Genomic DNA, 71,879 nt, shown 5'->3' with positions numbered 1-71,879 from the left:
CTAGTCTACATAGTTACATTACAGCCCTGCTAGTCTACATAGTTACATTACAGCCCTGCTAGTCTACATAGTTACATTACAGCCCTGCTAGTCTACATAGTTACATTACAGCCCTGCTAGTCTACATAGTTACATTACAGCCCTGCTAGTCTACATAGTTACATTACAGCCCTGCTAGTCTACATAGTTACATTACAGCCCTGCTAGTCTACATAGTTACATTACAGCCCTGCTAGTCTACATAGTTACATTACAGCCCTGCTAGTCTACATAGTTCCATTACAGCCCTGCTAGTCTACATAGTTACATTACAGCCCTGCTAGTCTACATAGTTACATTACAGCCCTGCTAGTCTACATAGTTACATTACAGCCCTGCTAGTCTACATAGTTACATTACAGCCCTGCTAGTCTACATAGTTCCATTACAGCCCTGCTAGTCTACATAGTTACATTACAGCCCTGCTAGTCTACATAGTTACATTACAGCCCTGCTAGTCTACATAGTTACATTACAGCCCTGCTAGTCTACATAGTTACATTACAGCCCTGCTAGTCTACATAGTTACATTACAGCCCTGCTAGTCTACATAGTTACATTACAGCCCTGCTAGTCTACATAGTTACATTACAGCCCTGCTAGTCTACATAGTTACATTACAGCCCTGCTAGTCTACATAGTTCCATTACAGCCCTGCTAGTCTACATAGTTACATTACAGCCCTGCTAGCCCTGCTAGTCTACATAGTTACATTACAGCCCTGCTAGTCTACATAGTTACATTACAGCCTTGCTAGTCTACATAGTTACATTACAGCCCTGCTAGTCTACATAGTTACATTACAGCCCTGCTAGTCTACATAGTTACATTACAGCCCTGCTAGTCTACATAGTTACATTACAGCCCTGCTAGTCTACATAGTTACATTACAGCCCTGCTAGTCTACATAGTTACATTACAGCCCTGCTAGTCTACATAGTTACATTACAGCCCTGCTAGTCTACATAGTTACATTACAGCCCTGCTAGTCTACATAGTTCCATTACAGCCCTGCTAGTCTACATAGTTCCATTACAGCCCTGCTAGTCTACATAGTTACATTACAGCCCTGCTAGTCTACATAGTTACATTACAGCCCTGCTAGTCTACATAGTTACATTACAGCCTTGCTAGTCTACATAGTTACATTACAGCCCTGCTAGTCTACATAGTTACATTACAGCCCTGCTAGTCTACATAGTTACATTACAGCCCTGCTAGTCTACATAGTTACATTACAGCCCTGCTAGTCTACATAGTTACATTACAGCCCTGCTAGTCTACATAGTTACATTACAGCCCTGCTAGTCTACATAGTTACATTACAGCCCTGCTAGTCTACATAGTTACATTACAGCCCTGCTAGTCTACATAGTTACATTACAGCCCTGCTAGTCTACATAGTTACATTACAGCCCTGCTAGTCTACATAGTTACATTACAGCCCTGCTAGTCTACATAGTTACATTACAGCCCTGCTAGTCTACATAGTTACATTACAGCCCTGCTAGTCTACATAGTTACATTACAGCCCTGCTAGTCTACATAGTTACATTACAGCCCTGCTAGTCTACATAGTTACATTACAGCCCTGCTAGTCTACATAGTTACATTACAGCCCTGCTAGTCTACATAGTTACATTACAGCCCTGCTAGTCTACATAGTTCCATTACAGCCCTGCTAGTCTACATAGTTACATTACAGCCCTGCTAGTCTACATAGTTACATTACAGCCCTGCTAGTCTACATAGTTACATTACAGCCCTGCTAGTCTACATAGTTACATTACAGCCCTGCTAGTCTACATAGTTACATTACAGCCCTGCTAGTCTACATAGTTACATTACAGCCCTGCTAGTCTACATAGTTCCATTACAGCCCTGCTAGTCTACATAGTTACATTACAGCCCTGCTAGTCTACATAGTTACATTACAGCCCTGCTAGTCTACATAGTTACATTACAGCCCTGCTAGTCTACATAGTTACATTACAGCCCTGCTAGTCTACATAGTTACATTACAGCCCTGCTAGTCTACATAGTTACATTACAGCCCTGCTAGTCTACATAGTTACATTACAGCCCTGCTAGTCTACATAGTTACATTACAGCCCTGCTAGTCTACATAGTTACATTACAGCCCTGCTAGTCTACATAGTTACATTACAGCCCTGCTAGTCTACATGGTTACATTACAGCCCTGCTAGTCTACATAGTTACATTACAGCCCTGCTAGTCTACATAGTTACATTACAGCCCTGCTAGTCTACATAGTTACATTACAGCCCTGCTAGTCTACATAGTTACATTACAGCCCTGCTAGTCTACATGCTAATTCAAATTAAAATCTGAACCTCAAACAAAGCCAGTTCTACTTCTTTTTTCCAGTCTTACCCTCTAATCAGGCACAGATTTGCTCTGGTGGTGTTATTTGGCAGGCTACCACAGCATGAGGGACAGGAAATAGATCGCTAGCTAATGGTAGAATAAGCACCATGAGGGACAGGAAGTAGCTAGCTAACAGTAGAATAAAAATAATGAGGGACAAGAAATAGCTAGCTAGCTAATGGTAGAATAGCATCATGAGGGACAGGAAGTAGCTAGCTAGCTAATGGTAGAATAGCATCATGAAGGACAGGAAGTAGCTAGCTAGCTAATGGTAGAATAGCATCATGAGGGACAGGAAGTAGCTAGCTGGCTAACGGTAGAATAGCATCATGAGGGACAGGAAGTAGCTAGCTAGCTAATGGTTGAATAAGCATCATGAGGGACAGGAAGTAGCTAGCTAACAGTAGAATAAAAATAATGAAGGACAAGAAATAGCTAGCTAGCTAATGGTAGAATAGCATCATGAGGGACAGGAAGTAGCTAGCTAGCTAACGGTAGAATAAAAGCCAGCAGCCAGTCAGACTGGGCCAAACAATTCTATCCAATGGTATTCTCTCTAAACATCTTGAATTCCTTACATCATTTACATTAGTGACCAATCACTGTCAAGGAGAGACGAATGGTGCCGAGGCATTTTGTCCCTGCTCAGCATTACCACACCCGATTCAACAAATCAAGGTCACTGATGAAGTGTTGAGTAGGCGAAGAGCGGGCTATCTTCATGTTCCTCCCCGAGCAAAAGTATACAGACTTTAATCGCTGTAGACTACAGAACCAGGGTAGAAGTGGTGAACGTAACAGTCAATGGTGGATCAATGAACCACCTATAGATGCTTCCCTGTTGCCACAGACAGTTCAGTTGACATGTCCCTAACTGATGTATATTGACAGCTTGTAGGGCATCTATAGATGGACTCTCCAAATAACTTGTTAGCCCATATTATGTGTCTGTCTAATGATTCACTTGGTTGTCAGAAAATAGCCTCCAATCTCCTCTCACAAAGGCATGGTTAATCCCTCTCTCCAGAGACCCTGATATCCCTGTCCATATGGCCAAGTGTGTGTAGTTGCATCTGTGTGTGTGTGTGTGTGTGTGTGTGTGTGTGTGTCTGTGTGTGTACGTGTGTGTGTGTGTGTGTGTGGGGGGGGGTCCATATGTCCGCAGACCAGAGGGAGTTAAAGAGGGGATGAGAGAGATGACAGTTGTGGGGGGAGAAAGACACAGAAAGGTCCTAGTTATAACTGGATTAACTCTCCAACAGGAGAAAGGAGGAGAGGAGGAGGAGGAGGAGGAGGAGGAGGAGGAGGAGGAGGAAGGAGGAGGAGGAAGAGAGGAGGATGAGGAAGAGGAGGATGAGGAGGAGGAGGAGGAGGAGGAAAGAGGAGGAGGAGGATGAAGAGGAGGAGGAGGAGGAGGATGAAGAGGAGAGGAAGAGGAGGAGGAGGAGGAGGAGGAGGAAAGGGGGAACAGAGTCTCTAGCTGGTTACTGAAGCTTGTGGACTATCTATCACCCATGGTGAGATCCCATCTGTCTTGGAGTTTGATCTGACCCCTGAAACACCACCACCCTCCAACCACCTGCTTGCATCCCAAATGGCACCCTATTCCCCTTTATAGTGCACTACTTTAGAACCAGGGCCCATAGGCTCTATAGGGAATATAATGCCTATTGGGACAGAGACACCATCTTCTCCAGGCCCACTAGTGTAACAGTTTAACTTTTGTCCGTCCTCTCGCCCCGACCCGGGCTCGAACCAGGGACCCTCTGCACACGTCGACAACTGACACCCACGAAGCATCGTTACCCATCGCTCCACAAAAGCTGCAGCCCTTGCAGAGCAAGGGGAACCACTACTTCAAGGTCTCAGAGCAAGGGGAACCACTACTTCAAGGTCTCAGAGCTAGGGGAACCACTACTTCAAGGTCTCAGAGCAAGGGGAACCACTACTTCAAGGTCTCAGAGCAAAGGGGGAACCACTACTTCAAGGTCTCAGAGCAAAGGGGGAACCACTACTTCAAGGTCTCAGAGCAAAGGGGGAACCACTACTTCAAGGTCTCAGAGCAAAGGGGGAACCACTACTTCAAGGTCTCAGAGCAAAGGGGGAACCACTACTTCAAGGTCTCAGAGCAAAGGGGGAACCACTACTTCAAGGTCTCAGAGCAAAGGGGGAACCACTACTTAAAGGTCTCAGAGCAAAGGGGGAACCACTACTTCAAGGTCTCAGAGCAAAGGGGGAACCACTACTTCAAGGTCTCAGAGCAAAGGGGGAACCACTACTTCAAGGTCTCAGAGCAAAGGGGGAACCACTACTTCAAGGTCTCAGAGCAAAGGGGGAACCACTACTTCAAGGTCTCAGAGCAAAGGGGAACCACTACTTCAAGGTCTCAGAGCAAAGGGGAACCACTACTTCAAGGTCTCAGAGCAAAGGGGAACCACTACTTCAAGGTCTCAGAGCAAAGGGGGGAACCACTACTTCAAGGTCTCAGAGCAAAGGGGGGAACCACTACTTCAAGGTCTCAGAGCAAAGGGGAACCACTACTTCAAGGTCTCAGAGCAAAGGGGAACCACTACTTCAAGGTCTCAGAGCAAAGGGGAACCACTACTTCAAGGTCTCAGAGCAAAGGGGGGAACCACTACTTCAAGGTCTCAGAGCAAAGGGGGGAACCACTACTTCAAGGTCTCAGAGCAAAGGGGGGAACCACTACTTCAAGGTCTCAGAGCAAAGGGGGGAACCACTACTTCAAGGTCTCAGAGCAAAGGGGAACCACTACTTCAAGGTCTCAGAGCAAAGGGGAACCACTACTTCAAGGTCTCAGAGCAAAGGGGAACCACTACTTCAAGGTCTCAGAACAAGGGGAACCACTACTTCAAGGTCTCAGAACAAGGGGAACCACTACTTCAAGGTCTCAGAGCGAGTGACGTCACCGGTTGAAACGCTATTAGCGCGCACCACCGCTAACTAGCTAGCCGTTTCACATCGGTTACACTAGCACCTCCAACCCTCATCCCTGGTGTCTGGCTGCCCATTGGACAGGACATGGGGCCATATGACTTGGTGGAGACAGCCAGGTAAAGGCTGGTGTCTGGCTGCCCATTGGACAGTACATGGGGCCATATGACTTGGTGGAGACAGCCAGGTAAAGGCTGGTGTCTGGCTGCCCATTGGACAGTACATGGGGCCATATGACTTGGTGGAGACAGCCAGGTAAAGGCTGGTGTCTGGCTGCCCATTGGACAGTACATGGGGCCATATGACTTGGTGGAGACAGCCAGGTAAAGGCTGGTGTCTGGCTGCCCATTGGACAGGACATGGGGCCATATGACTTGATGGAGACAGCCAGGTAAAGGCTGGTGTCTGGCTGCCCATTGGACAGTACATGGGGCCATATGACTTGGTGGAGACAGCCAGGTAAAGGCTGGTGTCTGGCTGCCCATTGGACAGTACATGGGGCCATATGACTTGGTGGAGACAGCCAGGTAAAGGCTGGTGTCTGGCTGCCCATTGGACAGGACATGGGGCCATATGACTTGGTGGAGACAGCCAGGTAAAGGCTGGTGTCTGGCTGCCCATTGGACAGTACATGGGGCCATATGACTTGGTGGAGACAGCCAGGTAAAGGCTGGTGTCTGGCTGCCCATTGGACAGGACATGGGGCCATATGACTTGGTGGAGACAGCCAGGTAAAGGCTGGTGTCTGGCTGCCCATTGGACAGTACATGGGGCCATATGACTTGGTGGAGACAGCCAGGTAAAGGCTGGTGTCTGGCTGCCCATTGGACAGGACATGGGGCCATATGACTTGGTGGAGACAGCCAGGTAAAGGCTGGTGTCTGGCTGCCCATTGGACAGTACATGGGGCCATATGACTTGGTGGAGACAGCCAGGTAAAGGCTGGTGTCTGGCTGCCCATTGGACAGTACATGGGGCCATATGACTTGGTGGAGACAGCCAGGTAAAGGCTGGTGTCTGGCTGCCCATTGGACAGTACATGGGGCCATATGACTTGGTGGAGACAGCCAGGTAAAGGCTGGTGTCTGGCTGCCCATTGGACAGGACATGGGGCCATATGACTTGGTGGAGACAGCCAGGTAAAGGCTGGTGTCTGGCTGCCCATTGGACAGTACATGGGGCCATATGACTTGGTGGAGACAGCCAGGTAAAGGCTGGTGTCTGGCTGCCCATTGGACAGTACATGGGGCCATATGACTTGGTGGAGACAGCCAGGTAAAGGCTGGTGTCTGGCTGCCCATTGGACAGTACATGGGGCCATATGACTTGGTGGAGACAGCCAGGTAAAGGCTGGTGTCTGGCTGCCCATTGGACAGTACATGGGGCCATATGACTGACTGACTGACTGACTGACTGACTGACTGACTGACAGACTGTGTGACTGACTGACAGACTGTGTGACTGACTGACTGACTGGCTGTCTGCACACAGTCTGCACAGTGCTGGCCCAGTAGACACACAGAGAGAGAGTTGGCTTTCATGTTGACAGAAAATCCCGCCTCCTAGTGACCACATGAGGCTGATTGGCTGTTTACTCCTGATTTCAGCCCTAACATCACTCAGACACTGTTGATTGGTAAATTGTCCTCTGGATTGACAACGCCCATCTGGTTGATTGATTGTCTGTACTGATGAATCAGAGAGATAATTACATGATCTGCTGCTGTACCATCCACCTCTCATCATCCACCTCTCATCATCCACCTCTCATCATCCACCTCTCATCATCCACCTCTCATCATCTCCTCTCATCATCTCCTCTCATCATCCACCTCTCATCATCCACCTCTCATCATCCACCTCTCATCATCCACCTCTCATCATCCACCTCTCATCATCCACCTCTCATCATCTCCTCTTCCTCTCCTCTCCTCTCCTCTCCTCTCCTCTCATCATCTCCTCTCCTCTCCTCTCCTCTCATCTTCTCCTCTCATCTCCACCTCTCATCATCTCCTCTTCCTCTCCACCTCTCATCATCTCCTCTCCTCTCCTCTCCTCTTCCTCTCCTCTCCTCTCCTCTCCTCTCCTCTCCTCTCCTCTCCTCTCCTCTCCTCTCTCCACCTCTCATCATCTCCTCTTCCTCTCCACCTCTCATCATCTCCTCTCCTCTCCTCTCCTCTCCTCTCCTCTCCTCTCCTCTCCACCTCTCATCATCTCCTCTTCCTCTCCACCTCTCATCCTCTCCTCTCCTCTCCTCTCATCTCCTCTCCCTCTCCTCTCCTCTCCTCTCCTCTCCTCTCCTCTCCTCTCCTCTCCTCTTCCTCTCCTCTCCTCGTCTGTTGTAATGGGCTCTCCTCCCCTCTCCCAGTCTGTTGTAGTGGGCTCTCCTAGTGGGCACTTCCTCCCCTGCCGTTTCCCAGTCTAAGTCTATACAGTAGTAGGGACAGGCTAGAGACAGGCTAGAGACGGGCTAGAGACAGGATAGAGACAGGCTAGAGGCAAGATAGAGACAAGATAGAGACAGGCTAGAGACAGGATAGAGACAAGATAGAGACAAGATAGAGACAGGCTAGAGACAGGATAGAGACAGGTTAGAGACAGGATAGAGACAGGATAGAGACAGGTTAGAGACAGGATAGAGACAGGTTAGAGACAGGTTAGAGACAGGATAGAGGCAGGATAGAGACAAGATAGAGACAAGATAGAGACAGGTTAGAGACAGGTTAGAGACATGATAGAGACAAGATAGAGACAGGTTAGAGACAGGATAGAGACAGGATAGAGACAGGTTAGAGACAGGATAGAGACAGGTTAGAGACAGGTTAGAGACAGGATAGAGGCAGGATAGAGACAGGTTAGAGACAGGATAGAGACAGGTTAGAGACAGGTTAGAGACAGGATAGAGGCAGGATAGAGACAGGATAGAGACAGGTTAGAGACAGGATAGAGGCAGGATGGAGACAGGTTAGAGACAGGATAGAGACAAGTTAGAGACAGGTTAGAGACAGGATAGAGGCAGGATGGAGACAGGTTAGAGACAGGATAGAGACAAGATAGAGACAGGTTAGAAACAAGATAGAGACAGGATAGAGACAAGATAGAGACAGGATAGAGACAGGTTAGAGACAGGATAGAGACAAGATAGAGACAGGATAGAGATAGGTTAGAGACAAGATAGAGACAGGATAGAGACAGGTTAGAGACAGGATAGAGACAGGTTAGACACACTCCCTCCAACTCCCACTCTCTCCTCTTCCCCTCAACCTAAAGCTCCAAACTCCCTCCAACTCCCACTCTCTCCTCTTCCCCTCAGCCTAAAGCTCCACACTCCCTCCAACTCCCACTCTCTCCTCTTCACCTCAACCTAAAGCTCCACACTCCCTCCAACTCCCACTCTCTCCTCTTCCCCTCAGCCTAAAGCTCCACACTCCCTCCAACTCCCACTCTCTCCTCTTCACCTCAACCTAAAGCTCCACACTCCCTCCAACTCCCACTCTCTCCTCTTCACCTCAACCTAAAGCTCCACACTCCCTCCAACTCCCACTCTCTCCTCTTCACCTTAACCTAAAGCTCCACACTCCCTCCAACTCCCACTCTCTCCTCTGCACCTCAACCTAAAGCTCCACACTCCCTCCAACTCCCACTCTCTCCTCTTCCCCTCAGCCTAAAGCTCCACACTACCTCCAACTCCCACTCTCTCTTCTTCCCCTCAGCCTAAAGCTCCACACTCCCTCCAACTCCCACTCTCTCAGGCAGAGCTAAGGACACAGTCAGTCTGTCTGCTAGCTTCTGTGCTGATGAGGACATATCAACATCGACAACCTTCCGGGGGGGGGGGGGGGGGGGGGGGCAGAGAGTTCTTTGGAGAAATGGTCACAACCACAGAGAATCTCCTCTTATTGTGAACGTGTGGGATGTACATTAGGACATATGGATGTTTGGTCAGAAAGTAGCAACACAATGTGTAACTGCCTCAGAGTTTATTTCCACACCGAAATAGCATTGAACAGGGATGATTTCGAGATCGACGGTTTTGAGTTTTTCAAGCGTTTTCACCAAACGCCCACCAGATGTCTTTATGAATAAACAGTGATGCTAAATTTCGGGCTGGCTGTGTGGGAGAGACATGACGGCAGAACGGACAGAGATACGTTCCTCTCTCTCTGGCTTTATGAATAAACAGTGATGCTAAATTTACCGAGAGCTGTCTGTCTGAACTCATACAGGAGACGAGTAGTTAAATGATAAACTGATAGCTGTCTGTCTGAACTCATACAGGAGACGAGTAGTTAAATGATAAACTGATAGCTGTCTGTCTGAACTCATACAGAAGTTGAATGATAAACTGAGAGCAGTCTGTCTGAACTCATACAGGAGATGAATGATAAACTGATAGCTGTCTGTCTGAACTCATACAGGAGATGAGGAGATGAATGATAAACTGATAGCAGTCTGTCTGAACTCATACAGGAGATGAGGAGATATAAACTGGACACATATGATGTGCTCAGTCTTTCTATTTCTAGTCCATTGTATATATATACTGATTCTACACATTCTATAGCATCCAGTCTTCTATCTCTAGTCCAGTGTATATATATAGTGATTCTACACATTCTATAGCATCCAGTCTTCTATCTCTAGTCCAGTGTATATATATACTGATTCTACACATTCTATAGCATCCAGTCTTCTATTTCTAGTCCAGTGTATATATATAGTGATTCTACACATTCTATAGCATCCAGTCTTCTATTTCTAATCCAGTGTGTATATATCGTGATTCTACACATTCTATAGCATCCAGTCTTCTATTTCTAGTCCATTGTATATATATAGTGATTCTGTACATTCTATAGCATCCAGTCTTCTATTTCTAGTCCAGTGTATATATACTGATTCTACACATTCTATAGCATCCAGTCTTCTATTTCTAGTCCAGTGTATATATATAGTGATTCTACACATTCTATAGCATCCAGTCTTCTATTTCTAGTCCAGTGTGTATATACTGATTCTACACATTCTATAGCATCCAGTCTTCTATTTCTAGTCCAGTGTATATATATAGTGATTCTACACATTCTATAGCATCCAGTCTTCTATCTCTAGTCCAGTGTATATATATACTGATTCTACACATTCTATAGCATCCAGTCTTCTATTTCTAGTCCAGTGTATATATATACTGATTCTACACATTCTATAGCATCCTTCTTCTATTTCTAGTCCAGTGTATATATATAGTGATTCTACACATTCTATAGCATCCAGTCTTCTGTGTGTCTGTCTGTGTTCTCTCCCAGGGCTGTTATGGTTGCTAGGTGAACATGAATCGATCAGGTGATTTATGTAATGTTCTCTCCTCACCCCATTGGGTTAATTTGTTCAGTTCCTCTCCTCAGTCCTAGTTTTGTAGACCAAACCGTTTGGACGCTACAGACGATTTAGTGAGAAGACTGATTTTCGGGGAAACATCTCTCCTAGCTCTACCACCTTTCACTACGGATGTCTCACAATCTGACAAACATCTCTCCTAGCTCTACCACCTTTTACCCTGGATGTCTCACAGTCTGACAAACATCTCTCCTAGCTCTACCACGGATGTCTCACAGTCTGACAAACATCTCTCCTAGCTCTACCACCTTTCACCATGGATGTCTCACAATCTGACAAACATCTCTCCTAGCTCTACCACCTTTCACTACGGATGTCTCACAGTCTGACAAACATCTCTCCTAGCTCTACCACCTTTCACCCTGGATGTCTCACAGTCTGACAAACATCTCTCCTAGCTCTACCACCTTTCACCATGGATGTCTCACAGTCTGACAAACATCTCTCCTAGCTCTACCACCTTTCACCCTGGATGTCTCACAGTCTGACAAACATCTCTCCTAGCTCTACCACCTTTCACTACGGATGTCTCACAATCTGACAAACATCTCTCCTAGCTCTACCACCTTTCACTACGGATGTCTCACAGTCTGACAAACATCTCTCCTAGCTCTACCACCTTTCACTACGGATGTCTCACAGTCTGACAAACATCTCTCCTAGCTCTACCACCTTTCACCATGGATGTCTCACAGTCTGACAAACATCTCTCCTAGCTCTACTACCTTTCACCATGGATGTCTCACAGTCTGACAAACATCTCTCCCAGCTCTACCACCTTTCACTACGGATGTCTCACAATCTGACAAACATCTCTCCTAGCTCTACCACCTTTCACTACGGATGTCTCACAGTCTGACAAACATCTCTCCTAGCTCTGCCACCTTTTACTATTGATGTCTCACAGTCTGACAAACATCTCTCCTAGCTCTACCATGGATGTCTCACAGTCTGACAAACATCTCTCCTAGCTCTACCACCTTTCACTACGGATGTCTCACAGTCTGACAAACATCGCTCCTAGCTCTACCACCTTTCACTACGGATGTCTCACAGTCTGACAAACATCGCTCTACCACCTTTCACTACGGATGTCTCACAGTCTGACAAACATCGCTCCTAGCTCTACCACCTTTCACTACGGATGAGGAAGTGCGACATCGGTGGATTGAGACGCATCCAATACAAAAAATAACAGATACGTATAGTTTAAACTGATGGATTTTGATGGGGATTTATTAATTATGCTAATTCAATTTCCGGGGGGTTGCAGTAATCGACTCTAGGGGGTTTAAAGAGGGAATAAAAACAGATGAGATGACCAGCAGTAGGCCATGCAGGCCAAGGACTCTCCTCTGTAGCTGACTATATTATAGGATAGAATAGAGAGGGTGCTTCATGTTCCTGGTCTCTCTGAAGTCAATCCCTCTACCTCTCCTTCCTGGTCTCTCTGAAGTCAATCCCTCTACCTCTCCTTCCTGGTCTCTCTGAGGTCAATCCCTCTACCTCTCCTTCCTGGTCTCTCTGAAGTCAATCCCTCTACCTCTCCTTCCTGGTCTCTATGAAGTCAATCCCTCTACCTCTCCTTCCTGGTCTCTCTGAAGTCAATCCCTCTACCTCTCCTTCCTGGTCTCTCTGAAGTCAATCCCAATACCTCTCCTTGGGAGAGACCTGGTTATTATTATCTTCATCTGATGGCTCATTGTGCAGAGAGGATGTAGGCTAACACTCAAACGACTGTACTTGATTAATCTCAATGATTCATTTAAAAATATAAGAAATATTAGGATATCTTTGTTGAGATGTTATGATGAGGGGCCTGAGTTTTTCCTGATCTAGTGACCTGCCCAGGTAGGAGAACCTCTGGGCCTTAGTACAGGTCTAAGTGAGGTCACATGGTTCAGGAGAATGTCTGGGCCTCAGTACAGGTCTTAGTGAGGTCACAGGGTTCAGGAGAATGTCTGGGCCTTAGTACAGGTCTTAGTGAGGTCACAGAGTTCAGGAGAATGTCTGGGCCTCAGTACAGGTTTTAGTGTGGTCACAGGGTTCAGGAGAATGTCTGGGCCTTAGTACAGGTCTTAGTGAGGTCACAGGGTTCATGAGAATGTCTGGGCCTTAGTACAGGTCTTAGTGAGGTCACAGGGTTCAGGAGAATGTCTGGGAATCAGTACAGGTCTTAGTGAGGTCACATTGTTCCGGCAAAACTCCTGGTCCTACAGTACTTATGCTGTTGGTTTCCATCTTCTGTTGTTGCCATACAACTCCCCCAGGTATTACTAACCTGTTTATAACCTATTCCTAACCTGTTTATAACCTGTTTATAACCTGTTTATAACCTATTCCTAACCTGTTCATAACCTGTTCATAACCTGTTCATAACCTATTCCTAACCTGTTCCTAACCTGTTCATAACCTATTCCTAACCTGTTCATAACCTATTCCTAAACTGTTTATAACATGTTCCTAACCTGTTTATAACCTATTCCTAACCTGTTCATAACCTGTTCATAACCTGTTCATAACCTGTTTATAACCTATTCCTAACCTGTTTATAACCTGTTTATAACCTATTCCTAACCTGTTCATAACCTATTCCTAAACTGTTTATAACATGTTCCTAACCTGTTTATAACCTATTCCTAACCTGTTCATAACCTGTTCATAACCTGTTCATAACCTGTTTATAACCTATTCCTAACCTGTTTATAACCTATTCCTAACCTGTTCATAACCTATTCCTAACCTGTTCATAACCTATTCCTAACCTGTTCCTAACCTGTTCATAACCTATTCCTAACCTGTTCATAACCTATTCCTAAACTGTTTATAACATGTTCCTAACCTGTTTATAACCTATTCCTAACCTGTTTATAACCTATTCCTAACCTGTTCATAACCTGTTCATAACCTGTTCATAACCTATTCCTAACCTGTTATAACCTGTTTATAACCTATTCCTAACCTGTTTATAACCTATTCCTAACCTGTTCCTAACCTGTTCATAACCTATTCCTAACCTGTTCATAACCTATTCCTAACCTGTTCATAACCTATTCCTAACCTGTTCATAACCTATTCCTAAACTGTTTATAACATGTTCCTAACCTGTTTATAACCTATTTATCTGTTTATCCTAACCTATCCACACCATATCTATCCTACACCAACTCCTTCAGGTGTGCTTAATTATGATTTAAAAATGTAACCTTTATTTAACTAGGCAAGTCAGTTAAGAACAAATTCTTACTTACAATGACAGCCTTTCCCGGGCCAATTGTGCGCCGCCCTATGGGACTCCCGATCACATCCGGATGTGATGCAGCCTGGATTCAAACCAGTAGTGTAGTGACACGTCTTGCCCTGAGATACAGTGCCTTAGACTGCTGCGCCACTTGGGAGCCCAGCAACAGCCTGAAGGAAGCCTGTAGCTCTCTGTGTCTCCGGGAGCCTGAGCGATGCTCTGAGCGGTGCTCTGAGCAGTGCTTTCAGGTGTAAAAGCTCCACTCTCCTCCATTTTGGATCATAATGAGGTGATTTGTCCCTCTGCTTCATTATTACTGCAGCAGATCACAGAAGTGCAGGTTCAGGGTACATTTACATACACAGATCATTATAACACCAGGCTCTCTCTCTCTCTCTCTCTCTCTCTCTCTCTCTCTCTCTCTCTCTCTCTCTCTCTCTCTCTCTCTCTCTCTCTCTCTCAATCTCTCTCTCTCTCTTTCTAGGGATCATTTGTTTACTGATGCTTCTAGTCTGTCTCTCCTCTGATGCACTCAACGCTACAGCCTTTTTCCATATTAGAGAGGAGAAGACAAGACGTGAACTGTGTCCCACATGGCACCCTATTCCCAACACAGTGCACAACTTTTTACCAGGGCTCATGTCTAAAGTAGTGCACTACATAGGGAATAGGGTGCAATCTGGAAGGCAGCCATGGTCTCGGAGGATGGTGTGACTTCTGACACTGCATGTCTGTTGCATGCCGTAGATTTCTCTGAGACAGAGTGTGAGTCCCAAATGGAACTCTATTCCCTACAGACAGAGGCTGAATGGAACTCTATTCCCTACAGACAGAGGTTGAGTTCCAAATGGAACTATATTCCCTACAGACAGAGGCTGAGTCCCAAATGGAACTCTATTCCCTACAGACAGAGGCTGAATGGAACTCTATTCCCTACAGACAGAGGTCACGTCCCAAATGGAACTCTATTCCCTTCGTAGTGCACTACATTTGACTCGGGGCCCTAACATAACAGGACCTTAATCAGGGAGGTTGGGCATGTGGTAACAGCAGGGGCAGAGTAAGTGTGTAATGGTATCAACTACACAGAGGACATGGTTTCCATGGTGTTTGATACCATTCCATTTACTCTGTTCCAGTCATTATTGTGAGCCGTCCTCCCCTCAGCAGCCTCCACTGTGCCCTACGGACCCTGGTCAAATATAGTGCACTATATAGGGAATAGGGTGCCAGCTGACAGAAGGTAAAATACTGGAGGTGTACGACTCATTAAGAACAGGTTAAGTAACAATATAATAACTCACACATACTGTACCACACACTAGAATGTAATAACTCTCATATACTACACACTAGAATGTAATAACTCAGATACTACACACTAGAATGTAATAACTCTCAGATACCACACACTAGAATGTAAGAACTCTCAGATACCACACACTAGAATGTAATAACTCTCAGATACTACACACTAGAATGTAATAACTCTCAGATACTACACACTATAATGTAATAACTCTCAGATACTACAGACTAGAATGTAATAACTCTCAGAAACTACAGACTAGAATGTAATAACTCTCAGATACAACACACTAGAATGTAATAACTCTCAGATACTACACACTAGAATGTAATAACTCTCAGATACTACAGACTAGAATGTAATAACTCTCAGATACTACAGACTAGAATGCAATAACTCAGACTCTATAGACTACAATGTAATAACTCTCAGATACTACACACTAGAATGTAATAACTCTCAGATACTACAGACTAGAATGTAATAACTCAGATACTACAGACTAGAATGTAATAACTCTCAGATACTACAGACTAGAATGTAATAACTCAGACTCTACAGACTAGAATGTAATAACTCTCAGATACTACACACTAGAATGTAATAACTCTCAGATACTACACACTAGAATGTAATAACTCTCAGATACTACACACTAGAATGTAATAACTCAGATACTACAGACTAGAATGTAATAACTCTCAGATACTACAGACTAGAATGTAATTACTCAGATACCACACACTAGAATGTAATAACTCAGATACTACACACTAGAATGTAATAACTCATATGCTACAGACTAGAATGTAATAACTCTCAGATACTACACACTAGAATGCAATAACTCAGATACTACAGACTAGAATGTAATAACTCTCAGATACCACACACTAGAATGTAATAACTCTCAGATACTACAGACTAGAATGTAATAACTCTCAGATACTACAGACTAGAATGTAATAACTCTCAGATATGACACACTAGAATGTAATAACTCTCAGATACTACAGACTAGAATGTAATAACTCTCAGATGCTACACACTAGAATGTAATAACTCTCAGATACTACACACTAGAATGTAATAACTCTCAGATACTACAGACTAGAATGTAATAATTCTCAGATACTACACACTAGAATGTAATAACTCTCAGATACTACACACTAGAATGTTATAACTCTCAGATACTACACACTAGAATGTAATAACTCTCAGATACTACAGACTAGAATGCAATAACTCTCAGAAACTACAGACTAGAATGTAATAACTCTCAGATACTACACACTAGAATGTAATAACTCTCAGATACTACACACTAGAATGTAATAACTCTCAGATACTACAGACTAGAATGTAATAATTCTTAGATACTACAGACTAGAATGTAATAACTCTCAGATACTACATACTAGAATGTTATAACTCTCAGATACTACACACTAGAATGTAATAACTCTCAGATACTACAGACTAGAATGCAATAACTCTCAGAAACTACAGACTAGAATGTAATAACTCTCAGATACTACACACTAGAATGTAATAACTCTCAGATACTACACACTAGAATGTAATAACTCTTAGATACTACAGACTAGAATGTAATAATTCTCAGATACTACAGACTAGAATGTAATAACTCTCAGATACTACACACTAGAATGTAATAACTCTCAGATACTACAGACTAGAATGTAATAACTCTCAGATACTACAGACTAGAATGTAATAACTCTCAGATACTACACACTAGAATGTAATAACTCAGATACTACAGACTAGAATGTAATAACTCTCAGATACTACAGACTAGAATGTAATAACTCAGATACCACACACTAGAATGTAATAACTCTCAGACTCTACAGACTAGAATGTAATAACTATCATATACTACAGACTAGAATGTAATAACTCTCAGATACTACACACTAGAATGTAATAACTCAGATACTACAGACTGGAATGTAATAACTCTCAGATACTACAGACTAGAATGTAATAACTCTCAGATACTACAGACTAGAATGTAATAACTCTCAGATACTACAGACTAGAATGTAATAACTCTCAGATATGACACTCTAGAATGTAATAACTCTCAGATACTACACACTAGAATGTAATAACTCTCAGATACTACACACTAGAATGTAATAACTCTCAGATACTACACACTAGAATGTAATAACTCTCAGATACCACACACTAGAATGTAATAACTCTCAGATACTACAGACTAGAATGTAATTACTCAGATACCACACACTAGAATGTAATAACTCAGATAATACACACTAGAATGTAATAACTCATATACTACAGACTAGAATGTAATAACTCTCAGATATGACACTCTAGAATGTAATAACTCTCAGATACTACACACTAGAATGTAATAACTCTCAGATACTACACACTAGAATGTAATAACTCTCAGATACTACACACTAGAATGTAATAACTCTCAGATACCACACACTAGAATGTAATAACTCTCAGATACTACAGACTAGAATGTAATTACTCAGATACCACACACTAGAATGTAATAACTCAGATAATACACACTAGAATGTAATAACTCATATACTACAGACTAGAATGTAATAACTCTCAGATACTACACACTAGAATGCAATAACTCAGATACTACAGACTAGAATGTAATAACTCTCAGATACCACAAACTAGAATGTAATAACTCTCAGATACTACAGACTAGAATGTAATAACTCTCAGATACTACAGACTAGAATGTAATAACTCTCAGATATGACACTCTAGAATGTAATAACTCTCAGATACTACACACTAGAATGTAATAACTCTCAGATACTACACACTAGAATGTAATAACTCTCAGATACTACAGACTAGAATGTAATAATTCTCAGATACTACACACTAGAATGTAATAACTCTCAGATACTACACACTAGAATGTTATAACTCTCAGATACTACAGACTAGAATGTAATAACTCTCAGATACTACAGACTAGAATGCAATAACTCTCAGATATGACACTCTAGAATGTAATAACTCTCAGATACTACAGACTAGAATGTAATAATTCTCAGATACTACACACTAGAATGTAATAACTCTCAGATACTACACACTAGAATGTTATAACTCTCAGATACTACAGACTAGAATGTAATAACTCTCAGATACTACAGACTAGAATGTAATAACTCTCAGATATGACACTCTAGAATGTAATAACTCTCAGATACTACACACTAGAATGTAATAATTCTCAGATACTACACACTAGAATGTAATAACTCTCAGATACTACACACTAGAATGTTATAACTCTCAGATACTACACACTAGAATGTAATAACTCTCAGATACTACAGACTAGAATGCAATAACTCTCAGAAACTACAGACTAGAATGTAATAACTCTCAGATACTACACACTAGAATGTAATAACTCTCAGATACTACACACTAGAATGTAATAACTCTCAGATACTACAGACTAGAATGTAATAATTCTCAGATACTACAGACTAGAATGTAATAACTCTCAGATACTACATACTAGAATGTTATAACTCTCAGATACTACACACTAGAATGTAATAACTCTCAGATACTACAGACTAGAATGCAATAACTCTCAGAAACTACAGACTAGAATGTAATAACTCTCAGATACTACACACTAGAATGTAATAACTCTCAGATACTACACACTAGAATGTAATAACTCTTAGATACTACAGACTAGAATGTAATAATTCTCAGATACTACAGACTAGAATGTAATAACTCTCAGATACTACACACTAGAATGTAATAACTCTCAGATACTACAGACTAGAATGTAATAACTCTCAGATACTACAGACTAGAATGTAATAACTCTCAGATACTACACACTAGAATGTAATAACTCAGATACTACAGACTAGAATGTAATAACTCTCAGATACTACAGACTAGAATGTAATAACTCAGATACCACACACTAGAATGTAATAACTCTCAGATACTACAGACTAGAATGTAATTACTCAGATACCACACACTAGAATGTAATAACTCAGATAATACACACTAGAATGTAATAACTCTCAGATACTACACACTAGAATGTAATAACTCAGATACTACAGACTAGAATGTAATAACTCTCAGATACTACAGACTAGAATGTAATAACTCAGATACCACACACTAGAATGTAATAACTCTCAGATACTACAGACTAGAATGTAATAACTCAGATACCACACACTAGAATGTAATAACTCTCAGACTCTACAGACTAGAATGTAATAACTATCATATACTACAGACTAGAATGTAATAACTCTCAGATACTACACACTAGAATGTAATAACTCAGATACTACAGACTGGAATGTAATAACTCTCAGATACTACAGACTAGAATGTAATAACTCTCAGATACTACAGACTAGAATGTAATAACTCTCAGATACTACACACTAGAATGTAATAACTCTCAGATACTACACACTAGAATGTAATAACTCTCAGATACTACACACTAGAATGTAATAACTCTCAGATACCACACACTAGAATGTAATAACTCTCAGATACTACAGACTAGAATGTAATTACTCAGATACCACACACTAGAATGTAATAACTCAGATAATACACACTAGAATGTAATAACTCATATACTACAGACTAGAATGTAATAACTCTCAGATACTACACACTAGAATGCAATAACTCAGATACTACAGACTAGAATGTAATAACTCTCAGATACCACACACTAGAATGTAATAACTCTCAGATACTACAGACTAGAATGTAATAACTCTCAGATACTACAGACTAGAATGTAATAACTCTCAGATATGACACTCTAGAATGTAATAACTCTCAGATACTACACACTAGAATGTAATAACTCTCAGATACTACACACTAGAATGTAATAACTCTCAGATACTACAGACTAGAATGTAATAATTCTCAGATACTACAGACTAGAATGCAATAACTCTCAGATACTACATACTAGAATGTTATAACTCTCAGATACTACACACTAGAATGTAATAACTCTCAGATACTACAGACTAGAATGCAATAACTCTCAGAAACTACAGACTAGAATGTAATAACTCTCAGACACTACACACTAGAATGTAATAACTCTCAGATACTACACACTAGAATGTAATAACTCTTAGATACTACAGACTAGAATGTAATAATTCTCAGATACTACAGACTAGAATGTAATAACTCTCAGATACTACACACTAGAATGTAATAACTCTCAGATACTACAGACTAGAATGTAATAACTCTCAGATACTACAGACTAGAATGTAATAACTCTCAGATACTACACACTAGAATGTAATAACTCTCAGATACTACACACTAGAATGTAATAACTCTTAGATACTACAGACTAGAATGTAATAATTCTCAGATACTACAGACTAGAATGTAATAACTCTCAGATACTACACACTAGAATGTAATAACTCTCAGATACTACAGACTAGAATGTAATAACTCTCAGATACTACAGACTAGAATGTAATAACTCTCAGATACTACAGACTAGAATGTAATAACTCAGATACCACACACTAGAATGTAATAACTCTCAGACTCTACAGACTAGAATGTAATAACTATCATATACTACAGACTAGAATGTAATAACTCTCAGATACTACACACTAGAATGTAATAACTCAGATACTACAGACTGGAATGTAATAACTCTCAGATACTACAGACTAGAATGTAATAACTCAGACTCTACAGACTAGAATGTAATAACTCTCAGATACTACAGACTAGAATGTAATAACTCTCAGATACTACACACTAGAATGTAATAACTCTCAGATACTACACACTAGAATGTAATAACTCTCAGATACTACACACTAGAATGTAATAACTCTCTCAGATACCACACACTAGAATGTAATAACTCTCAGATACTACAGACTAGAATGTAATTACTCAGATACCACACACTAGAATGTAATAACTCAGATAATACACACTAGAATGTAATAACTCATATACTACAGACTAGAATGTAATAACTCTCAGATACTACACACTAGAATGCAATAACTCAGATACTACAGACTAGAATGTAATAACTCTCAGATACCACACACTAGAATGTAATAACTCTCAGATACTACAGACTAGAATGTAATAACTCTCAGATACTACAGACTAGAATGTAATACCTCTCAGATATGACACTCTAGAATGTAATAACTCTCAGATACTACACACTAGAATGTAATAACTCTCAGATACTACACACTAGAATGTAATAACTCTCAGATACTACACACTAGAATGTAATAACTCTCAGATACCACACACTAGAATGTAATAACTCTCAGATACTACAGACTAGAATGTAATTACTCAGATACCACACACTAGAATGTAATAACTCAGATAATACACACTAGAATGTAATAACTCATATACTACAGACTAGAATGTAATAACTCTCAGATACTACACACTAGAATGCAATAACTCAGATACTACAGACTAGAATGTAATAACTCTCAGATACCACACACTATAATGTAATAACTCTCAGATACTACAGACTAGAATGTAATAACTCTCAGATACTACAGACTAGAATGTAATAACTCTCAGATATGACACTCTAGAATGTAATAACTCTCAGATACTACACACTAGAATGTAATAACTCTCAGATACTACACACTAGAATGTAATAACTCTCAGATACTACAGACTAGAATGTAATAATTCTCAGATACTACACACTAGAATGTAATAACTCTCAGATACTACACACTAGAATGTTATAACTCTCAGATACTACACACTAGAATGTAATAACTCTCAGATACTACAGACTAGAATGCAATAACTCTCAGAAACTACAGACTAGAATGTAATAACTCTCAGATACTACACACTAGAATGTAATAACTCTCAGATACTACACACTAGAATGTAATAACTCTCAGATACTACAGACTAGAATGTAATAATTCTCAGATACTACAGACTAGAATGTAATAACTCTCAGATACTACACACTAGAATGTTATAACTCTCAGATACTACACACTAGAATGTAATAACTCTCAGATACTACAGACTAGAATGCAATAACTCTCAGAAACTACAGACTAGAATGTAATAACTCTCAGATACTACACACTAGAATGTAATAACTCTCAGATACTACAGACTAGAATGTAATAATTCTCAGATACTACAGACTAGAATGTAATAACTCTCAGATACTACACACTAGAATGTAATAACTCTCAGATACTACAGACTAGAATGTAATAACTCTCAGATACTACAGACTAGAATGTAATAACTCTCAGATACTACACACTAGAATGTAATAACTCAGATACTACAGACTAGAATGTAATAACTCTCAGATACTACAGACTAGAATGTAATAACTCTCAGATACTACAGACTAGTATGTAATAACTCTCAGATATGACACACTAGAATGTAATAACTCTCAGATACTACAGACTAGAATGTAATAACTCTCAGATACTACAGACTAGAATGTAATAATTCTCAGATACTACACACTAGAATGTAATAACTCTCAGATACTACACACTAGAATGTTATAACTCTCAGATACTACACACTAGAATGTAATAACTCTCAGATACTACAGACTAGAATGTAATAACTCTCAGATACTACACACTAGAATGTAATAACTCTCAGATACTACACACTAGAATGTAATAACTCTCAGATACTACACACTAGAATGTAATAACTCTCAGATACTACAGACTATAATGTAATAATTCTCAGATACTACAGACTAGAATGTAATAACTCTCAGATACTACACACTAGAATGTTATAACTCTCAGATACTACACACTAGAATGTAATAACTCTCAGATACTACAGACTAGAATGCAATAACTCTCAGAAACTACAGACTAGAATGTAATAACTCTCAGATACTACACACTAGAATGTAATAACTCTCAGATACTACAGACTAGAATGTAATAATTCTCAGATACTACAGACTAGAATGTAATAACTCTCAGATACTACACACTAGAATGTAATAACTCTCAGATACGACAGACTAGAATGTAATAACTCTCAGATACTACAGACTAGAATGTAATAACTCTCAGATACTACACACTAGAATGTAATAACTCAGATACTACAGACTAGAATGTAATAACTCTCAGATACTACAGACTAGAATGTAATAACTCAGATACCACACACTAGAATGTAATAACTCTCAGACTCTACAGACTAGAATGTAATAACTATCATATACTACAGACTAGAATGTAATAACTCTCAGATACTACACACTAGAATGTAATAACTCAGATACTACAGACTAGAATGTAATAACTCTCAGATACTACAGACTAGAATGTAATAACTCAGACTCTACAGACTAGAATGTAATAACTCTCAGATACTACAGACTAGAATGTAATAACTCTCAGATACTACACACTAGAATGTAATAACTCTCAGATACTACACACTAGAATGTAATAACTCTCAGATACTACACACTAGAATGTAATAACTCTCAGATACCACACACTAGAATGTAATAACTCAGATACTACACACTAGAATGTAATAACTCAGATACTACAGACTAGAATGTAATAACTCTCAGATACTACAGACTAGAATGTAATAACTCAGATACTACAGACTAGAATGTAATAACTCTCAGATACCACACACTAGAATGTAATAACTCAGATACTACACATTAGAATGTAATAACTCATATACTACAGACTAGAATGTAATAACTCTCAGATACTACAGACTAGAATGTAATAACTCTCAGAAACTACAGACTAGAATGTAATAACTCTCAGATACTACACACTAGAATGTAATAACTCTCAGATACTACACACTAGAATGTAATAACTCTCAGATACTACACACTAGAATGTAATAACTCTCAGATACTACAGACTAGAATGTAATAACTATCATATACTACAGACTAGAATGTAATAACTCTCAGATACTACACACTAGAATGTAATAACTCAGATACTACAGACTGGAATGTAATAACTCTCAGATACTACAGACTAGAATGTAATAACTCTCAGATACTACAGACTAGAATGTAATAACTCTCAGATACTACAGACTAGAATGTAATAACTCTCAGATATGACACTCTAGAATGTAATAACTCTCAGATACTACACACTAGAATGTAATAACTCTCAGATACTACACACTAGAATGTAATAACTCTCAGATACTACACACTAGAATGTAATAACTCTCAGATACCACACACTAGAATGTAATAACTCTCAGATACTACAGACTAGAATGTAATTACTCAGATACCACACACTAGAATGTAATAACTCAGATAATACACACTAGAATGTAATAACTCATATACTACAGACTAGAATGTAATAACTCTCAGATATGACACTCTAGAATGTAATAACTCTCAGATACTACACACTAGAATGTAATAACTCTCAGATACTACACACTAGAATGTAATAACTCTCAGATACTACACACTAGAATGTAATAACTCTCAGATACCACACACTAGAATGTAATAACTCTCAGATACTACAGACTAGAATGTAATTACTCAGATACCACACACTAGAATGTAATAACTCAGATAATACACACTAGAATGTAATAACTCATATACTACAGACTAGAATGTAATAACTCTCAGATACTACACACTAGAATGCAATAACTCAGATACTACAGACTAGAATGTAATAACTCTCAGATACCACAAACTAGAATGTAATAACTCTCAGATACTACAGACTAGAATGTAATAACTCTCAGATACTACAGACTAGAATGTAATAACTCTCAGATATGACACTCTAGAATGTAATAACTCTCAGATACTACACACTAGAATGTAATAACTCTCAGATACTACACACTAGAATGTAATAACTCTCAGATACTACAGACTAGAATGTAATAATTCTCAGATACTACACACTAGAATGTAATAACTCTCAGATACTACACACTAGAATGTTATAACTCTCAGATACTACAGACTAGAATGTAATAACTCTCAGATACTACAGACTAGAATGCAATAACTCTCAGATATGACACTCTAGAATGTAATAACTCTCAGATACTACAGACTAGAATGTAATAATTCTCAGATACTACACACTAGAATGTAATAACTCTCAGATACTACACACTAGAATGTTATAACTCTCAGATACTACAGACTAGAATGTAATAACTCTCAGATACTACAGACTAGAATGTAATAACTCTCAGATATGACACTCTAGAATGTAATAACTCTCAGATACTACACACTAGAATGTAATAATTCTCAGATACTACACACTAGAATGTAATAACTCTCAGATACTACACACTAGAATGTTATAACTCTCAGATACTACACACTAGAATGTAATAACTCTCAGATACTACAGACTAGAATGCAATAACTCTCAGAAACTACAGACTAGAATGTAATAACTCTCAGATACTACACACTAGAATGTAATAACTCTCAGATACTACACACTAGAATGTAATAACTCTCAGATACTACAGACTAGAATGTAATAATTCTCAGATACTACAGACTAGAATGTAATAACTCTCAGATACTACATACTAGAATGTTATAACTCTCAGATACTACACACTAGAATGTAATAACTCTCAGATACTACAGACTAGAATGCAATAACTCTCAGAAACTACAGACTAGAATGTAATAACTCTCAGATACTACACACTAGAATGTAATAACTCTCAGATACTACACACTAGAATGTAATAACTCTTAGATACTACAGACTAGAATGTAATAATTCTCAGATACTACAGACTAGAATGTAATAACTCTCAGATACTACACACTAGAATGTAATAACTCTCAGATACTACAGACTAGAATGTAATAACTCTCAGATACTACAGACTAGAATGTAATAACTCTCAGATACTACACACTAGAATGTAATAACTCAGATACTACAGACTAGAATGTAATAACTCTCAGATACTACAGACTAGAATGTAATAACTCAGATACCACACACTAGAATGTAATAACTCTCAGATACTACAGACTAGAATGTAATTACTCAGATACCACACACTAGAATGTAATAACTCAGATAATACACACTAGAATGTAATAACTCTCAGATACTACACACTAGAATGTAATAACTCAGATACTACAGACTAGAATGTAATAACTCTCAGATACTACAGACTAGAATGTAATAACTCAGATACCACACACTAGAATGTAATAACTCTCAGATACTACAGACTAGAATGTAATAACTCAGATACCACACACTAGAATGTAATAACTCTCAGACTCTACAGACTAGAATGTAATAACTATCATATACTACAGACTAGAATGTAATAACTCTCAGATACTACACACTAGAATGTAATAACTCAGATACTACAGACTGGAATGTAATAACTCTCAGATACTACAGACTAGAATGTAATAACTCTCAGATACTACAGACTAGAATGTAATAACTCTCAGATACTACACACTAGAATGTAATAACTCTCAGATACTACACACTAGAATGTAATAACTCTCAGATACTACACACTAGAATGTAATAACTCTCAGATACCACACACTAGAATGTAATAACTCTCAGATACTACAGACTAGAATGTAATTACTCAGATACCACACACTAGAATGTAATAACTCAGATAATACACACTAGAATGTAATAACTCATATACTACAGACTAGAATGTAATAACTCTCAGATACTACACACTAGAATGCAATAACTCAGATACTACAGACTAGAATGTAATAACTCTCAGATACCACACACTAGAATGTAATAACTCTCAGATACTACAGACTAGAATGTAATAACTCTCAGATACTACAGACTAGAATGTAATAACTCTCAGATATGACACTCTAGAATGTAATAACTCTCAGATACTACACACTAGAATGTAATAACTCTCAGATACTACACACTAGAATGTAATAACTCTCAGATACTACAGACTAGAATGTAATAATTCTCAGATACTACAGACTAGAATGCAATAACTCTCAGATACTACATACTAGAATGTTATAACTCTCAGATACTACACACTAGAATGTAATAACTCTCAGATACTACAGACTAGAATGCAATAACTCTCAGAAACTACAGACTAGAATGTAATAACTCTCAGACACTACACACTAGAATGTAATAACTCTCAGATACTACACACTAGAATGTAATAACTCTTAGATACTACAGACTAGAATGTAATAATTCTCAGATACTACAGACTAGAATGTAATAACTCTCAGATACTACACACTAGAATGTAATAACTCTCAGATACTACAGACTAGAATGTAATAACTCTCAGATACTACAGACTAGAATGTAATAACTCTCAGATACTACACACTAGAATGTAATAACTCTCAGATACTACACACTAGAATGTAATAACTCTTAGATACTACAGACTAGAATGTAATAATTCTCAGATACTACAGACTAGAATGTAATAACTCTCAGATACTACACACTAGAATGTAATAACTCTCAGATACTACAGACTAGAATGTAATAACTCTCAGATACTACAGACTAGAATGTAATAACTCTCAGATACTACAGACTAGAATGTAATAACTCAGATACCACACACTAGAATGTAATAACTCTCAGACTCTACAGACTAGAATGTAATAACTATCATATACTACAGACTAGAATGTAATAACTCTCAGATACTACACACTAGAATGTAATAACTCAGATACTACAGACTGGAATGTAATAACTCTCAGATACTACAGACTAGAATGTAATAACTCAGACTCTACAGTAATAATAACTCTCAGATACTACAGACTAGAATGTAATAACTCTCAGATACTACACACTAGAATGTAATAACTCTCAGATACTACACACTAGAATGTAATAACTCTCAGATACTACACACTAGAATGTAATAACTCTCAGATACCACACACTAGAATGTAATAACTCTCAGATACTACAGACTAGAATGTAATTACTCAGATACCACACACTAGAATGTAATAACTCAGATAATACACACTAGAATGTAATAACTCATATACTACAGACTAGAATGTAATAACTCTCAGATACTACACACTAGAATGCAATAACTCAGATACTACAGACTAGAATGTAATAACTCTCAGATACCACACACTAGAATGTAATAACTCTCAGATACTACAGACTAGAATGTAATAACTCTCAGATACTACAGACTAGAATGTAATACCTCTCAGATATGACACTCTAGAATGTAATAACTCTCAGATACTACACACTAGAATGTAATAACTCTCAGATACTACACACTAGAATGTAATAACTCTCAGATACTACACACTAGAATGTAATAACTCTCAGATACCACACACTAGAATGTAATAACTCTCAGATACTACAGACTAGAATGTAATTACTCAGATACCACACACTAGAATGTAATAACTCAGATAATACACACTAGAATGTAATAACTCATATACTACAGACTAGAATGTAATAACTCTCAGATACTACACACTAGAATGCAATAACTCAGATACTACAGACTAGAATGTAATAACTCTCAGATACCACACACTATAATGTAATAACTCTCAGATACTACAGACTAGAATGTAATAACTCTCAGATACTACAGACTAGAATGTAATAACTCTCAGATATGACACTCTAGAATGTAATAACTCTCAGATACTACACACTAGAATGTAATAACTCTCAGATACTACACACTAGAATGTAATAACTCTCAGATACTACAGACTAGAATGTAATAATTCTCAGATACTACACACTAGAATGTAATAACTCTCAGATACTACACACTAGAATGTTATAACTCTCAGATACTACACACTAGAATGTAATAACTCTCAGATACTACAGACTAGAATGCAATAACTCTCAGAAACTACAGACTAGAATGTAATAACTCTCAGATACTACACACTAGAATGTAATAACTCTCAGATACTACACACTAGAATGTAATAACTCTCAGATACTACAGACTAGAATGTAATAATTCTCAGATACTACAGACTAGAATGTAATAACTCTCAGATACTACACACTAGAATGTTATAACTCTCAGATACTACACACTAGAATGTAATAACTCTCAGATACTACAGACTAGAATGCAATAACTCTCAGAAACTACAGACTAGAATGTAATAACTCTCAGATACTACACACTAGAATGTAATAACTCTCAGATACTACAGACTAGAATGTAATAATTCTCAGATACTACAGACTAGAATGTAATAACTCTCAGATACTACACACTAGAATGTAATAACTCTCAGATACTACAGACTAGAATGTAATAACTCTCAGATACTACAGACTAGAATGTAATAACTCTCAGATACTACACACTAGAATGTAATAACTCAGATACTACAGACTAGAATGTAATAACTCTCAGATACTACAGACTAGAATGTAATAACTCTCAGATACTACAGACTAGTATGTAATAACTCTCAGATATGACACACTAGAATGTAATAACTCTCAGATACTACAGACTAGAATGTAATAACTCTCAGATACTACAGACTAGAATGTAATAATTCTCAGATACTACACACTAGAATGTAATAACTCTCAGATACTACACACTAGAATGTTATAACTCTCAGATACTACACACTAGAATGTAATAACTCTCAGATACTACAGACTAGAATGCAATAACTCTCAGAAACTACAGACTAGAATGTAATAACTCTCAGATACTACACACTAGAATGTAATAACTCTCAGATACTACACACTAGAATGTAATAACTCTCAGATACTACAGACTATAATGTAATAATTCTCAGATACTACAGACTAGAATGTAATAACTCTCAGATACTACACACTAGAATGTTATAACTCTCAGATACTACACACTAGAATGTAATAACTCTCAGATACTACAGACTAGAATGCAATAACTCTCAGAAACTACAGACTAGAATGTAATAACTCTCAGATACTACACACTAGAATGTAATAACTCTCAGATACTACAGACTAGAATGTAATAATTCTCAGATACTACAGACTAGAATGTAATAACTCTCAGATACTACACACTAGAATGTAATAACTCTCAGATACGACAGACTAGAATGTAATAACTCTCAGATACTACAGACTAGAATGTAATAACTCTCAGATACTACACACTAGAATGTAATAACTCAGATACTACAGACTAGAATGTAATAACTCTCAGATACTACAGACTAGAATGTAATAACTCAGATACCACACACTAGAATGTAATAACTCTCAGACTCTACAGACTAGAATGTAATAACTATCATATACTACAGACTAGAATGTAATAACTCTCAGATACTACACACTAGAATGTAATAACTCAGATACTACAGACTAGAATGTAATAACTCTCAGATACTACAGACTAGAATGTAATAACTCAGACTCTACAGACTAGAATGTAATAACTCTCAGATACTACAGACTAGAATGTAATAACTCTCAGATACTACACACTAGAATGTAATAACTCTCAGATACTACACACTAGAATGTAATAACTCTCAGATACTACACACTAGAATGTAATAACTCTCAGATACCACACACTAGAATGTAATAACTCAGATACTACACACTAGAATGTAATAACTCAGATACTACAGACTAGAATGTAATAACTCTCAGATACTACAGACTAGAATGTAATAACTCAGATACTACAGACTAGAATGTAATAACTCTCAGATACCACACACTAGAATGTAATAACTCAGATACTACACATTAGAATGTAATAACTCATATACTACAGACTAGAATGTAATAACTCTCAGATACTACAGACTAGAATGTAATAACTCTCAGAAACTACAGACTAGAATGTAATAACTCTCAGATACTACACACTAGAATGTAATAACTCTCAGATACTACACACTAGAATGTAATAACTCTCAGATACTACACACTAGAATGTAATAACTCTCAGATACTACAGACTAGAATGTCTACACATCGATCCCACTACCCTCTGAGATGCTGTCTACACATCGATCCCACTACCCTCTGAGATGCTGTCTACACATCAATCCCACTACCCTCTGAGATGCTGTCTACACATCGATCCCACTACCCTCTGAGATGCTGTCTACACATCGATCCCACTACCCTCTGAGATGCTGTCTACACATCGATCCCACTACCCTCTGAGATGCTGTCTACACATCGATCCCACTACCTTCTGAGATGTTGTCTAAACATCGATCCCACTACCCTCTGAGATGCTGTCTACACTCTACACGCAGCCAGACAGTCAACGCATTACTTTCGCCAGGCACACCAGCCAATGCATTCACGTGCTCGAGTGAGCATGTTGCCATGCTGTGGTAGGGTAGGCCGAACTAGCAGTGATGGAGGGAGGCTGGACTTGGAGCCAATGGTAACCCAGAGCTGTACCGATGCCCCCAGGCTCCAGCATCTCTTCTCTCTGACTAGAAACAGTCCAATGGTAACCCAGAGCTGTACCGACGCCCCCAGGCTCCAGCATCTCTTCCCTCTGACTAGAAACAGTCCGATGGTAACCCAGAGCTGTACCGACGCCCCCAGGCTCCAGCATCTCTTCCCTCTGACTAGAAACAGTCCGATGGTAACCCAGAGCTGTACCGACGCCCCCAGGCTCCAGCATCTCTTCCCTCTGACTAGAAACAGTCCGATGGTAACCCAGAGCTGTACCGACGCCCCCAGGCTCCAGCATCTCTTCCCTCTGACTAGAAACAGTCCAATGGTAACCCAGAGCTGTACCGACGCCCCCAGGCTACAGGTAACCCAGAGCTGTACCGACGCCCCCAGGCTCCAGCATCTCTTCTCTCTGACTAGAAACAGTCCAATGGTAACCCAGAGCTGTACCGACGCACCCAGGCTCCAGCATCTCTTCTCTCTGACTAGAAACAGTCCAATGGTAACCCAGAGCTGTACCGACGCACCCAGGCTCCAGCATCTCTTCCCTCTGACTAGAAACAGTCTGTATACGTCAGGCGGTCTCTCCCCTCCTCAGAGCTGACAACTGGGGGACTGAAGAAAAGACAACATGGTGGATCATATACTGTGTCCAAAATTCCACCCTATTCCCTGTATAGTGCACTACTTTAGACGAGAGCCCTATTCCCTGTATAGTGCACTACTTTAGACCTGAGCCCTATTCCCTATATAGTACACTACTTTAGACAAGAGCCCTATTTCCTATATAGTACACTACTTTAGACCAGAGCCCTATTCCCTATATAGTGCACTACTTTAAACCAGAGCCCTATTCCCTATATAGTGCACTACTTTAGACCAGAGCCCTATTCCCTATATAGTACACTACTTTAGACAAGAGCCCTATTTCCTATATAGTACACTACTTTAGACCAGAGCCCTATTCCCTATATAGTGCACTACTTTAAACCAGAGCCCTATTCCCTATATAGTGCACTACTTTGGACCAGAGCTCTATTCCCTATATAGTGCACTACTTTAGACCAGAGCCCTATTCCCTATATAGTGCACTACTTTAGACCAGAGCCCTATTCCCTATATAGTACACTACTTTAGACCAGAGCCCTATTCCCTCTATAGTGCATTACTTTGGACCAGAGCCCGTATCTGATCAACCACTCTTCAATGACTAATGACTGATATAGTGCACTAATTTAGACCAGAGCCCTATTCCCTCTATAGTGCACTACTTTAGACCAGAGCCCGTATCCGATCAGCCACTCTTCAATGACTAATGACTGATATAGTGCACTACTTTAGACCAGAGCCCTATTCCCTCTATAGTGCATTACTTTGGACCAGAGCCCGTATCTGATCAGCCACTCTTCAATGACTAATGACTGATATAGTGCACTACTTTGGACCAGAGCCCCGTATCCAATCAGCCACTCTTCAATGACTAATGCCTGATGTGCATTGAGACACAGAACAGCTCTAGGTTGGAAGGGAAGGAAGAGACGGCAGCAGCCTCCCAAACAGCCATATGTCACCGAAGCTCCGTTACGCTGTCAGTGTCTGTAGAACAAGGTGGACGGATGGTACGTGTGAGCAGAAGGCTGAACAACACAGGCTGTGTTTATACCGTGGTAGTCTGTTATCACCACGTCTCACCAGAGGGGGAGTGCTGTGGGCCGCGGCGACGGGCCTAAGCCTGATTGAAATGGATGTTTTGATTTGTTTTGAAGGTCATAGTAAGTGGAGCAGGGACCTTTTCAGTCATACAACAAGACATGTCTGTTTATCTGTTGAGAGTAGTAATTCATCTAGCCTGGTTCCCAGATCTGCTTGTGCTGTCTTGCCAACTCCTACTGAATATGGATACTGTCGTGGTGACAAAGATCATATAGGAGCGTGGCAAGACAGCACTAACTTGAGAAGCATACAACCAAGCCAATAGGCATTGTGAGGTAACTTGAGAAGCATATAACCAGGCCAATAGGCATTGTGAGGTAACTTGAGAAGCATACAACCAGGCCAATAGGCATTGTGAGGTAACTTGAGAAGCATACAACCAGGCCAATAGGCATTGTGAGGTAACTTGAGAAGAATACAACCAGGCCAATAGGCATTGTGAGGTAACTTCAAATCAAATCAAATAAAATAAAATCAAATTTTATTTGTCACATACACATGGTTAGCAGATGTTAATGCGAGTGTAGCGAAATGCTTGTGCTTCTAGTTCCGACAATGCAGTAATAACCAACAAGTAATCTAGCTAACAATTCCAAAACTACTGTATTGTACACAGTGTAAGGGGATAAAGAATATGTACATAAGGATATATGAATGAGTGATGGTACAGAGCAGCATAGGCAGGATACAGTAGATGGTATCGAGTACAGTATATACATGAGGTGAGTATGTAAACAAAGTGGCATAGTTAAAGTGGCTAGTGATACATGTATTACATAAGGATGCAGTCGATGATATAGAGTACAGTATATACGTATGCATATGAGATGAATAATGTAGGGTAAGTAACATTATATAAGGTAGCATTGTTTAAAGTGGCTAGTGATATATTTACATAATTTCCCATCAATTCCCATTATTAAAGTGGCTGGAGTTGAGTCAGTGTCAGTGTCAGTATGTTGGCAGCAGCCACTCAATGTTAGTGGTGGCTGTTTAACAGTCTGATGGCCTTGAGATAGAAGCTGTTTTTCAGTCAAACTTGATGATTGAGTTGGAGGCGTGCATGGCCACGCTGTCGTGGGTGAACAGGGAGTACAGGAGAGGGCTCAGAACGCACCCTTGTGGGGCCCCAGTGTTGAGGATCAGCGGGGAGGAGATGTTGTTGCCTACCCTCACCACCTGGGGGCGGCCCGTCAGGAAGTCCAGTACCCAGTTGCACAGGGCGGGGTCGAGACCCAGGGTCTCGAGCTTGATGACGAGCTTGGAGGGTACTATGGTGTTGAATGCCGAGCTGTAGTCAATGAACAGCATTCTCACATAGGTATTCCTCTTGTCCAGATGGGTTAGGGCAGTGTGCAGTGTGGTTGAGATTGCATCGTCTGTGGACCTATTTGGGCGGTAAGCAAATTGGAGTGGGTCTAGGGTGTCGGGTAGGGTGGAGGTGATATGGTCCTTGACTAGTCTCTCAAAGCACTTCATGATGACGGAAGTGAGTGCTACGGGGCGGTAGTCGTTTAGCTCAGTTACCTTAGCTTTCTTGGGAACAGGAACAATGGTGGCCCTCTTGAAGCATGTGGGAACAGCAGACTGGTATAGGGATTGATTGAATATGTCCGTAAACACACCGGCCAGCTGGTCTGCGCATGCTCTGAGGGCGCGGCTGGGGATGCCAGCCCAGAAGCACTGGGTGTTTAAATAAGAGCCTGGGGATCTTGAGTGATTTAAGAGACTTCCATATTGATCACAGCTCTTAATGTTGCCTGAGTGGATGGAACCAACTGTCATCAATATCCTACGACGACAACTGCTCCTATTCCGATAGTAACACAGTCATATGGGTCGGCAGGGTAGCCTAGTGGTTAGAGCGTTGGACTAGTAAAAGAAAGGTTGCAAGTTCAAATCCCCGAGCTGACAAGGTACAAATCTGTCGTTCTTCCCTGAAACAGGCAGTTATCCCACTGTTCCTAGGTCAGTTATCCCACTGTTCCTAGGTCAGTTATCCCACTGTTCCTAGGCCGTCATTTAAAATAAGAATTTTTTCTTAACCGACTTGACCTAGTTAAATAAATATGACGTTAAGCGTCAGAGCAGCCCATACAACCAACTACCTCATCCCCATATTGTTCTAAAAAAATAAAAAATAAATGGCTCCTTTGCACCCCAGTATCTCTACTTGCACCTACTTGCACATTCATCTTCTGCACATCTATCACTCCAGTGTTTAATTGCTAAATTGTAATTATTTCGCCACTATGGCCTATTTATTGCCTTTACCTCCCTAATCTTACTACATTTGCACACACTGTATATAGACTTTTCTATTGTGTTATTGACTGTACGCTTGTTTATTCCATGTGTAACTCTGTGTTGTTGTTTGTGTCGCACTGCTTTGCCTTATCTTGGCCAGGTCACAGTTGTAAATGAGAACTTTTTCTCAACTGGCCTCCCTGGTTAAATAAAGGTGTTCTCAACTGGCCTACCTGGTATTTATATATATGTATATTTTAACATTTTATTTCACCTTTATTTAACCAGGTAGGCCAGTATGTACTACTAATACCTGGACTAAGTCATGTAGTGACGACACAGACAGAAGATCAACTTGGTTGAGTGAAGGAAGCTGCATTCCTTCACAACTGACAGATCATCAGAGCAGGCAAATCCCTGAAGCCGTTGTCCCTCCAAACCTTTTGGAGTCCAGGGAGTTGATACAGACTGGAGGCTGCTGTGTCTGATTGGCTAAGGCTTTACACTATTCACTACTGGGTCTGTTTCTGATTGGCTAAGGCTTTACACTAGTCACTACTGGGTCTGTTTCTGATTGGCTAAGGCTTTACACTAGTCACTACTGGGTCTGTTTCTGATTGGCTAAGGCTTTTCACTAGTAACTACTGGGACTGTTTCTGATTGGCCAAGGCTTTACACTAGTCACTACTGGGTCTGTTTCTGATTGGCTAAGGCTTTACACTAGTCACTACTGGGTCTGTTTCTGATTGGCTAAGGCTTTACACTAGTCACTACTGGGTCTGTTTCTGATTGGCTAAGGCTTTTCACTAGTCACTACTGGGTCTGTTTCTGATTGGCTAAGGCTTTATACTAGTCACTACTGGGTCTGTTTCTGATTGGCTAAGGCTTTTCACTAGTCACTACTGGGTCTGTTTCTGATTGGCTAAGGCTTTTCACTAGTCACTACTGGGTCTGTTTCTGATAGGCTAAGGCTTTACACTAGTCACTACTGGGTCTGTTTCTGATTGGCTAAGGCTTTACACTAGTCACTACTGGGTCTGTTTCTGATTGGCTAAGGCTTTACACTAGTCACTACTGGGACTGTTTCTGATTGGCTAAGGCTTTACACTAGTCACTACTGGGTCTGTTTCTGATTGGCTAAGGCTTTTCACTAGTCACTACTGGGTCTGTTTCTGATTGGCTAAGGCTTTACACTAGTCACTACTGGGTCTGTTTCTGATTGGCTAAGGCTTTACACTAGTCACTACTGGGACTGTTTCTGATTGGCTAAGGCTTTAAACTAGTCACTACTGGGTCTGTTTCTGATTGGCTAAGGCTTTTCACTAGTCGCTACTGGGTCTGTTTCTGATTGGCTAAGGCTTTACACTAGTCACTACTGGGTCTGTTTCTGATTGGCTAAGGCTTTTCACTAGTCGCTACTGGGTCTGTTTCTGATTGGCTAAGGCTTTACACTAGTCACTACTGGGTCTGTTTCTGATTGGCTAAGGCTTTTCACTATTCACTACTGGGTCTGTTTCTGATTGGCTAAGGCTTTACACTAGTCACTACTGGGACTGTTTCTGATTGGCTAAGGCTTTACACTAGTCACTACTGGGACTGTTTCTGATTGGCTAAGGCTTTACACTAGTCACTACTGGGTCTGTTTCTGATTGGCTAAGGCTTTACACTAGTCACTACTGGGACTGTTTCTGATTGGCTAAGGCTTTACACTAGTCACTACTTGGTCTGTTTCTGATTGGCTAAGGCTTTACACTAGTCACTACGGGGACTGTTTCTGATTGGCAAAGGCTTTATACTAGTCACTACTGGATCTGTTTCTGATTGGCTAAGGCTTTACACTAGTCACTACTGGGTCTGTTTCTGATTGGCTAAGGCTTTACACTAGTCACTACTGGGTCTGTTTCTGATTGGCTAAGGCTTTACACTAGTCACTACTGGGTCTGTTTCTGATTGGCTAAGGCTTTACACTAGTCACTACTGGGACTGTTTCTGATTGGCTAAGGCTTTACACTAGTCACTACTGGGTCTGTTTCTGATTGGCTAAGGCTTTACACTAGTCACTACTGGGACTGTTTCTGATTGGCTAAGGCTTTACACTAGTCACTACTGGGTCTGTTTCTGATTGGCTAAGGCTTTACACTAGTCACTACTGGGTCTGTTTCTGATTGGCTAATGTTTTACACTAGTCACTACTGGGTCTGTTTCTGATTGGCTAAGGCTTTTCACTATTCACTACTGGGACTGTTTCTGATTGGCTAAGGCTTTACACTAGTCACTACTGGGTCTGTTTCTGATTGGCTAAGGCTTTACACTAGTCACTACTGGGTCTGTTTCTGATTGGCTAAGGCTTTACACTAGTCACTACTGGGTCTGTTTCTGATTGGCTAAGGCTTTACACTAGTCACTACTGGGTCTGTTTCTGATTGGCTAAGGCTTTACACTAGTCACTACTGTGTCCAAGCCATGGACGAGATATCGATTCAGAAGTGTTGTGAGGTGCACACACATACATACATACACACACACACACACACACACACACACACACACACACACACACACACACACACACACACACACACACACACACACACACACACACACAGACAGACAGACAGACAGACAGACAGACAGACAGACAGACAGACAGACAGACAGACAGACAGACAGACAGACAGACAGCTCACGAGGCCCAGCCATGACCTTAACAACGCACCACAGTCCCCATTATACATACCTGCAGGTTCAGTTCACAGCAGGAACAGCAGTACTTCAGCCATACGCATAAACAAATGGCTCTTCATTTCACTTGGTTTCAAACATAATGTTTGTATTATTACAGCCAATAGTGAATATACACTCCCATAGTGTTGTGAAGGCTAGTGTGTAAACACATGCTGCTTATCTGTTTATTTCCTGGTTGCTTCAGGCTCTCTGTCGCTCTGCTGTTGATTTGCATGAAAGCAAAACTGCCATATTAAAGACTTATAGATGACCTGGAGCCAGTGGGTTTGGCGACTAATATGTGGTGAGGGCCAGCCAACGAGAGCACACAGGTTGCAGTGGTGGGTCGTATATGGGGCGTTGGTGACAAAACAGATGGCACTGTGATAGATTACATCCAGTTTGATGAGTAGAGGATCGATAGGATGATCAGTTTTACAAGGGTATGTTTGGCAGCATGAGTGAAGGAGGCTTTGTTTGCGAAATAGGAAGCCGATTCTAGATTTAATTTTGGATTGGAGATGCTTAATATGAGTCTGGAAGGAGAGTTTACAGTCTAACCAGACACCTAGGTATTTGTAGTTGTCCACATATTCTAAGTCAGAACCGTCCAGAGTAGTAATGCTAGTCGGGCGGGAGGGTGCAGGGCAGAGAATCGGTTGAAGAGCTTGCACTTAGTTTTACTACTCTGACTCAGAGGGACAACATGCTAGTGTGTATGGAAGGATCTCACTGCTTTTATTTTGACTTTCAGAGAGGTGTGGTGTGTGTGTGTGTGTGTGTGTGTGTGTGTGTGTGTGTGTGTATGTGTGTGTGTGTGTGTGTGTGTGTGTGCGTGCGTGCGTGCGTGTGTGTGTGGCGTGCGTGTGTGTGTGTCTTCACTCCTGAATCCTGACTCCTGTATGGTCAGGGCTGAGACTGGGGGAGTAGACAGACGTTGTGTGTGTGTGTGTGTGTGTGTGTGTGTGTGTGTGTGTGTGTGTGTGGCGTGCATGCGTGTGTGTGTGTGTCTTCACTCCTGAATCCTGACTCCGGTATGGTCAGGGCTGAGACTGGGGGAGTAGACAGACGTTGTGTGTGTGGCGTGCGTGCATGCGTGTGTGTGTGTGTGTCTTCACTCCTGAATCCTGACTCCTGTATGGTCAGGGCTGAGACTGAGGGAGTAGACAGACGTGTGTGTGTGTGTGTGTCTTCACTCCTGAATCCTGACTCCTGTATGGTCAGGGCTGAGACTGGGGGAGTAGACAGACGTTGTGCGTGCGTGTGTGTGTGTCTTCACTCCTGAATCCTGACTCCTGTATGGTCAGGGCTGAGACTAGGGGAGTAGACAGACGTTGTGCGTGCGTGTGTGTGTGTGTCTTCATTCCTGAATCCTGACTCCTGTATGGTCAGGGCTGAGAGTGGGGGAGTAGACAGACGTTGTGTGTGTGTGTGTGTGTGTCTTCACTCCTGAATCCTGACTCCTGTATGGTCAGGGCTGAGACTAGGGGAGTAGACAGACGTTGTGTGTGTGTGTGTGTGTGTGTGTGTGTGTGTGTCTTGACTCCTGAATCCTGACTCCTGTATGGTCAGGGCTGAGACTGGGGGAGTAGACAGACGTTGTGTGTGTGTGTGTGACTTCACTCCTGAATCCTGACTCCTGTATGGTCAGGGCTAAGACTGGGGGAGTAGACAGACGTTGAAGGAGCTAAACCCTTCTAGTAGTCGGTACAGTCGTCCACCCAGCTTCCATCCACACTTCACTTGGGGAATATTGCAATAGTTTGCAGCCTGACAGACAGACTCCATGCCGTATTTTCAAGGTAGGTTGCTAAACAAACACAGCACTAATTCAGTACTAATAGTGTAGGTTTGTAAACGGTTTGTAAACGGTTTGCACTTAAATTGCACTCTAGCTCCAACTCAAATCAGAGTTTATTTGTCACGTGACCCACAGGATACAACAGAACTAAACAGTCCAGTGAAATGCTTGCTGGTGAGCTCTTCCTTAACAGTGCAATTATACTATATCACCAAAAAGGAAACGCAAACATGAATAAGAAAGTTCTCGAGAATAGAAGACAGGTCGGTATCAGTACCAACCAATAGAAGACAGGTTAGTATCAGTACCAACCAATGGAAGACAGGTCAGTATCAGTACCAACCAATAGAAGACAGGTTAGTATCAGTACCAACCAATAGAAGACAGGTCAGTATCACTACCAACCAATAGAAGACAGGTCAGTATCACTACCAACCAATAAAAGACAGGTTAGTGTCAGTACTAACCAATAAAAGGGATAGTTGTAGTCCTGTGAGAACGAATAACACAACGGTTTAGTAAAGTTGATGAACGTTAATGTGTAAATCCAATGTCGTGAATCTGTAACAGACGAAACATAGTTGTACCCCTTTGCAGCCTGAAATACCTGCAACTCAGACACTAATGAGAGAGTCTGTGTGCTAAAAGCTCATTGTTCAAGTAATGTACAATAGGGATTTCAGTTGCTATTGTCTGAAGAGAATGCATGTTGAAGTCCCATAGTGTGTTTCCTGGAGGCCTCATGGTGGGCTCGTTAGACACATAGTGGTTCAGTGGGGCACCAAAGTGGGGCACCACAGTGCAGTAGAGTATCATATGTGTATAGGGCTATACAGACTATTCTGACGTGCAAGCCGATATTTAATTTCAGAATATGATAAGAATGTGGTTAGGGGGGTGGTCAAGTGTTTGTTTAAGGTTTAGGGTTAAGGTAAAAGTTCTGTTTTAGTTGTTTGGATCGTTGCAAGTCAGAAAAGTCCTTATAGATCTTCCTATCACGTTATATTAATTAATGGGCTGGTTGGGTTTGGGTTCGTGATCACCAAGTGACCAAGAGGACTTCCTTAATGTAGGCTGTCTGTCGGTTCCTGCTGGAGCATAGGCTGGTGGTGCGTCGCCAGCTTAGCAACCGATCCAACCACGTCTCACGCTCATTAGTGAGTGAGTGAGAGAGAGAGAGAGAGAGAGCGAGGTGGATGAGTGCAAGGACGATAGATAAGGAAGAAGGCAACACCCAAACGTGTTGACCGACTATGTATTTGCAGTGTAGGTGAGAGAGAATGATGCCGCTCCTGCTGCATCTAACGTTAGAATGTTGCTTGTGTTGAAGGAAAAAAAACACGGAGTTTTTGTTTGTTGTTGTATTGATCTACAGTAGCCTAGCGTGGGATATTTTATTTTTTGTATCTATAGGTTCGTGTTTTGGGGTTGTATGTCCAAGCGATGGTGGCAGCAGAAGCAACATTTCAGCTGGTGTTGATGGCAGACTTCCCAGTTTTGCAGAGTTGCACGTTGCGAATGCAAGACTGGATGTAGCTGATTGGAGTAGCGAAATTGGTGATCACACAGCCGAGTGGGAGGAGGGGAGATTCTGAAAGTGGGTTTTTCTGTGTGTGACTCTCCAGCGGCCATGTTATCCAAGAAGCCGTGCGCTAACGTCTACCCAACTGGTAAGGAACAACAATATGGAGCCGAACGGGCTAAACAATACGGTTAAACTCCCTTTGACCGCCGGAGGAATATTGTTGATGGATTTTATGCCTTTTTTGTCGGGTCCTTTGTAACAAGTTTATTACACGTTTACGCCGAGTCTTGCTTCGGGTTTTCCCTGGTCTGTTGAAGAGGGCCTTTGCTAAAATAATGTTTTGAGTAGTTAATGGCGATACATTCGGGGATTTTTTTTCTTTCTTTCTCTAAAGCCTGAAGTGGGCTGTTTGCAAAACCAAAGTCAAATGCTGGTGTGTTATTTATCCCATATGACAGTATGTGTGTCAAGAGAGAACACAGGTTTACGACGGAATCATATGCCCACTGGTTTCTGTGTTGTTTTTTTACGATCTCTATACGCTACACGACTATGGGGCGCAAACGGATCTTACAACCAGGATAGCCTACACTCTGGCGGTCATCTGTTGTTCCAAGCACACATAATGTGGAATTAACCTACCTGTTTTGCCGAAGCCATTGTCGCAAGAAGGATTTCCACCTACAATGACCCCCTAAATGCCTGCTTAAATTACTATCCTTAAAATGGATTAAGACAGAGTCCATAGCCTGCTCTACAGCCTGATAACTCTGAGGTGGCCTATGTGGGTAAATAGGCCCATTCAGATTAACCTCATTTCCTGTGTCATTTTGTACGATCTGCAGGCAAAGGGGGTGAGATCTGCCAGCTACAGTCTTCCCCCGGAATCGGAGTCGGGGGTCCCCGGGCCGGAGCAGCGACAGACCCGCCATCGCCGGTCACACTACCACCCCTCAGGAATATCAAGTCGCTCACGGTACGTAACCTGCGGAGCCATGCTTGCTTGTGGGTTTACTGAGGACTAAACATCGGCTTCTTCTTCATATAATAATAATAATAGTGTGGACCTGCTGCCTATTGCAATGGGATACAGTAGTTTCATTTACACCGTGCATCGCTTATCTATAGGCTATGGAGACCGGAAATGGTGTCTAATAAAAACATGTTTGGTTGCGAACAGGGAGGGTTGTGTCGTTACATGGTTGTTACAACGTAGCGCCGCGGTTTGGTTTAGATTCAGCTCAACGAAATGCAACCACGTAACAAGTTGTCCTGCCACACTGTCACGTGAGGTGTACATTATAGGGCATTAGCACGTGTAGGGTACAGCAGACAATACATAGATATCAAGCTATATCGTGTGATCCTAGATAACACGTACGGTAGTAGCCTATGTCACGTGTGCTTATAGTTTTGTTTATGACCGTGGAAGGGTACATGGTATTCGTTCTTTACGGTGCTGTAACTTTTACGATGATCGTAGCAGGCGGCATAGGCTAGATTTCAAACTTGGAGCTTTAACGTTAGTTAGACTACTCAGTGATACAGTTGCAACTTGCAAAATCCCAATGCACCATATTTAGGATTTGTTGTTGTTGTTGTTGTTGTGCATGCCTACAGCGTTGTTGAGTTGACAGTTAGTTACGATGTTTAGCATGTTGTCAGACTGGTATAAAATGAGTCTTGTCTCGAAGCCATGGCCAGTGTGTGTGTGTGTGTGTGTGTGTGTGTGTGTGCTCGGTTTGGAACGCACGGGGATTCAGGGAAATAGAAGGTTGAGATTTAATATGAGTTTGCGTGCTGTAGAAAAAGATACCGTTTTATTTATTGTTACGATAATCACGTTGACAGAGATACTCAGGTAAGCAGAGGCTATGTGTCTTGTGGAGGTTGAAACAACTCGTACTGTGTACAGTGTAGCTACGTTAGCCGACTGACTTTATAGCCTACCCGATGTTTACACGTGATCTCAGACAGATAAGTCTTTATTTTATCAATCGAGACTATAAGGGCCATATGTTGGGGGGGGGGGGGGGGGGGGTGTAAACATGACCCACATGTAAACATGAAATTATATTGTAATGTTTTAATACTGGTGGATAGTTGGTCCAGCAGGCTCTATAAAAGCGTGTCCTGAAGTAATGGAGGATTTGGACTCCAGTTAAATGAAGGAGGAGTTTCCAGGCCTTTATTTAGACCTTCCTTCAAATAGATATAAATATAGACTCGGCCAGAAGGACGAGCTCAGCAGCTCAGCAGCTTTCTCCTGACAGAGGATTTTATTGGGCCCTTGTGTTTATCTTCAACTATGATTTAAGGAAAATAAAACCTGACCAGGAAGTTCAAATCAAAATGAGGAAGATTTATATTGGTCCTTCCTGAAATAGCCCCAGGGACAATGTTGTTAAGTTGTAAATAAACCACGGATATATTTCTCACCAGTCTCTGTCTCTGTGCTGTGAGGAACAGACACATTCATCACCAGTCTCTGTCTCTGTGAGGAACAGACATATCCCTCACCAGTCTCTGTGCTGTGAGGAACAGACACATTCATCACCAGTCTCTGTCTCTGTGCTGTGAGGAACAGACATAATTCTCACCAGTCTCTGTCTCTGTGCTGTGAGGAACAGACACATTCATCACCAGTCTCTGTCTCTGTGCTGTGAGGAACAGACACATTCCTCACCAGTCTCTGTCTCTGTGCTGTGAGGAACAGACATAATTCTCACCAGTCTCTGTGTCTGTGCTCAGGACAGGTATAGTCAATGGTCATGTGTCTAACTCCACTGTTCTCTAAGTACTGATACTATTTAATCTAATCTGTTAATTGTCAGGTTCAGACAGTGTTAGGTGTTGTAGCTGGTCACACAATGTGTAGACTGTATCATAAATTCACAATTTCGCTTTCTGATTTACTCAACTATTTACCTCTAGTCATCCAAAAAACAAGTAGATAGATTTGAACATAGATTTGACCGAATCTGCAAAACTAACTTTCACTGGGGAGGGGGGAAATTGGTGTCTTTCCCAATACAATTGTGAGACAATGTAGTCTATCAATCAGTAGTCTAACGAAGAATTCTGCAACTTACCGCAGCTACACTGGTAGTTCATGTCATTGTAGCTACGCTCCCTGTCAGGGCCTGTCTCCTGTTCTAGTAGTCCTGGTGTCCATTCCAGTAGCTACGCTCCCTGTCAGGCCTGTCTCCTGTTCTAGTAGTCCTGGTGTCCATTCCAGTAGCTACGCTCCCTGTCAGGCCTGTCTCCTGTTCTAGTAGTCCTGGTGTCCATTCCAGTAGCTACGCTCCCTGTTAGGGCTGTCTCCTGTTCTAGTAGTCCTGGTGTCTATTCCAGTAGCTACGCTCCCTGTCAGGGCCTGTCCTTTGTTCTAGTAGTCCTGGTGCCCATTCCAGTAGCTACGCTCCCTGTCAGGGCTGTCTCCTGTTCTAGTAGTCCTGGTGTCTATTCCAGTAGCTACGCTCCCTGTTAGGGCTGTCTCCTGTTCTAGTAGTCCTGGTGTCTATTCCAGTAGCTACGCTCCCTGTCAAGCCTGTCCCCTGTTCTAGTAGTCCTGGTGTCTATTCCAGTAGCTACACTTCCTGTCAGGCCTGTCCTTTGTTCTAGTAGTCCTGGTGTCTATTCCAGTAGCTACACTCCCTGTCAAGCCTGTCGTTTGTTCTAGTAGTCCTGGTGCCCATTCCAGTAGCTACACTCCCTGTCAAGCCTGTCGTTTGTTCTAGTAGTCCTGGTGTCTATTCCAGTAGCTACACTCCCTGTCAGGGCCTGTCCCCTGTTCTAGTAGTCCTGGTGTCTATTCCAGTAGCTACACTCCCTGTCAGGGCTGTCCCCTGTTCTAGTAGTCCTGGTGTCTATTCCAGTAGCTACACTCCCTGTCAGGGCTGTCCCCTGTTCTAGTAGTCCTGGTGTCTATTCCAGTAGCTACGCTCCCTGTCAAGCCTGTCCCCTGTTCTAGTAGTCCTGGTGTCTATTCCAGTAGCTACACTTCCTGTCAGGCCTGTCCTTTGTTCTAGTAGTCCTGGTGTCTATTCCAGTAGCTACGCTCCCTGTCAGGGCTGTCTCCTGTTCTAGTAGTCCTGGTGTCTATTCCAGTAGCTACTCTCCCTGTCAGGGCTGTCTCCTGTTCTAGTAGTCCTGGTGTCTATTCCAGTAGCTACGCTCCCTGTCAGGGCTGTCTCCTGTTCTAGTAGTCCTGGTGTCTATTCCAGTAGCTACTCTCCCTGTCAGGGCTGTCTCCTGTTCTAGTAGTCCTGGTGTCTATTCCAGTAGCTACGCTCCCTGTCAAGCCTGTCGTTTGTTCTAGTAGTCCTGGTGTCTATTCCAGTAGCTACACTCCCTGTCAGGGCCTGTCCTTTGTTCTAGTAGTCCTGGTGTCTATTCCAGTAGCTACGCTCCCTGTCAGGGCCTGTCCTTTGTTCTAGTAGTCCTGGTGTCTATTCCAGTAGCTACGCTCCCTGTCAAGCCTGTCCTTTGTTCTAGTAGTCCTGGTGTCTATTCCAGTAGCTACGCTCCCTGTCAGGGCTGTCCCCTGTTCTAGTAGTCCTGGTGTCTATTCCAGTAGCTACGCTCCCTGTCAGGGCTGTCCCCTGTTCTAGTAGTCCCGGTGCCCATTCCAGGCAGGTCACTGGCAGTAACAGTTGCTCCATGTGTTCCAGACAGTCATTGTTATCCAGAGAGGAGGAGGAGGACAGAGACACAATAAGGTCACATGTTCAGGTGTTATTAGTGGTAGAATTGGCCCATCTAATGCTGTCAAGGTTGCTGGCTCTCTGTCCACTCAGTTATTGACTGTTCTGTTTCTTCTCCTGTTTGTCCCGACCTGAACTAACCTCATTAGTGTTGACACAAACACATCTGTTCCGGAACTAGAACCTCTACAGTACAGAGAGGTGGTGTAGACATCTGTTCCGGAACTAGAACCTCTACAGTACAGAGAGGTGGTGTAGACATCTGTTCCGGAACCAGAACCTCTACAGTACAGAGAGGTGGTGTAGACATCTGTTGTGGAACCAGAACCTCTACAGTACAGAGAGGTGGTGTAGACATCTGTTGTGGAACCAGAACCTCTACAGTACAGAGAGGTGGTGAAGACATCTGTTGTGGAACCAGAACCTCTACAGTACAGAGAGGTGGTGTAGACATCTGTTGTGGAACCAGAACCTCTACAGTACAGAGAGGTGGTGTAGACATCTGTTCCGGAACCAGAACCTCTACAGTACAGAGATGTGGTGAAGACATCTGTTCCGGAACCAGAACCTCTACAGTACAGAGAGGTGTTGAAGACATCTGTTGTGGAACCAGAACCTCTACAGTACAGAGAGGTGGTGAAGACATCTGTTGTGGAACCAGAACCTCTACAGTACAGAGAGGTGGTGTAGACATCTGTTCCGGAACCAGAACCTCTACAGTACAGAGAGGTGTTGAAGACATCTGTTGTGGAACCAGAACCTCTACAGTACAGAGAGGTGTTGAAGACGTCTGTTGTGGAACCAGAACCTCTACAGTACAGAGAGGTGGTGAAGACATCTGTTGTGGAACCAGAACCTCTACAGTACAGAGAGGTGGCGAAGACATCTGTTCCGGAACCAGAACCTCTACAGTACAGAGAGGTGGTGTAGACATCTGTTGTGGAACCAGAACCTCTACAGTACAGAGAGGTGGTGTAGACATCTGTTCCGGAACCAGAACCTCTACAGTACAGAGAGGTGGTGAAGACATCTGTTCCGGAACCAGAACCTCTACAGTACAGAAAGGTGGTGAAGACATCTGTTGTGGAACCAGAACCTCTACAGTACAGAGAGGTGGTGAAGACATCTGTTGTGGAACCAGAACCTCTACAGTACAGAGAGGTGTTGAAGCAAGGCCTCTTAGTGGAACACAACGCTGGGAGCAAAACACAGCTCTCCTCCTCCCAAACGGCCCCCTATTCCCTATCTAGTGCCCTAGCTGTGACCAAAGCCCATCGGCTCTATATGAGAATAGGCAGCTATTTGAGACATATTTGCAGTCAGATATTATCGCTCCCTTAGTTGGGACACTAGGGGTGGTGAGGGCGGGTGATAAATGACTGAGGTACCCCCGGCCGTCTGCAGAGAGCTGGGTCTTGTTCATCGTGCCCCAAACGGACTGAAACAGGGAGGGACTGAACACGTGTGGTTTGTGTGTGTGGTTTGTGTGTGTGGTTTGGGCTACAGACCAGTGGTATCCTGTAATCTGCAGCTGTCGTCCTCTCTACCCTCTCCCTGACCTGCCCCCCAATTCCTGTCCACATCATGTCCCTGTTATCCAACCAAGACACAGGACAAGTGTTAAAATGACAGCATTTAGAACAGCTATTTAGACACACACACACACACACACACACACACACACACACACACACACACACACACACACACACACACACACACACACTGTAGATTGTCTCAGAGGCAACAAACACTAAATGGCTGATCATTTCACAGACACACTAGTTGAACATGATGTGACTGTGTGTAGATAACTATTTTAGTAAGTGTTGTATAAGTATGGTGGAATAACTCTAGTTGACTTGGTGGAATAACTCTAGTTGACATGGTGGAATAACTCTAGTTGACATGGAGGAATAACTCTAGCTGACATGGTGGAATAACTCTAGTTGACATGGTGGAACAACTCTAGTTGACATAGTGGAATAACTCTAGTTGACATGGTAAAATAACTCTAGTTGACTTGTTGGAATAACTCTAATTGACATGGTGGAATAACTCTAGTTGACATGGTGGAATAACTCTAGTTGACATGGTGGAATAACTCTAGTTGACATGGAGGAATAACTCTAGTTGACATGGTGGAATAACTCTAGTTGACATGGAGGAATAACTCTAGTTGACATGGAGGAATAACTCTAGTTGACATGGTGGAATAACTAGTTGGCATGGTGGAATAACTAGTTGACATGGTGGAATAACTCTAGTTGACATGGAGGAATAACTCTAGTTGACATGGTGGAATAACTCTAGTTGACATGGTGGAATAACTAGTTGACATGGTGGAATAACTATAGTTGACATGGTGGAATAACTCTAGTTGACATGGTGGAATAGCTCTAGTTAACATGGTGGAATAACTCTAGTTGACATGGTGGAATAACTAGTTGACATGGTGGAATAACTCTAGTTGACATGGTGGAATAACTAGTTGACATGGTGGAATAACTCTAGTTGACATGGTGGAATAACTAGTTGACATGGTGGAATAGCTCTAGTTGACATGGTGGAATAACTCTAGTTGACATGGTGGAATAACTAGTTGACATGGTGAAATAGCTCTAGTTGACATGGTGGAATAACTCTAGTTGACATGGTGGAATAACTAGTTGACATGGTGGAATAACTAGTTGACGTGGTGGAATAGCTAGTTGACATGGTGGAATAACTAGTTGACATGGTGGAATAACTAGTTGACATGGTGGAATAACTCTAGTTGACATGGTGGAATAACCCTAGTTGACATGGTGGAATAACTCTAGTTGACATGGTGGAATAACTCTAGTTGACATAGTGGAATAACTCTAGTTGACATAGTGGAAGCATACAGCTCCCCCACCTCTCAACCCTGTTCTGTAGTACAGAGACCAGCTGACAACCACCTCTCAACCCTGTTCTGTAGTACAGAGACCAGCTGACAACCACCTCAACCCTGTTCTGTAGTACAGAGACCAGCTGACAACCACCTCAACCCTGTTCTGTAGTACAGAGACCAGCTGACAACCACCTCTCAACCCTGTTCTGTAGTACAGAGACCAGCTGACAACCACCTCAACCCTGTTCTGTAGTACAGAGACCAGCTGACAACCACCTCTCAACCCTGTTCTGTAGTACAGAGACCAGCTGACAACCACCTCTCAACCCTGTTCTGTAGTACAGAGACCAGCTGACAACCACCTCAACCCTGTTCTGTAGTACAGAGACCAGCTGACAACCACCTCTCAACCCTGTTCTGTAGTACAGAGACCAGCTGACAACCACCTCTCAACCCTGTTCTGTAGTACAGAGACCAGCTGACAACCACCTCAACCCTGTTCTGTAGTACAGAGACCAGCTGACAACCACCTCTCAACCCTGTTCTGTAGTACAGAGACCAGCTGACAACCACCTCTCAACCCTGTTCTGTAGTACAGAGACCAGCTGACAACCACCTAGACCCTGTTCTGTAGTCCAGAGACCAGCTGACAACCACCTCAACCCTGTTCTGTAGTACAGAGACCAGCTGACAACCACCTCTCAACCCTGTTCTGTAGTACAGAGACCAGCTGACAACCACCTCAACCCTGTTCTGTAGTACAGAGACCAGCTGACAACCACCTCTCAACCCTGTTCTGTAGTACAGAGACCAGCTGACAACCACCTCAACCCTGTTCTGTAGTACAGAGACCAGTTGACAACCACCTCAACCCTGTTCTGTAGTACAGAGACCAGCTGACAACATACAGGCATCAGGAACAGGGTGACATGCTGAACATTTCAGAAGGGGTCTATAGTTTATGACCGTGGTGCTTTAAAAAGACACACAATGTTCGCCTGTGCATTTACATCAAGGACATGCTGGGACTGACTGTCCCCTTAACCCAGAGGAATGGTACCAGCTCTGTCCTGTCTATGTTCCAGGGGACTGACTGTCCCCTTTACCACAGAGGACTGCTACCAGCTCTGTCCTGTCTTTGTTCCAGGGGACTGACTTTCCCCTTAACCTAGAGGACTAGTACCAGCTCTGTCCTGTCTCTGTTCCAGGGGACTGACTGTCCCCTTAACCCAGAGGACTAGTACCAGCTCTGTCCTGTCTCTGTTCCAGGGGACTGACTATCCCCTTAACCCAGAGGACTGGTACCAGCTCTGTCCTGTCTCTGCTCCAGGGGACTGACTGTCCCCTTAACCCAGAGGACTGGTACCAGCTCTGTCCTGTCTCTGTTCCAGGGGACTAACTGTCCCCTTAACCCAGGGGACTAGTACCAGCTCTGTCCAGTCTCTGTTCCAGGGGACTGACTGTCCCCTTAACCCAGAGGACTGGTACCAGCTCTGTCCTGTCTCTGTTCCAGGGGACTGACTGTCCCCTTAACACAGAGGACTGCTACCAGCTCTGTCCTGTCTCTGTTCCAGGGGACTGACTATCCCCTTAACCCAGAGGACTGGTACCAGCTCTGTCCTGTCTCTGCTCCAGGGGACTGACTGTCCCCTTAACCCAGAGGACTGGTACCAGCTCTGTCCTGTCTCTGTTCCAGGGGACTAACTGTCCCCTTAACCCAGGGGACTAGTACCAGCTCTGTCCAGTCTCTGTTCCAGGGGACTGACTGTCCCCTTAACCCAGAGGACTGGTACCAGCTCTGTCCTGTCTCTGTTCCAGGGGACTGACTGTCCCCTTAACACAGAGGACTGCTACCAGCTCTGTCCTGTCTCTGTTCCAGGGGACTGACTGTCCCCTTAACCCAGAGGACTAGTACCAGCTCTGTCCTGTCTCTGTTCCAGGGGACTGACTGTCCCCTTAACCCAGAGGACTAGTACCAGCTCTGTCCTGTCTCTGTTCCAGGGCACGGGTCAAAGTTAGAAAGAGACAGACAGACGTACAACAAGCCGATGTGTTTCGTTAAAAGTCATTCCCTGCCACAGTGTGTATTGGTATCATAGCTACAGTACAGTTAGTAGGAGCTAGCAGGCTGTTTGTGCTACACTGTCCTCTCTCTATCCAGGGATCTGCCATCTGGTCCGAACAACAAGCAAATCCACCAGGGTCTGTTAAATGAAAGCCAAGTAGCAGAACGCTTGTTCTTCCCTCACAATACAACACCTCTAGGAGACCAGTCTCTAGTACTGATGGTACCAGTCCTCTGGGTTAAGACCAGTCTCTAGTACTGATGGTACCAGTCCTCTGGGTTAAGACCAGACTCTAGTACTGATGGTACCAGTCCTCTGGGTTAAGGGGACAGTCAGTCCCCTGGAACAGAGACAGGACAGAGCTGGTACTAGTCCTCTGGGTTAAGGGGACAGTCAGTCCCCTGGAACAGAGACAGGACAGAGCTGGTACTAGTCCTCTGGGTTAAGGGAACAGTCATTCCCCTGGAACTGGACAGTCAACACCTCTAGGAGACCAGTCTCTATTACTGACCTCTGATACGTTGTGATGAATTATCACACAGTGACCTCTAGGAGACCAGTCTCTAGTACTGTCCTCTGATACGTTGTGATGAATTATCACACAATGACCTCTAGGAGACCAGTCTCTATTACTGTCCTCTGATACGTTGTGATGAATTATCACACAGTGACCTCTAGGAGACCAGTCTCTAGTACTGTCCTCTGATACGTTGTGATGAATTATCACACAATGACCTCTAGGAGACCAGTCTCTATTACTGTCCTCTGATACGTTGTGATGAATTATCACACAGTGACCTCTAGGAGACCAGTCTCTAGTACTGTCCTCTGATACGTTGTGATGAATTATCACACAGTGACCTCTAGGAGACCAGTCTCTAGTACTGTCCTCTGATACGTTGTGATGAATTATCACACAGTGACCTCTAGGAGACCAGTCTCTATTACTGACCTCTGATACGTTGTGATGAATTATCACACAGTGACCTCTAGGAGACCAGTCTCTATTACTGTCCTCTGATACGTTGTGATGAATTATCACACAGTGACCTCTAGGAGACCAGTCTCTAGTACTGTCCTCTGATACGTTGTGATGAATTATCACACAGTGACCTCTAGGAGACCAGTCTCTAGTACTGTCCTCTGATACGTTGTGATGAATTATCACACAGTGACCTCTAGGTGCGTCTGAAGTGGCACCCTATGCCCTTTATAGCGCACTATAAAGTATACACACGACAGTGGTGCACTATGTAGGGAATAGGGTGACATTTGGGACACCTCCCCAGGCGAATAGAGGACGTTTAGAAGTGAAATGACCATCGGGTTGGAGTGCAGACAGAGTAATAAACCAGTTCTACCAGCTGATTACAGTGTAATGTAGGGAACACCTGCTGTATGGAGACAGACTCTGGTCTACAGACAAGACTGTAATGGTTTGTCTAGTCTACAGACAGGACAGTGATGGTTTGTCTAATCTACAGACAGGACAGTAATGGTTTGTGGAGACAGACTCTAGTCTACAGACAGGACAGTAATGGTTTGTCTAGTCTACAGACAGGACAGTAATGGTTTGTCTAGTCTATAGACAGGACAGTAATGGTTTGTCTAGTCTATAGACCGGACAGTAATGGTTTGTGGAGACAGACTCTAGTCTACAGACAGGACAGTAATGGTTTGTCTAGTCTATAGACAGGACAGTAATGGTTTGTGGAGACAGACGCTAGTCTACAGACAGGACAGTAATGGTTTGTCTAGTCTATAGACAGGACAGTAATGGTTTGTGGAGACAGACTCTAGTCTACAGACAGGACAGTAATGGTTTGTCTAGTCTATAGACAGGACAGTAATGGTTTGTGGAGACAGACTCTAGTCTACAGACAGGACAGTGATGGTTTGTGGAGACAGACTCTAGTCTACAGACAGGACAGTAATGGTTTCTGGAGGGAGAGAAGAAGGACTCTAACCATGCAAATTCAGGGTCTGAAAGGTCGTGTGTGTGTGTGTGTGTGTGTGTGTGTGTGTGTGTGTGTGTGTGTGTGTGTGTGTGTGTGTGTGTGTGTGTGTGTGTGTGTGTGTGTGTGTGGAAGCAGCAGGACAGGGGGAACAGACAATCCCCTGCCTGAACGAAGCAACAGGATGTTGCAGAGAAAACAAGATGTCTGCCGAGCGAGGAGGTAATCACCTTATCGCCTAGGGAAGGGTCTGGTGGGGAGGCAGCTCAGGAACACAGGAAGTCCACTAATAGCGTTCACGCTAAACATTTAAAGGAGAGAAGGAGCTAGATATACACAGAGTATTGAAGTTAGCATGAAAGAACATTTCCCCCAAAACAACCTGAAACTTCTCTCTACACATTCTGAATGCAGGGGCATATTGTACATGTCATTCTCTATGGATTTTACTAGGAAGTTTCTAGTGACTAGTCTGACCTGGTAGTGAGTCTAGTGACTAGTCTGACCTGGTAGTGAGTCTAGTGACTAGTCTGACCTGGTAGTGAGTCTAGTGACTAGTCTGACCTGGTAGTGAGTCTAGTGACTAGTCTGACCTGGTAGTGAGTTTCTAGTGACTAGTCTGACCTGGTAGTGATTTCTAGTGACTAGTCTGACCTGGTAGTTAGTTTCTAGTGACTAGTCTGACCTGGTAGTGAGTCTAGTGACTAGTCTGACCTGGTAGTGAGTCTAGTGACTAGTCTGACCTGGTAGTGAGTTTCTAGTGACTAGTCTGACCTGGTAGTGAGTCTAGTGACTAGTCTGACCTGGTAGTGAGTTTCTAGTGACTAGTCTGACCTGGTAGTGAGTTTCTAGTGACTAGTCTGACCTGGTAGTGAGTCTAGTGACTAGTCTGACCTGGTAGTGAGTTTCTAGTGACTAGTCTGACCTGGTAGTGAGTCTAGTGACTAGTCTGACCTGGTAGTGAGATTCTAGTGACAAGTCTGACCTGGTAGTGAGTCTAGTGACTAGTCTGACCTGGTAGTGAGTCTAGTGACTAGTCTGACCTGGTAGTGAGTCTAGTGACTAGTCTGACCTGATAGTGAGCTGACCACGTTGTCTATTATCTCCCACTTGGCTGCTGACAGAATCACGTAGCGCTCGGCCGGGGGAGAGACGGAGGCCCTCTTCCTTATGGAACATAGAACATGTCATTATTCATTCACACAATGCAGAGAGACAGAGAGAGGGAGAAAGATAGAGGAGAGGGAGGGGGGTAGAGAGGAGAGGAAAGGAGAGAGAGAGAGAGGGAGAAAGATAGAGGAGAGGGAAGGAGAGAGAGAGGAGAGGAAAGGGAGAAAAAAAAGAGAAGAGAGAGAGGAGAAGGGGAGAGAGAGAGAGGAGAGAGAAGGGGAGAGAGAGAGCGGGAGAAAGAGAGAGGAGGGAGACGAGAGAGAGAGAGAGAGAGAGAGAGAGGAAGATAGAGGAGAGGGAGGGGGTGGAGAGGAGAGAGAGGGGGGAGAAGGGGAGAGAGAGAGGAGAGAAAGGGAGAGAAAGAGAGAGAGAGAGAGAGAGAGAGAGAGGAAGAGCAAAACAGACCAGTTGGATGAGGCAGGGTTGTATTACGGTCTATGAGGTCATCAGATATGCATTAGCCCAGGTATTGGGCTGGACTGGTCAGTTATGTTATGCAGAGTAAGGGAGGGTATAGGGCTGGGCTGGTCAGTTATGTTATGCAGAGTAAGGGAGGGTATAGGGCTGGGCTGGTCAGTTATGTTATGTAGAGTATAGGGCTGGGCTGGTCAGTTATGTTATGCAGAGTAAGGGAGGGTATAGGGCTGGTCAGTTATGTTATGCAGAGTAAGGGAGGGTATAGGGCTGGTAAGTTATGTTATGCAGAGTAAGGGAGGGTATAGGGCCTGGCAGTGAGCAGCAGGCAGTACTTCTAACTGAGGAGGTGATCACTAACTAAGAGCCGCGTCCCCATGGCAGCTGATCTCTTGAATCCTGTTGAGTCTGGAAATCCAGATTGTTCATCATTGTGTCCTATTTCACAATCCTCCTGCAGCTCACGCACACACACACACACACACACACACACACACACACACACACACACTTGTCAAGCGCTGTCTTCTCTGTTGATTTGGTCCAGAGCAGAGTAGGACGGGGAGAGAGAGAGAGTCCCTCTTTGTCTTCTGTTGTCTCCTCCCCCATTCCTTTATCAGCTGGACTGGTATAGTAACACAACTCTCCCTACAGCTTCCTGGTTCCTTAATCAGCTGGACTAGTGTAGTAACACAACTCTCCCTACAGCTTCCTGGTTCCTTAATCAGCTGGACTAGTATAGTAACACAACTCTACCTACAGCTTCCTGGTTCCTTAATCAGCTGGACTAGTATAGTAACAACTCTCCCTACAGCTTCCTTCTTCCTGGTTCCTTTATCAGCTGGACTAGTATAGTAACACAACTCTCCCTACAGCTTCCTTCTTCCTGGTTCCTTTATCAGCTGGACTAGTATAGTAACACAACTCTCCCTACAGCTTCCTTCTTCCTGGTTCCTTTATCAGCTGGACTAGTATAGTAACAACTCTCCCTACAGCTTCCTTCTTCCTGGTTCCTTTATCAGCTGGACTAGTCCAGTAACACAACTCTACTTACAGCTTCCTTCTTCCTGGTTGTGTAATCTAAGGAACGTGTGTGATTGCGTTCTTTAGAACCAGACACACACACACACTACTCCCTGCTAAAGATCCTTCACACACACACACACACACACACACACACACACACACACACACACACACACACACACACACACACACACACACACACACACACACACACACACACACACACACACACTACTCCCTGCTAAGAGCCTTATCCTGCAGATCAGTACGGCGAGCTAGATAAAGCTTTAGTCTGCTATAGATACAACACCACTGTCATGTAGATGCTGTAACGTCTTTATAAACCACAAGCTAAGACCTAGACAAGCTAATACCTACACAAGCTAAGACCTACACAAGCTAAGACCTACACAAGCTAAGACCTAGACAAGCTAAGACCTACACAAGCTAAGACCTACACAATCAAAGACCTACACAAGCTAAGACCTACACAAGCTAAGACCTAGGCAAGCTAAGACAAGCTAAGACCTAGACAAGCTAAGACCTAGACAAGCTAAGACCTAGACAAGCTAAGACCTAGACAAGCTAATACCTAGACCAGCTAATACCTAGACCAGCTAAGACCTACACAAGCTAAGACCTAGACAAGCTAAGACCTAGACAAGCTAAGACCTACACAAGCTAAGACCTAGACAAGCTAATACCTAGACCAGCTAAGACCTACACAAGCTAAGACCTAGACAAGCCAAGACATAGACAAGCTAAGACCTACATAAGCTAAGACCTAGACAAGCTAAGACCTACTCAAGCTAAGACAAGCTAAGACCTACACAAGCTAATACCTAGACAAGCTAAGACCTAGACAAGCTAATATCTAAGACAAGCTAAGACCTACACAAGCTAAGACCTACACAAGCTAAGACCTACACAAGCTAAGACCTACACAAGCTAAGACCTAGACAAGCTAAGACCTACACAAGCTAAGACCTACACAATCAAAGACCTACACAAGCTAAGACCTACACAAGCTAAGACCTAGGCAAGCTAAGACAAGCTAAGACCTAGACAAGCTAAGACCTAGACAAGCTAAGACCTAGACAAGCTAAGACCTAGACAAGCTAATACCTAGACCAGCTAATACCTAGACCAGCTAAGACCTACACAAGCTAAGACCTAGACAAGCTAAGACCTAGACAAGCTAAGACCTACACAAGCTAAGACCTAGACAAGCTAATACCTAGACCAGCTAAGACCTACACAAGCTAAGACCTAGACAAGCCAAGACATAGACAAGCTAAGACCTACATAAGCTAAGACCTAGACAAGCTAAGACCTACTCAAGCTAAGACAAGCTAAGACCTACACAAGCTAATACCTAGACAAGCTAAGACCTAGACAAGCTAATATCTAAACCAGCTAAGACCTACACAAGCTAAGACCTACACACGCTAAGACCTACACAAGCTAAGACCTACACAAGCTAAGACCTACACAAGCTAAGACCTACACACGCTAAGACCTACACAAGCTAAGACCTGTTCGTGTCAGTGGTAGTTGGATTATATCTAGAAACACACCTAAAACCTAGACCAGGTGTTCCTGTCAGTGGTAGCTGGATTATATCTAGAAACACACCTAAAACCTAGACCAGGTGTTCCTGTCAGTGGTAGCTGGGTTATATCTAGAAACACACCTAAAACCAGGTGTTCCTGTCAGTGGTAGCTGGATTATATCTAGAAACACATCTAAAACCTAGACCAGGTGTTCCTGTCAGTGGTAGCTGGGTTATATCTAGAAACACACCTAAAACCTAGACCAGGTGTTCCTGTCAGTGGTAGCTGGGTTATATCTAGAAACACACCTAAAACCTAGACCAGGTGTTCCTGTCAGTGGTAGCTGGATTATATCTAGAAACACACCTAAAACCTAGACCAGGTGTTCCTGTCAGTGGTAGTTGGATTATATCTAGAAACGCACCTAAAACCAGGTGTTCCTGTCAGTGGTAGCTGGATTATATCTAGAAACACACCTAAAATCTAGACCAGGTGTTCCTGTCAGTGGTAGCTGGGTTATATCTAGAAACACACCTAAAACCTAGACCAGGTGTTCCTGTCAGTGGTAGCTGGATTATATCTAGAAACACACCTAAAACCTAGACCAGGTGTTCCTGTCAGTGGTAGTTGGATTATATCTAGAAACACATCTAAAACCAGGTGTTCCTGTCAGTGGTAGTTGGATTATATCTAGAAACACATCTAAAACCAGGTGTTCCTGTCAGTGGTAGTTGGATTATATCTAGAAACACATCTAAAACCAGGTGTTCCTGTCAGTGGTAGTTGGATTATATCTAGAAACACATCTAAAACCAGGTGTTCCTGTCAGTGGTAGTTGGATTATATCTAGAAACACACCTAAAACCAGGTGTTCCTGTCAGTGGTAGCTGGATTATATCTAGAAACACACCTAAAACCTAGACCAGGTGTTCCTGTCAGTGGTAGCTGGATTATATCTAGAAACACACCTAAAACCTAGACCAGGTGTTCCTGTCAGTGGTAGTTGGATTATATCTAGAAACACATCTAAAACCAGGTGTTCCTGTCAGTGGTAGTTGGATTATATCTAGAAACGCATCTAAAACCAGGTGTTCCTGTCAGTGGTAGCTGGATTATATCTAGAAACACATCTAAAACCTAGACCAGGTGTTCCTGTCAGTGGTAGCTGGATTATATCTAGAAACACATCTAAAACCAGGTGTTCCTGTCAGTGGTAGTTGGATTATATCTAGAAACACATCTAAGACCAGGTGTTCCTGTCAGTGGTAGTTGGATTATATCTAGAAACACATCTAAAACCAGGTGTTCCTGTCAGTGGTAGTTGGATTATATCTAGAAACACACCTAAAACCTAGACCAGGTGTTCCTGTCAGCGGTAGTTGGATTATATCTAGAAACACACCTAAAACCAGGTGTTCCTGTCAGTGGTAGTTGGATTATATCTAGAAACACACCTAAAACCTAGACCAGGTGTTCCTGTCAGCGGTAGTTGGATTATATCTAGAAACACACCTAAAACCAGGTGTTCCTGTCAGTGGTAGTTGGGTTATATCTAGAAACACATCTAAAACCAGGTGTTCCTGTCAGTGGTAGTTGGATTATATCTAGAAACACACCTAAAACCTAGACCAGGTGTTCCTGTCAGCGGTAGTTGGATTATATCTAGAAACACACCTAAAACCAGGTGTTCCTGTCAGTGGTAGTTGGATTATATCTAGAAACACACCTAAAACCAGGTGTTCCTGTCAGTGGTAGTTGGATTATATCTAGAAACACACCTAAAACCTAGACCAGGTGTTCCTGTCAGTGGTAGTTGGATTATATCTAGAAACACACCTAAAACCTAGACCAGGTGTTCCTGTCAGTGGTAGTTGGATTATATCTAGAAACACACCTAAAACCTAGACCAGGTTATCCTGTCAGTGGTAGTTGGATTATATCTAGAAACACACCTAAAACCTAGACCAGGTGTTCCTGTCAGTGGTAGTTGGATTATATCTAGAAACACACCAAAAAACTAGACCAGGTGTTCCTGTCAGTGGTAGTTGGATTATATCTAGAAACACATCTAAAACCAGGTGTTCCTGTCAGTGGTAGTTGGATTATATCTAGAAACACACCTAAAACCTAGACCAGGTGTTCCTGTCAGTGGTAGCTGGATTATATCTAGAAACACACCTAAAACCTAGACCAGGTGTTCCTGTCAGTGGTAGTTGGATTATATCTAGAAACACACCTAAAACCTAGACCAGGTGTTCCTGTCAGTGGTAGTTGGATTATATCTAGAAACACACCTAAGACCTAGACCAGGTGTTCCTGTCAGTGGTAGTTGGATTATATCTAGAAACACACCTAAAACCTAGACCAGGTGTTCCTGTCAGTGGTAGCTGGATTATATCTAGAAACTCATCTAAGACCAGGTGTTCCTGTCAGTGGTAGCTGGATTATATCTAGAATATTCTATATCTGTATCTTTTAGAATCCAGAATTGGTTTGCTCGACTCACTAGTTCCTCAAAGTATTTGGGTGCAGGGTTCAAAGGACATATCAACTGTTTCTGTCCGTTGTTTTCAGTTGGGTCTTTTCCTGTTGATGCTGCTGCTGATTCTAATGTCTTGTTCTGTCCCTCTGATCTCTTCCAGGTTGGAGGCAATAAGCACACCATGAGTGACCACATGCACGCGGGGAACCACCAACAGATCCACGTCCAACAGCTGTTTGAGGAGAACAGCAACAAACGGACAGTGTTGACTGCCCAGCCCAATGGGTTGACCTCTGTGGGCCGGGCAGGTCTACCGCTGCCTGACCGACAGCAGCCCGACGTCACCACGGCCCAGTGTCGGCAGGGCAGCTCAGCCTCCCTCAAGTCCACCGACAGCAAGCCCCAGCCGGCCACCCTGACCCCGGAGCAGGCCATGAAGCAGTTCATGCCCAAGCTTACGGCCTTCGAGCACCACGAGATCTTCAGTTACCCAGAGGTGTATTTTGCTGGACCCAACGCCAAGAAGAGGCCGGGGGTGATCGGGGGGTCCAACAACGGAGGCTACGACGACGATCAGGGCTCCTACGTCCAGGTGCCCCACGACCACGTCTCCTACCGCTACGAGGTCCTCAAGGTGATTGGCAAGGGCAGTTTCGGTCAGGTGGTGAAGGCCTACGACCACAAGGCCCACTGCCACGTGGCGCTGAAGATGGTGAGGAATGAGAAGAGGTTCCACCGCCAGGCGGCCGAGGAGATCCGGATCCTGGAGCACCTGAGGAAGCAGGACAAAGACTCCACCATGAACGTGATCCACATGCTGGAGAACTTCACATTCCGTAACCACATCTGCATGACCTTTGAACTCCTCAGCATGAACCTCTACGAGCTCATCAAGAAGAACAAGTTCCAGGGCTTCAGCTTGCCGCTCGTCAGGAAGTTCGCCCACTCTATCCTGCAGTGTCTGGACTCGCTGCACAAGAACCGTATCATCCACTGTGACCTGAAGCCAGAGAACATTCTCCTGAAGCAGCAGGGACGCAGCGGGATCAAGGTCATCGACTTTGGCTCCAGCTGCTACGAGCACCAGCGGGTTTACACCTACATCCAGTCTCGTTTTTACAGAGCTCCCGAGGTCATCCTGGGGTCACGCTATGGGATGCCTATTGACATGTGGAGCCTGGGCTGCATCTTAGCGGAGTTGCTCACTGGGTACCCTCTTCTGCCGGGCGAAGATGAAGGGGACCAACTGGCATGCGTCATCGAGCTGCTGGGCATGCCCTCGCAGAAACTTCTGGACTCTTCCAAGAGAGCCAAGAACTTTGTGAGCTCCAAGGGTTACCCCCGGTACTGCGCGGTGACGACCCTGCCGGACGGCTCGGTGGTGCTGAACGGGGGGCGCTCCCGCCGGGGCAAACTGAGGGGACCCCCGGGGAGCAAGGAGTGGGTGACGGCCTTGAAGGGCTGCGACGACCCCCTGTTCCTGGACTTCATCAAGCAGTGTCTGGAGTGGGACCCTGCCGTGCGCATGTCCCCCAGCCAGGCCCTCAGACACCCCTGGCTCAGGAGGCGCTTGCCCAAACCTCCCACGGGGGACAAAACAGCGGTGAAGCGTATCACAGACGGGGGCTCTGGCGCTATCACATCAATCTCCAAATTACCTCCCACCTCGGGCTCCACCTCCAAGATAAGGACTAACCTGGCACAAATGACGGACGCTAACGGGAACATCCAACAGAGGACAGTGTTGCCAAAACTAGTCAGTTGAAGAAACTGTAAACGACAGCTAGTTCGTTGTCTAATCTAGGATATCTCTTCTTACTGGTTTTGGTTTGTTTTTTTTAAATGGAGAGATGATTGTGTCTCCGAGAGAGAGAAAAACAACCGGGGAAGCCTGAACAGTACCAGTCACAGTACTCAACAGTGTGGTTTTTTAGACAGACGGACAGTACCAGTCACAGTACTCAACAGTGTGTTTTTTTTAGACAGAGGGGTTTATTCAGCGTTATTAATTCACCGCGTCATTGTTTAGTAGCTCTGTAGCAGCTTTTATTTCAATATAAACAAGAGATAAACATGAAAGTGGTCATCATGAAGGGAACAATGCTTTTAGGTGTTTAGTCTCAGGACTGTGTGCTATGATGGAGCAGGTGGCTACCGTTCACACAATCTGGCCCAAGCAGAGACTCATAACCTGGGCATGATAGTGTAGAATAACAGAATGGGTGGCTGGCCACGATGAACACATGGCGATAACTAACTCATATCTTTTAGGTGTTTAGTCTCAGGACTGTGTGCTATGATGGAGCAGGTGGCTACCGTTCACACAATCTGGCCCAAGCAGAGACTCATAACCTGGGCACGATAGTGTAGAATAACAGAATGGGTGGCTGGCCACGATGAACACATGGCGATAACTAACTCATATCTTTTAGGTGTTTAGTCTCAGGACTGTGTGCTATGATGGAGCAGGTGGCTACCGTTCACACAAATCTGGCCCAAGCAGAGACTCATAACCTGGGCATGATAGTGTAGAATAACAGAATGGGTGGCTGGCCACGATGAACACATGGCGATAACTAACTCATATCTTTTAGGTGTTTAGTCTCAGGACTGTGTGCTATGATGGAGCAGGTGGCTACCGTTCACACAAATCTGGCCCAAGCAGAGACTCATAACCTGGGCATGATAGTGTAGAATAACAGAATGGGTGGCTGGCCACGATGAACACATGGCGATAACTAACTCATATCTTTTAGGTGTTTAGTCTCAGGACTGTGTGCTATGATGGAGCAGGTGGCTACCGTTCACACAATCTGGCCCAAGCAGAGACTGATAACCTGGGCACGATAGTGTAGAATAACAGAATGGGTGGCTGGCCACGATGAACACATGGCGTAATACATAACTACATAACATAACTAACTCATATCAGACAGTCTGAAGATATTTAGGCTCTGCTTCTCTACCTTATCCGATTGATATAGTGACATTAAATAGCTGTGAGAAAGGTGTTTTTTTATTTTATATAAGCTAAGATCATAGTATCTGAGATGAGGTTTTGGTCAAATAAATGCGAGGATGGAAAGTGGCTGTTTTAAGACTGTTAAGAGTTAAAGTGAGAGGTTGGACCGCGGTGTGGAAGCATTCGTTTACCTGACAGACTATGCCTGTAATTCTCTTGACATTCCTTAAACAACTGAACTAGAACGAGGGGGAAAATTAGTGCAGGTTTGTCTTGTTTTCACCTGTACCAGAAACAAGGGAGTGATACACGGAATAATGTGCTCTGACAGAGAGGAGGAGGGGAGAGGAGGGGAGGGGATGGGAGAAGGGGAGGGGAGAGGAGGGGAGGGGAGGGGATAGAAGAGAGGAGGGGAGAGGAGGGGAGGGGATGGGAGAAGGGGAGGGGAGAGAAGAGGGAGAGGAGGGGAGGGGAGAGGAGGGGAGGGGAGGGGAGGGGAGGGGAGAGGGAGAGGGAGAGGAGGGGAGGGGATAGAAGAGAGGAGAGGAGGGGAGGGGAGAGAAGAGGGAGAGGAGGGGAGAAAAGAGGGGAGAGGAGGGGAGAAGGGGAGGGGAGAGAAGGGCATCTATCAAATTATGAGATGTCAACATAATAAGTTATTAGGTGCTATTCCTTGGTACAGCTGCTGTGAAATATATATCTTCACTGCAAAACAATGGTGCTTTTTATTTGACAATGGATGTAAAGAGGATTTTGGAGCAAAAATGTCTACTTTGTTTTGTTCTATCAGATTAATGGATGATTAGAAACTAAATGTGCTGAGGCAGAGTAGAGCTGAGGTGAAGTGGCTTTGTGATGATGTCCTCATCAGAGAGGACTGTGTCTGTGATGAAGGACTGTGGATATTATAATGTCCTCATCAGAGAGGACTGTGTCTGTGTTGAAGGACTGTGGATATTATAATGTCCTCATCAGAGAGGACTGTGTCTGTGTTGAAGGACTGTGGATATTATAATGTCCTCATCAGAGAGGACTGTGTCTGTGTTGAAGGACTGTGGATATTATAATGTCCTCATCAGAGAGGACTGTGTCTGTGATGAAGGACTGTGGATATTATAATGTCCTCATCAGAGAGGACTGTGTCTGTGATAAAGGACTGTGGATATTATAATGTCCTCGTCAGAGAGGACTGTGTCTGTGTTGAAGGACTGTGGATATTATAATGTCCTCATCAGAGAGGACTGTGTCTGTGATGAAGGACTGTGGATATTATAATGTCCTTGTCAGAGAGGACTGTCTGTGTTGAAGGACTGTGGATATTATAATGTCCTCATCAGAGAGGACTGTGTCTGTGTTGAAGGACAGTGGATATTATAATGTCCTCATCAGAGAGGACTGTGTCTGTGTTGAAGGACAGTGGATATTATAATGTCCTCATCAGAGAGGACTGTGTCTGTGATGAAGGACTGTGGATATTATAATGTCCTCATCAGAGAGGACTGTGTCTGTGTTGAAGGACTGTGGATATTATAATGTCCTCATCAGAGAGGACTGTGTCTGTGAAGGACTGTGGATATTATAATGTCCTCATCAGAGAGGACTGTGTCTGTGTTGAAAGACTGATCTAGGGTCAGGCTGGGTAGGTAGGTTGGGGCTGGTAGGTCGATGAGGTGCTTACTACATGGGCATGACTGCATATACTTGAATAGAAGGTCTTCCTCAGAGCCTGGGGTGGTCTCAGTAATTCTGACTAGAAGGTGTTCTTCAGAGCCTGGGGTTGTCTCAGTAATACTGAATAGAAGGTCTTCCTCAGAGCCTGGGGTGGTCTCAGTAATTCTGAATAGGTGATCTTCAGAGCCCAGGTGGTCTCAGTAATTCTGACTAGAAGGTGATCTTCAGAGCCTGGGGTTGTCTCAGTAATTCTGACTAGAAGGTGATCTTCAGAGCCTGGGGTTGTCTCAGTAATTCTGAATAGTTCTTCAGAGCCTGGGGTTGTCTCAGTAATTCTGAATAGTTTTTCAGAGCCCGGGTGGTCTCAGTAATTCTGAATGGTTCTTCAGAGCCCGGGTGGTCTCAGTAATTCTGAATAGGTGATCTTCAGAGCCTGGGGTTGTCTCAGTAATTCTGAATAGTTCTTCAGAGCCCGGGTGGTCTCAGTAATTCTGAATAGTTCTTCAGAGCCTGGGGTTGTCTCAGTAATTCTGAATAGTTCTTCAGAGCCTGGGGTTCTCTCAGTAATTCTGAATAGTTCTTCAGAGCCTGGGGTGGTCTCAGTAATTCTGAATAGGTGATCTTCAGAGCCTGGGGTTGTCTCAGTAATTCTGACTAGAAGGTGATCTTCAGAGCCTGGGGTTGTCTCAGTAATTCTGAATAGTTCTTCAGAGCCCGGGTGGTCTCAGTAATTCTGAATAGGTGATCTTCAGAGCCTGGGGTTGTCTCAGTAATTCTGACTAGAAGGTGATCTTCAGAGCCTGGGGTTGTCTCAGTAATTCTGAATAGTTCTTCAGAGCCCGGGTTGTCTCAGTAATTCTGAATAGTTCTTCAGAGCCTGGGGTTGTCTCAGTAATTCTGAATAGTTCTTCAGAGCCTGGGGTTGTCTCAGTAATTCTGAATAGTTCTTCAGAGCCCGGGTGGTCTCAGTAATACTCCGGGTTGTAGTGAAAGACAGTTAGTGTTATAACACGTGGTTATAAAGCACGCTGATTAATCAGGACTAAAGGTTGACTCATGTAGCTTTTTTGAATTGCTTAGTTTATACCATGTTGACTGTTGCGACTGTAGAGTTGTAGAGTTTTATTTTTCATTTGATCGTTTCTTTAGCATTATTTTCAGTAGTGAACCGATACGTGTCTCTGGCCAGAGTGTAAATTCCTAAAACGCTTGTTCCCTTGCACAGCCAAAAAAAAGTGTTCCCATATCCCCCTTTGCTTTATGTGAAAGGCAACCTGTAAAACAGACTCCTATGAACCTAGTAATGAACATTTTCCCCAAATGTGTTGAACCTTCAGATTTTCCAAAGTATTTGACAAAGGTTTTTATTAGTTAACCATAAATCAGACTGAGGCTTCTTTAAAGCTTTTGTCAAAGTTGTACTTGTTTATTTCACATAAAACAATATTGTCAAATAAAAGAGGGAATCTAAAAGATATTATACTGAACTTAGGGCTGAATAGAACAGAATGTTGTGTTGTTGTCTGGTTGGACGGTCGGTAACCACGGAGCGACTTATGACCTAATGCACAAGAACTATACTATGGGATCCTATCAGACGGTCACTGTGTGGATACTTGGAGGCTCCAGGACACGGAGCAGAAGACTCTGTTTGATTGGAGTTCCGAACAGGTGTGGCTGGCCGGGGATTGGATGGACGACCTGGTGACCTCATCAGGTCAGGGAGTAGAGCCCCGGCCTGCCCCGCTGATGATTGGTTCAGTGCCTGCCAGGGCCAGCTGCACACTGCTCAGTAGCCCCGCCCCCTTTGGAACCCATTGCCACCTGCTGATTGGAGAACATCAGCGGGGAGGGGCAGGACAGGGGGCGGGGTCACAACGTTCTTTTGACTTTTTTTTTATTGTAGTTGTTTTGTGGATTGATAGTCGGGAGGAATCGTGTCCTTAGGTCGAATACAATGTGCCTTTGGTTATTAATGCCATTCATTTAGTAACCCAAGACCAGTAACATAATGACTTCATTCCCCTACATACACCTACCTACAGCACATCTCCCCTGAACATACATCCATTTCACAGATGTGTGAAATGTTTACAGTCATTTTCATGGATGTTTTCTTCAAGCCCAAAGACAGTCTTCCTTTGCTTAACCTCTGATGTGGTAGCGAGGAGAAAGCCAAGCGGCCGCACAACGACAGGTATTACATGGGTCACATCCACAATGGCACCCTATTTCCCTATATAGTGCACTACTTTTGATAGGGCTCTGGTCAAAAGTAGTGAACTATATAGGGAATAGGGTGCAATTTCGGGAAACAGCCGTGCAGTTTTCGAGGCAGAGCGTCAGATCTTTCGGGATGACTAACTCTCACCTGGAAACACCCTTTGCCAACAGGGAACGCTTAGTAAGAAGCAATGACCTTATGCTCTGAAAGGGTTGAGGAACTGACAGCCTCTGTCTTGTCTTAACATCAAAACAATTCAAGGGGTTACAGCTGTTAGCTTCATTTTATCACTCCCGGAGAGAAGGACAAAAATACATTTTAATCTTTACCTCAGACTGTTGTGATAGATATATCTTCTTATTGTGATGTGAATAACCCAGGGCATTTGGTTACATACCAAAGTGCATTTCTTTCTACGTTTTGTGGCTATGAGGAAATGAAGCCAGTGGATTTTGCCTCATTTTTTTTACTCAGAAAAATAAGAGGCACTCAAACCACTTTTGGTCATTCAAGGGCCATATCTATCTATATCTCTATCTATATCTCTATCTATCTGTCTGGAGAATGCTTGTCTTCAGCTGAGAAGGAAGTAGAGAGATGGAGTACAGTGTTTATTTTATTACACCGCTGTCTGAACGGCGTAGCACAACTCCAAACCTCTGTGTGCTCCACACAGTTGGATGTAGCTTCTTTTCAGTGCAGTGTCAACTGTCCTATCACAATCTGCAGTCTATAGTCGGTGTGTCAGTCAGCCCAATGTGCTGCTCCACGGTAAGGTAACATAGCTGTGGCAGAATCAGGCATTTGGCTATATTGTAAATGTTTTGAAAATGACATTTTTTTAAAATATGTTTTTTTTGCTACTTGTAAGAATTTTAACTATTGACTCTCTCGAGAGCTCTACTACACAACTTTTAGAAGACTGTCTCGAGAGTTCTACTACACAACTTTTAGAAGACAGTCTCGAGAGCTCTACTACACAACTTTTAGAAGACTGTCTCGAGAGTTCTACTACACAACTTTTAGAAGACAGTCTCTAGAGTTCTACTACACAACTTTTAGAAGACAGTCTCGGGAGCTCTACTACACAACTTTTAGAAGACAGTCTCGAGAGCTCTACTACACAACTTTTAGAAGACAGTCTCTAGAGTTCTACTACACAACTTTTAGAAGACTGTCTCTAGAGTTCTACTACACAACTTTTAGAAGACAGTCTCTAGAGTTACTACTACACAACTTTTAGAAGACAGTCTCTAGAGCTCTACTACACAACTTTTAGAAGACAGTCTCGAGAGTTCTACTACACAACTTTTAGAAGACAGTCTCTAGAGCTCTACTACACAACTTTTAGAAGACAGTCTCTAGAGCTCTACTACACAACTTTTAGAAGACAGTCTCGAGAGTTCTACTACACAACTTTTAGAAGACAGTCTCGAGAGTTCTACTACACAACTTTTAGAAGACAGTCTCTAGAGCTCTACTACACAACTTTTAGAAGACAGTCTCGAGAGCTCTACTACACAACTTTTAGAAGACAGTCTCGAGAGCTCTACTACACAACTTTTAGAAGACAGTCTCTAGAGCTCTACTACACAACTTTTAGAAGACAGTCTCTAGAGTTACTACTACACAACTTTTAGAAGACAGTCTCTAGAGCTCTACTACACAACTTTTAGAAGACAGTCTCTAGAGCTCTACTACACAACTTTTAGAAGACAGTCTCGAGAGCTCTACTACACAACTTTTAGAATACAGTCTCGAGAGCTCTACTACACAACTTTTAGAAGACAGTCTCGAGAGCTCTACTACACAACTTTTAGAAGACAGTCTCTAGAGCTCTACTACACAACTTTTAGAAGACTGTCTCTAGAGTTCTACTACACAACTTTTAGAAGACAGTCTCGAGAGCTCTACTACACAACTTTTAGAAGACAGTCTCTAGAGTTCTACTACACAACTTTTAGAAGACAGTCTCTAGAGTTCAACTACACAACTTTTAGAAGACAGTCTCTAGAGTTACTACTACACAACTTTTAGAAGACAGTCTCTAGAGTTACTACTACACAACTTTTAGAAGACAGTCTCTAGAGTTCTACTACACAACTTTTAGAAGACAGTCTCTAGAGCTCTACTACACAACTTTTAGAAGACAGTCTCGAGAGCTCTACTACACAACTTTTAGAAGACAGTCTCTAGAGTTCTACTACACAACTTTTAGAAGACAGTCTCGAGAGCTCTACTACACAACTTTTAGAAGACAGTCTCTAGGGTTCTACTACACAACTTTTAGAAGACAGTCTCTAGAGTTACTACTACACAACTTTTAGAAGACAGTCTCTAGAGTTACTACTACACAACTTTTAGAAGACAGTCTCTAGAGTTCTACTACACAACTTTTAGAAGACAGTCTCTAGAGTTCTACTACACAACTTTTAGAAGACAGTCTCTAGAGTTCTACTACACAACTTTTAGAAGACAGTCTCGGGAGCTCTACTACACAACTTTTAGAAGACAGTCTCTAGAGTTCTACTACACAACTTTTAGAAGACAGTCTCTAGAGTTCAACTACACAACTTTTAGAAGACAGTCTCTAGAGTTACTACTACACAACTTTTAGAAGAAGGAAGTTAAAAAAAAAACAGAATCTTGAACCGAGCAACAACGTTGATAGATGTTAGTACTCTTTACCACAGCCACGTACGCTGTACATATGTGAAATTTCCGATGGATTCAATGTGGATTTGTACATATGTATAATGTCTTTGTCTTTGGTAAAATGCTGCTGGAAGCACTACATGAATGTTGTAGTGGGTTTTAAGCTCGGTCAGTTTTACTATAGTGTATGTAATGTACAGCTAATGGAAGGTCACTCTTTTTTTTGTGATTATTTGTTAAATTTTATTGTTGTGGCCGGGAAAATGTTATTAAATAAAAAAGTTTTAATGTCCATCTTTATAAATGAATTGTTTACTGGTGGTTATTTGTCACAGGAAGTGTCGTTCCAGGTTAAATGTCGTCAGGGAATGAGGTCCAAAGCACTTGAATCGATGTACGGTTTGCTTCAGTAAAGACTTCATTACATCTAGTTGTACAACTCATTTCTTAGTTCTGACTAAGTCATATATTGATATATTTTTTACAACGAATCATCATTGACCAAAGTACTGTCATTTCTTACATCGATACAAGCCACTAGCACACAGCTCTGTGTGTTTTCATATTGAATAGATAGAGTACTAGCCACTAGCACACAGCTCTGTGTGTTTTCATATTGAATAGATAGAGTACTAGCCACTAGCACACAGTTCTGTGTGTTTTCATATTGAATAGATAGAGTACTAGCCACTAGCACACAGCTCTGTGTGTTTTCATATTGAATAGATAGAGTACTAGCCACTAGCACACAGCTCTGTGTGTTTTCATATTGAATAGATAGAGTACAAGCCACTAGCACACAGCTCTGTGTGTTTTCATATTGAATAGATAGAGTACTAGCCACTAGCACACAGCTCTGTGTGTTTTCATATTAAACAGATAGAGTACTAGCCACTAGCACACAGTTCTGTGTGTTTTCATATTGAATAGATAGAGTACTAGCCACTAGCACACAGCTCTGTGTGTTTTCATATTGAATAGATAGAGTACAAGCCACTAGCACACAGCTCTGTGTGTTTTCATATTGAATAGATAGAGTACTAGCCACTAGCACACAGTTCTGTGTGTTTTCATATTGAATAGATAGAGTACTAGCCACTAGCACACAGCTCTGTGTGTTTTCATATTGAATAGATAGAGTACTAGCCACTAGCACACAGCTCTGTGTGTTTTCATATTGAATAGAGTACTAGCCACTAGCACACAGCTCTGTGTGTTTTCATATTGAATAGATAGAGTACTAGCCACTAGCACACAGCTCTGTGTGTTTTCATATTGAATAGATAGAGTATTAGCCACTAGCACACAGCTCTGTGTGTTTTCATATTGAATAGATAGAGTATTAGCCACTAGCACACAGCTCTGTGTGTTTTTATATTGAATAGATAGAGTACTAGCCACTAGCACACAGCTCTGTGTGTTTTCATATTAAATAGATAGAGTACTAGCCACTAGCACACAGCTCTGTGTGTTTTCATATTGAATAGATAGAGGTTGAAACTTGTCCTTTGGGCTGAGGGCTTTGCCTCAGTTGACTCCCTCTAAGAATACCGTATGACACAACAGCCAGTCATGAGACGGGGGTGGAGCCTGGAGCTCTGGCCAGAGACCTCTGGGCTGTACACTGGCTGGCTGTTTCACATAGCGTCTGGTGCAGAGAAATGCATTACAGGACAGAGTAATGCCGACACACACACTCACGCACTATATACACTGCTCAAAAAAATAAAGGGAACACTAAAATAACACATCCTAGATCTGAATGAATGAAATATTCTTATTAAATACTTTTTTCTTTACATAGTTGAATGTGCTGACAACAAAATCACACAAAAATGAGCAATGGAAATCAAATTTATCAACCCATGGAGGTCTGGATTTGGAGTCACACTCAAAATTAAAGTGGAAAACCACACTACAGGCTGATCCAACTTTGATGTAATGTCCTTAAAACAAGTCAAAATGAGGCTCAGTAGTGTGTGTGGCTTCCACGTGCCTGTATGACCTCCCTACAACGCCTGGGCATGCTCCTGATGAGGTGGCGGATGGTCTCCTGAGGGATCTCCTCCCAGACCTGGACTAAAGCATCCGCCAACTCCTGGACAGTCTGTGGTGCAACGTGGCGTTGGTGGATGGAGCGAGACATGATGTCCCAGATGTGCTCAATT

General features: G+C 42.7%; 1 protein-coding gene across 4 annotated transcripts; it reads left to right on the top strand.

The window, feature by feature from the left end:
- The first annotated feature begins 15,269 nt into the window (after positions 1 to 15,269).
- On the top strand, positions 15,270 to 62,612 carry LOC139379609 (dual specificity tyrosine-phosphorylation-regulated kinase 2). 4 transcript variants are annotated; one of them, XM_071122406.1, is made up of 3 exons: positions 15,270 to 15,296; positions 42,798 to 42,928; positions 60,360 to 62,612. In XM_071122406.1, exon 3 carries the CDS (start codon positions 60,381 to 60,383, stop codon positions 61,962 to 61,964), a length of 1,584 nt encoding a protein of 527 aa, XP_070978507.1. In that variant the 5' UTR covers positions 15,270 to 15,296; positions 42,798 to 42,928; positions 60,360 to 60,380; the 3' UTR covers positions 61,965 to 62,612. The 4 variants fall into 4 exon arrangements, with proteins under 4 accessions (XP_070978507.1, XP_070978505.1, XP_070978504.1 ...); XM_071122404.1 differs by lacking the exon at positions 15,270 to 15,296 and adding an exon at positions 40,362 to 40,428; XM_071122403.1 differs by lacking the exon at positions 15,270 to 15,296 and adding an exon at positions 41,669 to 42,097.
- The last annotated feature ends 9,267 nt before the right edge of the window (positions 62,613 to 71,879 follow it).

The sequence above is a fragment of the Oncorhynchus clarkii genome, chromosome 21 (genome assembly GCF_045791955.1).
Source record: "Oncorhynchus clarkii lewisi isolate Uvic-CL-2024 chromosome 21, UVic_Ocla_1.0, whole genome shotgun sequence".
Classification (NCBI taxonomy): domain Eukaryota; kingdom Metazoa; phylum Chordata; class Actinopteri; order Salmoniformes; family Salmonidae; genus Oncorhynchus; species Oncorhynchus clarkii.
This window is presented reverse-complemented; position numbering and strand designations above follow the sequence as displayed.

What these genes read in the sequence shown, in the direction of transcription:
- LOC139379609 (XM_071122403.1), top strand. Translation starts at nt 42,058, where the DNA reads ATGTTATCCAAGAAGCCGTGCGCTAACGTCTACCCAACTG. An exon ending in CGCTAACGTCTACCCAACTG is followed by an intron (nt 42,098 to 42,797) that starts GTAAGGAACAAC and finishes TACGATCTGCAG; the next exon opens with GCAAAGGGGGTGAGATCTGC. An exon ending in GGAATATCAAGTCGCTCACG is followed by an intron (nt 42,929 to 60,359) that starts GTACGTAACCTG and finishes GATCTCTTCCAG; the next exon opens with GTTGGAGGCAATAAGCACAC.